The 72089-nt window shown below is 36.4% G+C and overlaps 1 protein-coding gene across 1 annotated transcript; it reads right to left on the bottom strand.

Annotated features, from left to right (window-relative positions):
• Positions 1–48460: 48460 nt before the first annotated feature.
• On the bottom strand, positions 48461–49231 carry LOC114367849. Its single transcript, XM_028325062.1, has one exon. It carries the CDS (start codon positions 49089–49091, stop codon positions 48738–48740), a length of 354 nt encoding a protein of 117 aa, XP_028180863.1. The 5' UTR covers positions 49092–49231; the 3' UTR covers positions 48461–48737.
• Positions 49232–72089: the final 22858 nt, after the last annotated feature.

The following is a 72089-nucleotide window of genomic DNA, read 5'->3' as shown; positions in this document are numbered from 1 at the left end:
TCGCTTTTACTTTCTGTTAAGTTTCTCTTCTACTCCATATTCTCTTAACAACAAAAGTAAAAGCCTTAAAAGAGTAATTTTAAATTGGTAAAGTTTTAGGAATAATTAATTTAACCCCCCCCCCCCCCTTCTTAATTATTCTGAGGCCACTCGATCCTGTTGGACAAGTGGCCTCGGATATCTTAAGAAGGGAGGGGGGGGGGGTTGAATTAAGATATTACAAATTATTTCCCCAATTAAAAAAATTCTATTTATCTTTCTATTCAAGTTATAAATTCCCTTAATAATGAATTCCTTAAAGAATGATTCAAATAGAAAAATTTGAATATGAATATAAAACAATAATAAATAAAGGAGTTTAAGGGAAGAGAAAGTGCAAACTTAGATTTATACTGGTTTGGCCACACCCTTGTGCCTACGTCCAGTCCTTAAGCAACCCGCTTGAGAGTTCCACTATCTTGTAAATTCCTTTTACAAGTTCTAAACACACAAGGACAATCCTTCCTTTGTGTTTAGAATTCTTTCACAACAAGAGACCCTCGGTCTCATAATCCCTTTTTAGAATAAAGAAGAAAAGAAGAAGAAATCTCTCTTGAAAGAGATAGATCGAACAATTTGAGCACTCAAATAATTCCTTATTGAATCACAAGTGTTTTGGCCAAGGAATTTGTAAGAGGATAAAACAATTTTGCTTTTTAAGAGGATAAGACCTTTTTGTTCTGAAAAACTCCTTCGCAAATTCGTGTCTCAAGTCACATATATATAGGCCTTTGATAGCCATTCAAGAACCACATAAAAAGATGTGACTGCTGAGAATATTTTCTGAAAATCTCCTCTGGTAATCGATTACAGTATGTGTGTAATCGATTACACGCTTTAAAATTTGAATTAAAATGTTCAGAAACTGCTGGTAATCGATTACCATATATGTGTAATCGATTACACAGTACAAATTTTGAATTCAAATTTTAATAGCTATTGTAAATCAGTTTTGGCTACTGGTAATCGATTACATCCTCTGGTAATCGATTACCAGAGAGTAAATTTGTTGAAAAAGACTTTTTAACTTAAACTTCTTGACCAAACCTTTTGCTACTTCAATTGGAATCCCCTTCCTATTTAATATACCCTTTCTAAGACTCTAGAGACTGTCTTGATCATCCATCTTGAATATCTTTAATTTCTTTGTCTTGAATAAAGCTTTGAGACGCATGTGAAACTTTGGCATCATCAAAACATTCAGCTTGATCCTTTGTCTACAATCTCCCCCTTTTTGATGATGACAATCCCTGAAATCAAGACAAGCTATATACAAGATGATAGCACGTTCGCACAACCCTTACTCCCCCTATCTTTTGGCATGTATGCCTAACTTTACTTAATGATAAATTTCTAATTGATAATTGATTTCTAACCCAAGTTCTCTCAAGTTCTCTCCCCCTTTGGCAACATCAAAAAGAACTAAGCAACACAATCAAAATCCAAACAGAGCCAAACATTAAACCAAAATAAATCCATACATGGTCATAACCAACCAAATCAAAGTCAAGAAATATAATATAAGTGCAAGATTACGAGAACTAAGCAATAAAAAGCCAAATACACGGCGATAAATCAAAGTACTAATAATACTTAATTACTAATAATACTTAGTCATAATACTTAAGCTAAGATGATGAGGGAGGCGGTGGTGGTGGATCAAAGCATGTACGGATGAAGGAGACATCTTCTTCAACTTGGGTGAGGCGAATATCCATGTCGGCAAAGCGTGTATCCAATGAGTCAAAACGTTCACCAACATAAGAACGAAGAACTCGTAATTCGGTAAGGACTTCATTCAGGAGTGCTGAATCTTCACGCTGAGGAGGAGGTGAAGGAGTACGCTCATCTTGAGGAGGGAGTGCGTCTTTCTTCAACCATTGACCATTCTGATCCTTACGGTAACCAAAGGAAGTCACAGCACCAGCACCAATTGCAATGGAACGCTTGACTTGAACAAATGGCTCATCATCAAGCAGAATTTGAAAATGACGCAGAAACAAAGTTATCAACTGTGGATAAGGTAGAGGTGCATTGGCCCGTAATGCCTTATGCATTCGGTACCGAACCAAATGGGCCCAGTCGATCTGACGACTGGTGAGAAAAGCCCACATCAGAATCAAATCCTCCTCAGAGGCTTGTGCTAAATTTGAAGACCGGGGAAGCAAAATTCTAACAATTATATAGTGCATGATGCGATTATCAAAAGTTAATGATCCGGCCAGCAATCTACCGGTCATTTCAGCCTGGTCATTGCAGACCATTCAGCGAGCATCATGACTAGAATAATCAAATTTCCAGTCATCAACAATGGTGCCCTCAAAAGGTGCACCTTGACTGGGTAAATAAGTTAAAGAAAAGATTAAGGACTGATCAATGATCATAGGAATGCCATGCACCTCAGAGGAAATAATGCCATCCTGAATTTTCAAATTGCAGTAGAAGACCTTTACAAGTTCAAGATAATGTGGCAGTTTTAATGACATGAAATCAACAAGGCCAAAATTTTGAAACACTTGATAGCAATCGAACGTTTCATCATTAAAGAACTCTACATCTAGGTACTTAGGGTCTAAGATGATCCTAGAAAAAAATTGAGAGAGGTACCGTAGATGCTGATCATCGGAAGAAAACAATGTGGATGATCTTGGAGATGATAAAGATGGATGAATAGGTGTTGTGGATGCTTCAGATGGTCCGTGGCGGCGATGGGCAGCAGCAGCGGCGGTGGAGGATGATCCCTTTCTCTTCTTCGATGTCTCTTCCATTTGATGAAGTTTTAGTGGATTTTAATTGGTGAAAGTGAAAGAGGAGTGAAAAAGAGGAAGATTGGGCTTTACGGGACGTGATTTGGTGAAGATTTGAGTGAGATATGAAGATTTGAAGTTCTAGGTATGGAGGAGGCGTGAGGGGAGGCCGTGGCTGCGCAGCAACTCTGATTTCGTGAGTATTTATAGATGAGGACGAGTTGTAATCGATTACAAGGCTTGGTAATCGATTACAGGAGTAATGAGCCTTCTGGTAATCGATTACAGGATGTTGTAATCGATTACAGGGTGCTTGTTCTTGTGTAATCGATTACAATGGATGGTAATCGATTACCAGAGCATAACCTAGGCTAGTTTCTAAAAAAAATGTCTATGCTAAACACATCTAATATGATTAATCATCACTACTAATGCATTTAATTCAATCATTCAACTATAAAACACACAGGAATACATAAATTCTATCATAATAACAATAATTTAAACAAATTTAATCAAAGTAACATATAAACAATCAATCATAAGAGTAAATAAATCAATCAATCATAAAACTTTACCTATCCAAATCACTGAGGTCTAAAAGTCCTAATTTTCTTCTTATTGAAAAGAATATTTCCTTTGGGAGAGGTTTTGTAAAGATATCAGCAAGCTGATTCTTTGTATCAACAAACTCTAGCAAACAATCTCCCTTTAGAACATGGTCTCTTAGAAAATGGTGCCTAATTTCTATATGTTTTGTTTTAGAATGTTGTACAGGGTTTTTGGATAGATTTATGGCACTAGTGTTATCACATCTAATAGGTATTCGATTAAGAAGGATACCATAATCAGATAATTGTTGCTTCATCCATAAAATTTGTGCACAACAACTGTCGGCAGAGATATATTCCGCTTCAGCAGTGGATAAAGCAACACTGTTTTGTTTCTTACTATGCCATGAGACAAGAGCGGATCCAATGAATTGACCAGTTCCACTTGTGCTTTTTCTATCAGTTTTAGATCCGACAAAGTCAGAATCAGAATATCCTATTAAGTTACATGTTGAGTTCTTAGGATACCATAATCCTAAATTTATTGTACCTAATAGATATCTCATGATTCTCTTAACTGCACTCAAATGTGATTGTTTGGGGTTGGATTGAAACCTAGCACACATGCATACACTAAACATAATATTAGGTCTACTAGCAGATAAATAGAGAAGAGATCCGATCATACCTCGATACTATTTCATGTCTATAGATTGACCATATTCATCTTTATCTAAGTAACAGCTAGTGCTCATCGGTGTAGCCATGTGTTTCGCACTTTCCATCCCAAATCTTTTGATCAATTCCTTGCAGTACTTGGATTGATTGATGAATATACCTTCTTGAGTTTGCTTGATTTGTAATCCCAGGAAGTACTTTAGTTCTCCCATCATTGACATTTCAAATTCACTTTGCATATCAAGGGAAAACTCCTTGCACAATGAATCATTAGTGGATCCAAAAATTATATCATCAACATATATTTGAACCAACAAAATATCATTATGCTTTCTCTTTATGAATAATGTGGTATCCACTTTTCCTCTAGAAAATTCCTTTTCTAGGAGAAAATTACTTAAACGTTCATACCACGCCCTAGGGGCTTGTTTCAAACCATAAAGAGCCTTTTGTAATTTATAAACATGATTTGGTTTATCCGGGATTTCAAAACCTGGAGGTTGTTCAACATATACTTCTTCTTGAATTAAACCATTTAGAAAAGAACTTTTAACATCCATTTGATAGAGCTTAAAATTCATTATGGATGCATATGCTAAGAGCATTCTAATGGCTTCTAATCTTGCAACTGGAGCATATGTTTCTTCATAGTCTATTCCCTCTTCTTGATTATACCCTTTTGCTACTAACCTAGCCTTATTTCTAATAATTATGCCATGTTCATCTAATTTATTTCTAAAAACCCATTTTGTTCCTATGACAGGATAATTTTCAGGTTTTTCTACTAGTTTCCACACATTGTTTCTTTCAAATTGATTCAGTTCTTCTTGCATGACAATGATCCAGTTATCATCTACTATGGCTTCTTTTATATTTTTAGGTTCAATCATAGATACAAAAGCCATATTATTGCATAAATCTTTAAGAGAATGTCTAGTTGTTACCCCTTTTGATATATCACCAATAATGTTGTCGAGGGGATGATCTCTTGAGGCTTTCCATTCTCTTGGAAGTTCATTATTTTCTCTAACTCCATTATCTTGAGAATCCTCATTGCTTCCTTCATCTTTTTCTTTAGAGTCATTTCCATGAATATGTGTATCTTCTAAGGAATCTGAAATATCATCTAAAAAATCCTTCCTTGGAAGAATGGCATTAGACTCATCAAAGGAAACATGTATAGACTCTTCAATTGTCATTGTTCTTTTATTATATATTCTATAAGCTTTACTATGCAGAGAATATCCAAGGAACATACCTTCATCTGACTTAGCATCAAATTTTCCTAAGTTATCTTTTCCATTATTCAATACAAAACATTTACAACCAAAGATATGAAGATGTGTGATGTTTGGTTTTCTGCCATTGAACAATTCATATGGAGTTTTCTTTAAGATGGGTCTTATTAAAGCCCTATTTAAAATGTAGCATGCAGTGTTAACGGCTTCAGCCCAAAAATATTTTGGAAGAGGTGTATCATTTAATAAAGTTCTAGCAATCTCTTCCAAAGATCTATTTTTCCTTTCAACAACACCATTTTGTTGAGGGGTTCTTGGTGCAGAAAAGTTATGCTCAATCCCATGCTTATCACAAAATAATTCAAATTCTTTATTTTCAAACTCACCCCCATGATCACTCCTAATAGATATAATCTTGAGATTTTTCTTATTTTGAATGATTTTTGCAAGTTTTCAAAATGCTTGGAATGCATCATTCTTATGAGTGATAAAGAGAGTCCATGTGTATCTAGAATAATCATCAACTATAACAAGAGCATAGTAACTTCCTCCAAAACTCATGATTCTGGAAGGACCAAACAAATCCATATGTAGTAATTGTAAGGGTTGAGTAGTTGAAACAATGTTTTTAGATTTGAAAGAAACTCTAGTTTGTTTTCCCTTTTGACAAGCATCACATAGCCTATCTTTTTCAAATCTTAGTTTTGGCAAACCAACAACTAAATCTTTTGATATTAATCTATTTAAGTGTTCCATGTTTATATGTGCAATCCATTTATGCCATAACCATGGATCATCATCTTTACTAAGAAAACATTGATTATTATCTAGTTTTTTACTTAAGTCTATCATGTAAATATTGTTGACTCTAAACCCTATATGCTTTATATTGGTATCATATTTATGTTCAATGACACACTTTTGAGAATCAAATGATACCAGATAGTCTTTGTTACATAATTGACTCACACTAAGCAGACTATGTTTAAGACCTTCAACAAGTAGAACATTTTCAATGGAGGTTGAAGAATTTGTACCTATTTTTCCAACTCCAAGAATTCTACCTTTGTTATTGTCACCATAAGTTACATGTCCGCTTTTCTTGGGAGAGATATGTGTGAATTTTGATTTGTCTCCCGTCATATGTTTTGAGCATCCGCTATCTATGTACCACTTTTTCCTCAAGGGTTCCTACAAAATCAAGGTTGTAACTTAGGTACCCAAACTTTATTGGGTCCTTGTGTGTTAGTATGAATAACAGATCCTTTTGGGACCCAAATCATTTTAATATTGTTACAATTTCTTCTAAAATAGCATGTAGATGTGCCATGCCCTTTTCTTCCACAGTAAAAACATGTGATAGAACTAGAATTATATTTTTGTGTGGAAGTAGAGAAATTTTTATGAAATTTTTGTTGTTTTTCTGATTTATATCCTAGTCCAGCCTTATTGAAGGCATGTCTTTGTTTTCCTAATATGACATCTAAATTATTTTTACTATAAGAAAATTTTGCAAGTGAATTTTTCAACTCTTTAATTTCTTTTTCATACTTTTCACAACAACTACAAGAATCTGACATTTTCTTGTCAGAAATAGTAGAGATATGAACTTTTTCATTTGGTTTAGAAATTGAGACTTCATTTCTAAGATGATCTAATTCTTTGTTTAATTTTGAAATTTCATTTTCTAAATTTGAAATTGTTTTCTTTGAAGATGAAACTAACTTTGCAAGTTTAATTGACTCTTTATGCAGATCAGCAAATGCATCTTGCAATTCATCAAAAGAAATAGATAAGTTGTTTGAAGATGTTACCTCTTTATCACTTTCATAACTTTTAGCCATAAGGCAGAGGTTTATTTCTTCATTTTCTGAATCTTTAGAAGATTCCATATCGTTTTCATCCCATGTAATGTATGCTTTCTTTAATTTCTTTTCATTAATATTTTTCTTTTCAGACTTCTCCATCTTTTTCTTGAAGATGAGATTGTGTGATGGTTGTTACCTTTGGTTGCCATTCTCTATTAAGACATCTTAAAACTTTATTTACTAGATCTTCATTTTGAAAAGTTTTTCCTAGAGATGCAAGATGATTAACTATGTGTATGAATCTATTTTGCATGTCTTGTATACTTTCATTTACATTCATTTTGAACAGTTCATATTCACGAGTTAAAGTGTTTATCCTAGAGCTTTTAACATCTGTAGTGCCTTCATGTGTTACCTGTAGTGTATCCCACATTTCCTTAGCACTTTTACAATTTGAAACCCTAAAGTATTCATCTATTCCTAGGGCAGATGTAATAATATTTTTGGCCTTTAAATTATATTGTACTAATCTTCTTTCTTCCTCAATCCAATCTGCTCTAGGTTTTTCTATTGTTGCACTTCCGGCCATTATAGTGGGAACATAAGGTCCTTGTTCTATGGCTTCCCAAATATTTAAATCTATTGCCTCTATAAAGATTTGCATGCGGGTTTTCCAGTAGTGGTAACCCACTCCATTAAAGATGGGAGGTCTATTTATAGAATTTCCCTCGGGAAACAAGTAGTTTGATGAGGCCATAATTCTTGAAGCTTCTAAACTTTATACAAGAATGAAGCTCTGATACCACTTGTTGAACAAGTGGCCTCAGATATCTTAAGAAGGGGGGGGGGTTGAATTAAGATATTACAAATTATTTCCCCAATTAAAAAAATTCTATTTATCTTTCTATTCAAGTTATAAATTCCCTTAATAATGAATTCCTTAAATAATGATTCAAATAGAACAATTTGAATATGAATATAAAACAATAATAAATAAAGGAGTTTAAGGGAAGAGAAAGTACAAACTCAGATTTATACTGGTTCGGCCACACCCTTGTGCCTACGTCCAATCCTTAAGCAACCCGCTTGAGAGTTCCACTATCTTGTAAATTCCTTTTACAAGTTCTAAACACACAAGGACAATCCTTCCTTTGTGTTTAGAATTCTTTCACAACAAGAGACCCTCGGTCTCTTAATCCCTTTTCAGAATAAAGAAGAAGAGAAGAAGAAATCTCTCTTGAAAGAGATAGATCGAACAATTTGAGCACTCAAATAATTCTTTATTGAATCACAAGTGTTTTGGCCAAGGAATTTGTAAGAGGATAAAACGATTTTTCTTTTTAAGAGGATAAGACCTTTTTGTTCTAAAAAACTCCTTCGCAAATTCGTGTCTCAAGTCACATATATATAGGCCTTTGATAGCCATTCAAGAACCACATAAAAAGATGTGACTGCTGAGAATATTTTCTGAAAATCTCCTCTGGTAATCGATTACAGTATGTGTGTAATCGATTACAGTATGTGTGTAATCGATTACACGCTTTAAAATTTGAATTAAAACGTTCAGAAACTGCTGGTAATCGATTACCATATATGTGTAATCGATTACACAGTACAAATTTTGAATTCAAATTTTAATAGCTGTTGTAAATCAGTTTTGGCTACTGGTAATCGATTACATCCTCTGGTAATCGATTACCAGAGAGCAAATTTGTTGAAAAAGACTTTTTAACTTAAATTTCTTGGCCAAACCTTTTGCTACTTCAATTGGAATCCCCTTCCTATTTAATATACCCTTTCTAAGACTCTAGAGACTATCTTGATCATCCATCTTGAATATCTTTAATTTCTTTGTCTTGAATAAAGCTTTGAGACGCATGTGAAACTTTGGCATCATCAAAACATTCAGCATGATCGTTTGTCTACAGATCCAACAGATTTCGGGTCCATGGGCTATGTACGAGCCCACTTATCTTTGTAAATATTACATTAAGGTTTCATTATTTTTGGTCCTTGTATTTAGGGCTCCATAATGTAGGTAGGTTACCCTAGAAATATAGGATTTTTCAGCCCTTGTATTTTAGGGCACCTTGACTAGTTTTTGTATTAGGGGTAATTTTGTAATTTCACATGCACTAAGTGAATATTTGATGTGTGTGTTGGGAAATAAATTTAATTGAATTGGTAGAAGTCCAATCTAATTAAATTTTAGAAGGGGAGGTGAGCATTTGCTTACTACACCCCATTGCCACATCATATAGTCACACTTTGTGCATGTCCTTCATGCTTTACATGCCTCATGACACCTAAGCACACTTAGTGGAGAATCTTGGAATTGATCTTGGATTATTGGGCTGAACCATAACTAAAATTCACTAATCATAATTTGTGAAATTTTGGCTCCAAAGTTTGGCTCCAGAAATTCAATTTCAAATTCAAGTGAAATTTGAATTGAAATTCAAATTTCCCTCCAATTTTGTGTGACACTTAGGCTATAAATAGAGGTCATATGTGTGCATTTATTAAACTTTGATTATTTGAAGAATATTAAACTTCAGATTTCAGAGCTCTTTTAGAACACAAAGTTTCATGCTCTTCTCTCCCCCTCCCTTCATTCATCTCCTTCTTCCTCCAAGCTCTTATCCATGGCCTCTTATGGTGGTGAGCTTCTTCTAGACTCATCTTCTCCTTGAAGTGGTGTCTCCTCTCTCTCTTCCTTCTCCATTCTGCTGCCATTCATCTTCCAAGAAGCAAAGGAATCCATTGATGAAGAAGATCCTAGGCCTACAAGCTCCAATGGAGCTTACATCATCAATGCACTAACCATGGATAATTAAAGATTCTAAGTCATTCCCCACCGGAGATGCTTAAAACTCTTTAACAACTCTATTTTCCCCACCAAGGATATCCATGATGGTCGGTGCACCCCCTATGTACATACACAACATAAATAATGACAATGACACCATCAACATCAACAACATCTTATCTCAATGTCATTATCAACATCAATATCATCTCATCTCAATGTCTTTGTCAACATCAACATCATCTCATATCAAGATTATCATAAACATTAACATTATCTCATCTCAATATCATCATCAACATCAACATCATCTCATATCAAGATTATCATAAAATTAACGTTATCTCATCTCAATATCATCATTAGCATCAACGTCATCTTATATCAATATTATCATAAACATTAACATCATCAATAATTGCATTCCATATATATACATATAATTTCATGCCTAGGATTCAAATTCCCCAAGTGTTCAAACAACATAAGTCTAATAAAACAACAATATCATTCATCAATAACAAATATATCTCATCCTATTAGTTAAAAACATTATTTTTCTTGAAAATCAACATGCATAGGGACAAACATACATTCCCGTAATTGGGTTCCCTGACCCCAATTATGGTATCAAAAGTTGTAAATTATAATAAACTCGCCTCACCTATTGATATCAATCCGTTAACTCCTCTCTATGTCGCTCGGAGGTCTTTCACGTTCACATTCGTCGGTCCAAACGTAGAGTTCAATATCGAAGACAATTTAGTTTAGATTTTAAAAACAATATTAATATTAACATTCGAGGTCAAATAACCTGTCAAATTAAAATGGGCTAAGAAGTGTTTCAGGGTCTACATCACAGAGACGTCGTTTTGAAATTCCAATCATGCCAATGTGACTGGGGTTCAGTGAAGGTCACAAAAACAACATCAATTTTATAAAAAGGTAACTTTTACAATGTCTTATTTTTTTCAAAGGAAACATAAAAACATCCTATTACAATACCCAAATCATGAGGGATACAAAGAAAAACTCAAACTAACTAGGAGAAAGACATAGAAGTCAAGGTTACCTCAAAGAAACCACAAAAGAAAGGTTGAGAGCTTGTCTTCTCTACCAAATCTTTGAGGTGGATTCTGAGTATTCCACTTTGATTAAAGTGTTCCTCTCCATGCGGTGGTCTAGTGGCAAGCAACAACGACTCATGATGGCCACCGGTGGTCGTGGGTGGTGGAAGAGGAGGTGTTAGGGTTTTGGGCATGAGTTTTAGAGAGAGAGGGACAAGAATCTGATTTTTGACGCCAAAGAACGTATTTATAATCTGCAGATCTTGCTTAGCGAGCTCATCTCACAAAGTGAAACTTCACTTTTAGTGTTGAGCATGACCTCTCACGCTGAGTGAGCTACCTCCTCGGGATGGAATTGCTCTTAGCATGTTGGTCTCGCTAACTGAATTTCCCTCTCGGGTTCGGAATTGCGCTTAGCGTGCTTGTCTCGGTAAGTGAATTTTCCTCTCGGGTTAGGAATTGTGCTTAGCATGCTTGTCTCACTGTGTGAATTTCCCTCTCAGGTTGGGAATTGCACTTAGCGTGCTTGTCTTGCTCAGTGAATTTCCCTCTCGGGGGTTGGGAATTGCACCTAGCGTGCTTGTCTTGATAAAAGAGATTTCCATAAATGTTATCTGGAAAATCCCAACGGTCAAAACATTTAGACTTGAGTCATACCAAAGAGTTTTACTCTCTGGTAATCGATTACCAGAAGGTAGTAATCGATTACCGGTGTTTTAAAATGTTAAGATTTTCAAAATTCAAAATGAAGAGTCACATCTGTTGATGTGTAATCGATTACATCTTAATGGTAATCGATTACCAGTGACTGATTTCGAAAAATACATTTCCAAAAGTCACAATTCTTCAAGTGACTTGTTTCTGAAGATTTTTTGAAAAGTCATAACTTTTTTAAGTGACTAGTTTTTTAAAGAAATTGCCAAGAGTCACAAGCTTTGACTTGAGTCATCAAAAGATTATAAATATACGACCATGGCATGAATTTGAAGAAGAGATCAATCATCTATCTTTCAATCTTCTCTCAACATCATTCAATATCTTTCAACTCTTTCTACAAAATTTTCTGATTCTTTTTCTCTTCATGTTTCTAAAAGTTTTTGTTCAAAACTTTCTCTTCCAAGAAAAGTTCTTTGTTCAAAAACTTGTGCTATTCATCTTTTTCATTCTCTTCTCCCTTTTCCAAAAGAACGAAGGACTAAACGCCTGAATTCTTTTGTGTCTCTCTTCTCCCTTACAAAAGATTCAAAGGATTAACCGCCTAAGAATTTTTTTGATTCTTCCCTTTCCCTTAAGCAAAAGATTTCAAAGGACTAACTGTCTGAGATATCTTTTGTTTCCCCTTACAATGATTCAAAGGACTAACCTCCTGAGAATTCTTTGTCCCAACACATTGGAGGGTACATCCTTTGTGGTACAAGTAGAGGGTACATCTACTTGGGGATTGTTATACTGAGAACAAGAGAGGGTACATCTCTTGTGGATCAGTTCAAGTAGACGGTACATCCACTTAGGTTTTCAAAGAGAACAAGGGAGGGTACATCCCTTGTGAATCTTTGGCTTGTAAAGGATTTTACAAGGTTGAAAGAAATCTCAAGAACCGCAAGTTGCTTGGGGATTGGATGTAGGCACGGTTTGTGGCCGAACCAATATAAATATTGTGTTTGTCTTCTTCTTCCCTACACTCTTTAATTTCCGTTGTGTACCTTTAATTCCCGCTTTTAGTTTTGGTTAAGTTTATGTTTTTGTTTCTTACTTTCTTAACTCAGTAGTAAAAGCCTAATTAAATCTAGTAACTTTAAGAAGGATAAGTTTTTTAGTTAGTCGAGGAAAATTAATAATTAATTCAACCCCCGTTCTTAATTATTCCGAGTCCACTTGATCCAACATTCTATGCCATGTTCATCACAAAACATTTCAAAACCATTGTTTTCAAATTCACCTCCATGATCACTTCTAATGGAGATAATTTTGAGATTTTTCTTGTTTTGGATGACTTTGGCAAGTCTTCTAAATGCATGAAATGCATCGTTTTTATGATTAAGAAATAAAGTCCAAGTATACCTAGAATAGTCATCAACAATTACTAAGGCATAGTAACTACCACCAAAGCTCATGACCCTAGAGGGTCCAAACAAATCCATATGCAAGAATTGTAATGGTTGAATAGTAGATACAATCTTTTTAGATTTAAAAGATACTTTTGTTTGTTTACCTTTTTGGCATGCATCACATGACTTGTCTTTTTCAAACTTTAATTTTGGTAAACCAACAACTAGGTCTTTCGAAATTAATCTATTTAGATGATCCATGTTAATGTGAGCAATTCTCTTATGCCATAACCATGGATCACTATCTTTACTTAGAAAGCATTTATCATTTTCAAATTTTTGTTTCAAATCAATCATGTAAATATTATTTTCTCTGAAACCTATATGCTCAATATCCTTGTCATGCTCATGCTTGATAATACATTTTTCAGAATCAAAAGATACTTTATATCCTTTATCACATAATTGACTAACACTTAATAGACTATGCTTTAAACCTTCTACAAGTAACACATTTTCAATGGGAGTAAAGGAAATCGTACCTATTTTGCCGACTCCAATGATTTTTCCTTTGTTGTTGTCGTCGTATGTAACATGTCCACTTTTCTTAGGAGAAATGGTTGTAAACTTAGACACATCTCCCGTCATATGTTTGGAACATCCACTATCGATGTACCACTTCTTCCTTACAGATTCTTCCTTGTTGTTCTCATGAGATTTTGTCATGAGACATAAGTTGACTTGATCTTCATCATGATCTTGAAATGATTTCAGATTTGACCTATACCTGAAATTTCTTTTGACAAACAGAGAATTTAAAGAGGCCATTTATCTTGAAGTTGTGAAACTTTTCTACAAGATACCTGCTCTGATACCACTTGTTGGATCAAGTGGCCTCAGAATAATTAAGAAGGGGGGTTGAATTAATTATTAATTTTCCTTGACTAATTAAAAAGCTTATCATTCTTAATGTTACTAGATTTAATTAGGCTTTTACTACTAAGTTATGAAAGTAAGAAACAAAAACAAAAACTTAACCAAAAGTAAAATTGATAATTAAAAGTACACAACAGAAATTAAAGAGTGTAGGGAAGAAGAAGACAAACACAAGATTTATACTGGTTCGACCACAAACTGTGCCTACATCCAGTCCCCAAGCAACCTGCGGTTCTTGAGATTTCTTTCAACCTTGTAAAATCCTTTACAAGCCAAAGATCCACAAGGGATGTACCCTCCCTTGTTCTCTTTGAATAACCAAGTGGATGTACCCTTCACTTGAACTGATCCACAAGAGATGTACTCTCTCTTGTTCTCAGTATAACAATCCCCAAGTAGATGTACCCTCTACTTGTACCACAAAGGATGTACCCTCCAATGTGTTGGGACAAAGAATTCTCAGGCGGTTAGTCCTTTGAATCTTTGTAAGGGGAAACAAAAGACATCTCAGGTGGTTAGTCCTTTGAAATCTTTTGCTTAAGGGAAAGGGAAGAATCAAAAGAATTCTCAGGCGGTTAGTCCTTTGAATCTTTTGTAAGGGAGAAGAGAGACACAAAAGAATTTAGGCGGTTATTCCTTCTGTTCTTTTGGCAAAGGGAGAAGAGAATGAAAAAGATGAATAGCACAAGTTTTTGAACAAAGAACTTTTCTTGGAAGAGAAAGTGTTGAACAAAAACTTGAAGAAAGATGAAGAGAAATGAATTAGAAAATTCTATAGAAAGAGTTGAAAGATATTGAATGATGTTGAGAGAAGATTGAAAGATAAATCATTTTGAAATTCATGCCATGGTCACATATTTATAATCTCTTGATGACTCAAGTCAAAGCTTGTGACTCTTGGAAATTTCTTTATAACTAGTCACTTAAAAAGTTGTGACTTTTGAAAAAATCTTCAGAAACAAGTCACTTGAAGAATTGTGACTTTTGGAAATTTATTCTTCGAAATCAGTCACTGGTAATCGATTACCATTAAGGTGAAATCGATTACACATCAACAGATTTGACTCTTCATTTTAAATTTTGAAAATTAAAACGTTTAGAAGCTCTGGTAATCGATTACACAAGTTTAAAATGATTTGAAAATGATTAAACACAAGTTGTAACTCTTGAAATTTAAAATCTTAACATTTTAAAACACTGGTAATCGATTACTACCTTCTAGTAATCGATTACCAGAGAGTAAAACTCTTTGGTAATGATTTTGTGAAAACTTCTTGTGCTACTCAATGTTTTAGAAAACTTTTTTAGTACTTATCTTGATTGAGTCTTCTCTTGACTCTTGAATCTTGAGTCTTGAATCTTGATCTTGATTCTTGAATTCTTGAATCTTGATTCTTGAAACTTGATTCTTGAATCTTTGCTTGAAATTTTGCTTAACTCTTGATTCTTTGGCATCATCAAAATAACCTTGGACTGCATTGCTTCCACAAGAACTAGCTCATTTCTTCCTCTATTGCCTTTAGTTGCATACACCTTTGTCTGGTTCTTTATTTGGTTCCTAACCCTCTCATGCTACTTCTTTACAAACTTTGACATAGATTCCCCTTCTTTATGTATAAAAGAAGTGTTAAGTGGGAGGGGAATTAGGTCTAAGGGTGTTAGAGGATTGAACCCATAGACAACCTCAAAAGGGGATTGCTTAGTGGTTCTATGAACCCCCCTATTGTAGGCAAATTCTACATAAGGAAGATACTCATCCCAAGACTTATGGTTGCCTTTCAAAAGAGCCCTTAAAAGGGTGGATAGAGACCTATTCACTACCTCTGTTTGTCCATCAGTTTATGGATGACAAGTTTTAGAGAAAAGAAGCTTAGTTCCAAGCTTAACCCATAAGGTTTTCCAGAAGTGGCTAAGGAACTTAGCATCTTTATCCGACACAATGGTCCTAAGCAAACCATGGAGTCTCACAACTTCCTTGATGAAGAGTTTTGAGATGTGAGAAGCATCATCTACCTTGTGGCATGGTATAAAGTGTGCCATCTTGATAAACCTATCCACCACCACAAAGATAGAGTCTACACCTCTTTGGGTTCTAGGAAGCTCAAGGACAAAGTCCATACTAATGTCTACCCAGGGTGCAGATGGGATGGGTAAGGGTGTGTATAGCCCAGGAGGCATCACCCTAGACTTGGCTTGTAAACAAGCCACACACCTAGTGGAATGCTTATGGACATCTTTCTTCATATGGGGCCAATAGAACTTTTCTTTGAGTAAGACAAGTGTCTTGTCTATCCCAAAGTGGCCAATGAGCCCACCCTCATGGCTCTCTTTCACAAGTAATTTCTTGATGGATCCTTGGGGTATGCAAAGCTTTCCCTCTTTGAACAAATACCCCTCAGCCAAATAGAATCCATCTTGGTCCTTTTGCCCACAACTCTCATAAATGGGAGATAAATGTTCATCTAAAGCATACAATTCTCTAATATCATCAAATCCTAAAATTTGAGCTCCTTGGGAGAAAAACAATGTGTGCCTCCTAGAGAGGGCATCAACTACCACCTTTGTTTTTCCCTTTTTGTATTTGATAACATATGGAAATTACTCTAGGTACTCTATGATGCAAGCTCCATTGGAGCTTGTAGGCCTAGGATCTTCTTCATCAATGGATTCCTTTGCTTCTTGGAAGATAAATGGCAGCGGAATGGAGAAGGAAGAGAGAGAGGAGACGCCACTTCAAGGAGAAGATGAGTCTAGAAGAAGCTCACCACCATAGGAGGCCATGGATAAGAGCTTGGAGGAAGAAGGAGATGAATGAAGGGAGAGGGAGAGAAGAGCACGAAATTTTGTGCTCAAAAGGAGCTCTGAAATCTGAAGTTAATATTCAAATGATCAAAGTTGAAAAAAATGCACACACATGACCTCTATTTATAGCCTAAGTGTCACACAAAATTGGAGGGAAATTCAAATTTCACTTGAATTTGAAATTGAATTTGTGGAACCAAACTTTGGAGCCAAAATTTCACTAATTATGATTAGTGAATTTTAGTTATGGTTCAGCCCACTAATCCAAGATTAATTCCAAGATTCTCCACTAAGTGTGCTTAGGTATCATGAGGCATGAAAAGCATGAAGGACATGCACAAAGTGTGACTATATGATGTGGCAATGGGGTGTAGTAAGCAAATGCTCACCTCCCCCTCTAAAATTTAATTGGATTGGGCTTCTACCAATTCAATTAAATTTATTTCCAACCACACACATCAAATATCCACTTAGTGTATGTGAAATTACAAAACTACCCCTAATACAAAAACTAGTCTAGGTGCCCTAAAATACAAGGGCTGAAAAATCCTATATTTCTAGGGTACCCTACCTACATTATGGAGCCCTAAATACAAGGCCCAAAAATAATGAAACCTTAATCTAATATTTACAAAGATAAGTGGGCTCGTACTTAGCCCATGGGCCCGAAATCTACCCTAAGGCTCATAAGAACCCTAGGGCCTTCTCTTGCATCTCTGGCCCAATCTACTTGGAGTTTTCTATCCAATGCCCTTGCGGGGTAGGATTGCATCATTCCCTCCCCCTTGAAAAGGATTTGACCTCAAATCCCGAGGTTCTTGAAACGCTGGGCTTTTTTCCTCAACACCTGTAAAAAGAACAAAAACATATGTATTAGTGGTGTTTAGTTTGTTGAAGTAAGGTAAGGTCTGAAAACTCATTTCTTGGGCATCTTCCCATGAAGGAACATGGTTCCTCACCAACTCAATGAGTGGTGCTACAAGTATAGAAAAATATGGGGCAAACCTTTTGTAAAAGCTTGTTAAGTCTTGGAAGCCCCAATTTTTTCTTACACTTGGTGGAGCGGGCCACTCAGGAATGACCTTTATTCTCTTAGGGTTCATGGGAACCCCTTGATCACAATTTAAAAAATTAAGAAAAGTAAAGCAATAGAACATACCTTTTTCTGTATTTTCATGTTGATTATTCCTACCAAAAAGTATGACAAACCTAAGGTGTCCCATATGAGTGCCTAAGTTTGTATTGAAACTAAAAATAAGAAAAAACCTACCTAATGAGTCCCTATGTACACAAATCATGAAGATGTTGGGTGCACGAGTGATTTTACAAAAGAGTGTTGCACCACCCAAAACATTCATCACACCACCTATTTTAGGGATTTGGTGCCTAATAATACCTATTTTGGGCACCAACAAAGCACAAGGATTTAATCTCTTGCGAACCAAACCCTCATCCAACAACTCCTTTACTTGAGGATTAAACTCAAGCCTAAGAGATGTGGCAATGCTAACAAGTGTCTTTTTACAAAGGAGAAAATGTGGAGGTTGTCTAAGAAGGGAAATTTCTTTAATATTTGTCTTTATTTCAAAATGTCTTTCCTTCTTAGCTAACCTCTTGGAGGAGACACTTACCTCCTTACACTCCTCCTTAACCATTAAAGGTTGTCCTTCTTCTTGGGGGTAGATCTCTTCACTAGATTCTTCCCCTTTTGCTTCTTCACTTTTACTAGAGGAAGGTGAAGTAGTAGCCTCATCTTGGCTACTATAAATGTCTTGGCCCCTCATAATCATGGTTTTCTTGGTGGGGCATTGAGAAGTAATGTGTCCTCTTCCAAGACATTTAAAGCACTTCATGGAGCTAGTCTTCTCTTGCATACTAACCTTAAGGGGTTGCTTTTCTATTGTCTTCCCCTTATCATCTTTGGGCTTAGAAGGTCTCACCCCTAAGATTCCTTGACCTTGGTCTTTCTTTTGATAAGAGTGAGAGCCATAAGATTTTGAAGTAGACTTCCTTTTAAGTTGTTGCTCTACCCTTATTTCCCAATCTATATTAGCCTCTACATTGTCCTTCCCATGGAAGTATGGGAGTTTAATGTTAACCTCTTGAGGCTTTCTTTCATTTTCTCTCCTATGGGAGTGAGGTCTAAGATGTGACCTATGCCTTCCTTCATAATAGTCACGAAGTTCTTCACTTAGGCTCTTGCAAGAGTTATGACTACTATAGGAGACATGTTTTTCTCTTTTCATTTCTTTCATTATTTTTCTTCTTTCTTCCTCTCTTATTTTCTCTCTTTCATCTTGACTTATTTCTTCCACTCTTTTTTTACCTTTATCTTTTCTCTCTTGTTTTTCTTTCCACAACTTAAGGGATCTCAAATCATCTAATATCTTATACAAGGGGTCCTTAGGAGTAGAACCCTCACCATTAACACTAGATGAAGAATGAAGACTCATGTTGGTTCCTAAGTTATGGTTCTTTCTTGTTGGGGGTTTGAAAAAAAGGTAAAAGAAACTATGGTTGAAACTAGCCAAAATAAACACTAAAAAAGGTGTGAAAGATAAGGTAAAAACTAATTGGTAAAAGGAAAGCTATCTAGGCGGTTTGACAATGGAGGGTAAAGGAAATAAGCTATGAAAGTAAGCAAGAAATTAAAGTGCAAGAAATGCAAACTAGGCGGATCCTAAGAGTGTTTGGATGACCTCATTTAAGGTTCCCAACAAAACACTCACTATCCTAAGGGAAAATTGCCTAAAATTATTACACACAAATGGAAGTAGGGTGACCTAGCGGAGGCTCCCAACTTACTTCCAATGAAAGGCCTTTTTTTTACAAAATTTGAAAGCAAAGCAAATTGCCAATTACAAAATTACAAAGAAAAAAGTCCTCAATTGTGGTGGCTATTCTCTCTTTAGTGTTTCACTCAATTTGGAGTGCTTCTTAGTCCAATAGCTCTTAAGGTGGTTGGCCCCTTGCTTCTTGACTCAAATTCTTCAAGATATGGCACCAATCCTCCTTTCCAATTCCCTATATGGCAACTCACAAGCAAGGAAACAAAGAGACAAGCAATAACCAAAGACCAAAAAAAAAAATGAAATGAAAGCTAAACCAATAGAGTTTTAACAAGACAAATTTCCAAGGATTATTCAACAATTAAAGCAATGACAAGCCCAAAAAAGCAAGCTAGGACTCAAAGAGAAACCTAGAATGGCTCTAAAGTAGAGTAGAAAAACTCTAAAAAAAAAGACTCAAGAAACCTCTAGTTTTGGCACTTGTTTTCACAATAATTTTCAATTTAAATTTCAGAACTAGGATTGGTATAAAATAGGCACCAATTATAGAACAAATGTTGAGCCAAAACAACAAGCACACTTTCCTTTCACTTTTTTTTTTCCTGAACACTAATTTGTCTGCCAACTTGTGCGATTTTTCTTATTTTTTCCTTTAATCCAAATCACTTGGTTCTTTTTTTATAATTTTGGTCCAGATGTCTAGAAAATTCAGTAAAACTTTCAGCTCAAAAAACGTAGTGGCCAATTCCCAGTAATTTATACAAGTTTGTATGTTCAAGCTGCCAGCACCAGCGATTTCAACCTAGAAATCAAGAGTAGTGTTTATGTTGCTTAAGGCTTGGATAGTTACAATTTGTGTTTGCTTATGCTCAATTATATTGAATAACAAAATTCAAGAGAGCTTAAGACTTATTTTGATTCACAAATCCAGCCACAACTCAGCACCACAACTCAACTTCATCATAGGCATCATGTAGGAAACTTAGAAAAAAAAAAAAAAAGAGTTCAACAACAAGACTACTTCTAGGAATTGATTTAGAACATGTTATGAACTAAATAACATGCATGAATTAGACTCAAAATTCAAAAGATAGGCTAAGAATGACAAGAATACATGAACAAATGTATCTAGAATTCAATCAACAAAATAAAAATTCAACACAAACTTAGAACATAATGTGACAATTACTATGACTAAACATGACTCTAAGACAACATGGATTAAGTGATTTACACTTAGATTTTTGTGTTTTTTTTTTCTAATCAATATTTTGGAAGAAAATTTAGATCTAAGGTTCAGCACAAGAATATTATGAATGAAAAATGATAGAACCTAAAATCAACACAAAAACATGATTCAAGAGTAGATCTACAAAATTTGAACCATAGAAATGCAAGAACAAGTGTAGATCTAAGATTTAATCGGTTTATTTTTTTTTAATCTACTCTAAACAGCACCAAACCACAAGACAATGGAGGATATACATGGAGAATAAGATGAAGAACAAGGAATTGAAGAGAATTCACCGAACAAAAAGATAGAGGAAGCAAAAAAACATCACCTAGATGAAGATGCTCTTGATACCACATGATGCAAGCTCCATTGGAGCTTGTAGGCCTAGGATCTTCTTCATCAATGGATTCCTTTGCTTCTTGGAAGATAAATGGCAGCGGAATGGAGAAGGAAGAGAGAGAGGAGACGCCACTTCAAGGAGAAGATGAGTCTAGAAGAAGCTCACCACCATAGGAGGCCATGGATAAGAGCTTGGAGGAAGAAGGAGATGAATGAAGGGAGAGGGAGAGAAGAGCACGAAATTTTGTGCTCAAAAGGAGCTCTGAAATCTGAAGTTAATATTCAAATGATCAAAGTTGAAAAAAATGCACACACATGACCTCTATTTATAGCCTAAGTGTCACACAAAATTGGAGGGAAATTCAAATTTCACTTGAATTTGAAATTGAATTTGTGGAGCCAAACTTTGGAGCCAAAATTTCACTAATTATGATTAGTGAATTTTAGTTATGGTTCAGCCCACTAATCCAAGATTAATTCCAAGATTCTCCACTAAGTGTGCTTAGGTATCATGAGGCATGAAAAGCATGAAGGACATGCACAAAGTGTGACTATATGATGTGGCAATGGGGTGTAGTAAGCAAATGCTCACCTCCCCCTCTAAAATTTAATTGGATTGGGCTTCTACCAATTCAATTAAATTTATTTCCAACCACACACATCAAATATCCACTTAGTGTATGTGAAATTACAAAACTACCCCTAATACAAAAACTAGTCTAGGTGCCCTAAAATACAAGGGCTGAAAAATCCTATATTTCTAGGGTACCCTACCTACATTATGGAGCCCTAAATACAAGGCCCAAAAATAATGAAACCTTAATCTAATATTTACAAAGATAAGTGGGCTCGTACTTAGCCCATGGGCCCGAAATCTACCCTAAGGCTCATAAGAACCCTAGGGCCTTCTCTTGCATCTCTGGCCCAATCTACTTGGAGTTTTCTATCCAATGCCCTTGCGGGGTAGGATTGCATCACTCTACCCATTTTGCATGCCTTTTGTTTAACTTGTTTTGCCCTCTAATGTACTTAAGTGATTCATGATCACTATGAAGGACAAATTCCTTGGAAACAAGGTAATGTTCCCAAGTTTGGAGGGCTCTTATTAAGGCATAAAGCTCTTTATCATAGGTGGGGTAATTGAGGGTGGCACCATGAAGTTTTTCACTAAAATAAGCAATTGGGTGCCCACCTTGCAACAATACAACTCCCACACCCACTCCAGAGACATCACATTCTAGCTCAAAAGTTTTAGAAAAGTCAGGAAGAGCTAGAACAGGTGCCTTGGGAGCTTTTCTTTGAGCAAAGCAAAGGCTTACTCTTGTCTTTCACCTCAAGTGAATGCCACATTCTTCTTCACCAGCTCATTGAGAGGTGAGGCAAGTGTAGAGAAATTAGGGACAAACCTTTTGTAAAAGCTTGCTAACCTATGGAAGCTCCTAATATTTCTTACACTTTTTGGGGTGGGCCATTCTTGGATGGCCTTGATTTTCTCAGGGTCCACTTAGACCCCATTTCTACCAACTACATATCCTAAGAAAACTGTATTATCTACACAAAAGGCACACTTCTCTATATTGGCATAGAAAGTGTTTTTCCTAAGAATTGAAAGAACTTGCCTTAGATGTCCTAAGTGATCATCTAGGCTCCTACTGTACACTAAAATATCATCAAAATAAACAACTACAAATCTACCTATGAAATCCCTTAAGACATGATGCATAAGCCTCATAAAGGGGCTTGGTGCATTAGTGAGCCCAAAAGGCATCACTAGCCATTCATACAAACCAAACTTGGTCTTGAAAGCGGTTTTCAACTCATCACCCTCTTTCATCTTGATTTGGTGATAACCACTTTTAAGATCAATTTTTGAAAAGATATTGACACCATGCAACTCATCAATCAAATCATCAAGTCTAGGAATGGGGTGCCTATACTTTACAGTAATGTTGTTGATGGCCTTACAATCTATACACATTCTCCACTTACCATCCTTTTTGGGCACCAACACTAGCACAACACAAGGGCTTAGGCTCTCTTGGACCCAGCCTTTCTCCAACAATTCCTTAACCTGAGACTCTATCTCCTTAGTCTCCTGATACTTTACAATAATGTTGTTGATGGTCTTACAATCTGTACACATTCTCCACTTACCATCCTTTTTGGGCACCAACAACACTGGCACAACATAAGGGCTTAGGCTCTCTTGGACCCAGCCCTTCTCCAACAATTCCTTAACCTGAGACTCTATTTCCTTAGTCTCCTGAGGGTTAGTCCTACAAGCTGGCCTATTAGGAAGACTTGCTCCTGGGACTAAGTCTATTTGGTGTTATATTCCCTTAAGAGGAGGTATCCCAGGGGGTATCTCTTTGGAAAATATATCAATGGTCATAACTTTTCACTCGGATGTTCGATTCGGGTGCATAGTATATCGAGACGCTTGAAATTATATATGTAAGCGCAAGGAAAACTCAAACGGCCATTACTTTTGACTTGGATATCCGATTCAGGCCAATAATATATCGAGACGCTCGAAATTGAACACGAAAGCTCTGGGCAAACTCAAATGGCCATAACTTTTGACTCAGGTGTATGATTGAGGCCCATGATATATTGAGTGCTCAAAATTGAACAACGGAAGCTCTCGAGAAATTCAAAACGGTCATAACGTTTTACTCGAATGTCCGATTAAGGCGCATAATGTACCAAGACGCTCAAAATCAAACATGGAAGCGCAAGGCAAATTCAAACAACCATAACTTTTGACTCGAATGTCCGATTCAGACCAATAATATATCGAGACGCTCGAATTTGAACACGAAAGTTCTTGGAAAATTAAAACGGCCATAACATTTTACTCATGTGTATGATTGAGGCCCATGATATATTGACATGCTCTAAATTGAACATGATAGCTATGGGAAAACTCAAATGGCCATAACTTTTGACTCGGGTGTATGATTGAGGCCGATGATATATCAAGACGATTGAAATTGAACAACGAAAGCTCTTGAGAAATACAAAAAGTCATAACTTTTTACTCGGATGTCCGATTTAGGCGCATAATATACCGAGACACTCTAAATTAAACATGGAAGCACATGGCAGATTCAAATGGCCATAACTTTGGACTCGGATGTCCGATTCAGACCAATAATATATCGAGACGCTCGAAATTGAACACGAAAGCTCTTGGCAAATTCAAATGGCCATAACTTTTGACTCAGGTGTTTGATTGAGACCTATGATATATTGAGACGCTCGAAATTGAACAATGGAAGCTCTTGAAAAATTCAAATGGTCATAACTTTTCACTCGGATGTTCGACTCAGGCGCATAATATATCGAGACGCTCAAAATTAAACATAGAAGCGCCATGTAAATTCAAATGGCGATAACTTTTGACTCAGAAGTCTGATTTAGGCGAATAATATATCGAGACGCTCAAAATTGAACATGTAAGCTTTGGGCATATTCCAACGGTCATAACGTTTTACTCGGGTGTATGATTGAGGCCCAAGATATATTGAGACGCTCGAAATTGAATAACGGAAGCTCTTGAGAAATTCAAATGGTCATAACTTTTCACTCAAATTTCCAACTCACGTGCATAATATATCGAGACACTTGAAATGAAATATAGAACGGCAAGGAAAATTCAAACTGCCAAAAATTTTGACTCAGATGTCTGATTCAAGCAAATAATATATCGAGACACTCGTAATTGAACACGAAAGCTCTCGGCAAATTCAAACGGCCATAACTTTTGACTCGGGTGTATGATTGAGGCCCATGATATATCGAGACGCTCGAAACTGAACAACGGAAGCTCTCGAGAAATTTAAATGGTCATAACTTTTAACTCGGATGTCTGATTTAGGCGCATAATATACCGAGATGTTCGAAATTAAACATGGAAACACATGGTAAATTCAAACGGCCATAACTTTGGACTCAGATGTCTGATTCAGGCCAATAATATATCATGACGCTTGAAATTAAGAAAGCTCTGGGCAAATTCAAATTACCATAACTTTTGACTCGGGTGTATGATTGAGGCCCATGATATTTCAAGACGCTCAAAATTAAACAACGAAAGCTCTCAAGAAATTCAAATGGTCATAACTTTTCACTCGAATATCCGATTCGGGTGCATAGCATATCGAGACGCTCAAAATTATATATGGAAGCAGAAGGAAAATTCAAATGGCCATTACTTTTGACTTGGATATCCGATTCAGGCCAATAATATATCAAGATGCTCAAAATTGAACACAAAAGTTCTAGGCAAACTCAAATGGCCATAACTTTTTACTCGGATGTCCAATTTAGGCGCATAATATACCGAGACACTCGAAATTAAACATGGAAGTGCATGGCAGATGAGAAAGACACAACAACCAGGTCAAGACAAGAAACTTCTAGGCAGATGACTTGTCACTAAGGAAATGTAGAAAAGCCCAAAAGAGGCTAGAGAAGACAAGCTTGCTACAAACTGGGAAGGTGGTTTTAGAGTTACTGAATCACTCAAAAATGGAGCCTATCTACTATAGTCTTATCCGACAAGGTAATTCCAAGAGCCTAGAACAAGACTTACCTCAAATTCTATTACAGTTAAACTTGTAAGTGGTGATGTACTATTTTTCCTACGAGATTTTTTGTTAAATAGGTTTTAACGAGGCACACCCAAATTTTACATTGAATAAAGTACTATTTTTATGATTTTTATTAGCTTTATAGATCTGAGTAGACCAATTGGTTTCTCTGACTAAACACTTAATTCTAGGTATAGATAAGACCGAATAAATATTTGACTTACTAAAGGACTGACACCCACAGTCAGCCAAAGATAGATCGCAAATAACTTAGCTATTTGGCTAAAAGAAGACCAAAAAAGCTAGGTTACTCGACTAAGAATAGAATGAAGATAACTAAGTCAATTGGCTAAAAATAAACCAAAAGAGACTTACTCGGCTAAAATTAGACTAAATTACTTGGCTAAAACACAAGACTGAAACCAACCAAGAGATTCGTCTACGATTCAGTTCACAAATAAAAATTGGCTAACACTTTTAAAGTGATTGTATTATTAAGTAGTTCCTAATTGAGAAGTAGAGATTCGACTAAGATTTACTTTTCCCTTGACCTTCAAGGCTTAGGCTTTCTCAACTTTAGCCCTTTCAGCCTTCTCGATTTGAGCCTTCTCAATGGATTGATAGTAAAACGTAGTCATAATCATTGGAAAAAGAAATTAAAGGTTAGAAATAGGTAGAAGAGAGGAAAACAAAAGCCGAGTAAGAAAAACTCACAATCCAAGTTCTCTTTCGGAGTATTGGAGAAGGGGAGATCCACCAGTGCTTTACAATGAAGAGCCTCAGAAACCTATAAAGCATAACCATATCTTCTAGATTAGAAGGAGACATGTACGAAATAAGTTTTTGGATATCTTTGGGAAGAGGTCCAACAGAAAGGAAATCGAAGCATACCCTGTCGAGTAAAGTAAATTGATTTGACTCGGCCCTAGGGCACACTCGAAAAAAGTGACCCTTGAAATTTTTGTAATAGGTAGTGATGGAACTGATAACTGTTGGACAAGTAGCCTCAATAACTTAAGAGGGGGGGTGAATTAAGCTAAAAAATTTCTTGTTTAATTGACTTCTAAATCCCTTTTTTAAGAATATTGAAGATAAAGATGAAAGTTATATCAATAGAATACTTCAAGTGTGCAAGATAAATAAAATATGTAAGATAAAGTAACTAAGATAGGGAAGAGAGGAATGCAAACTCAGTTTATCCCGGTTCGACCACTTCCTGTGCCTACGTCCAGTCCTCAAGCAACCCACTTGAGATTTCCACTAACTTTGTAAAAATCCTTTTTACAACTTCTGAACACCCGAGGGATCCATTTCCCTTGTGTTCAAGAAACTCACAATTCAAGAGACAAACAACCTCTTCATCTCAATAAGTCTTTAAAGAAACTACAATTTTTTCTCTCTTTTAGAGAAGAAGATTCAAGATGAAGTTCTTAGAAGAATCCTTAATTTATTTGCAAGTGATTGGCCAATGATTTGTTTTTGAGAGGATAAGACAATAAAGTTCTGAAAAAAAACTCTCTAAAAACTTTCTTAGATAAGTCACATATTTATAGGCCCTTGGTGGCTTTTCAAAAACTTATGAAGGGATGTGACTTTTCAGAGTAACTTTTAAAAGTTCCTCACTGGTAATCGATTACACAGTTATGTAAGGAGGAGTCATGAATTTAAAATTCCAAACTTTCTGAAAAAGCTTTTTAAAAATAATTTTGCTTTTGGTAATCAATTACAATACCTAGTAATCGATTACCAGTAAAAAATTCCTTTTTCAGAAAATGTTAAAAATATTTTAAAACCTTTTTATTATCAATTTAAAAACTATGTTGTGAGGCCAAACCTTTGCAATCACTAAGAGACTCTTTTAACAAAGATAGACTAAGACTTAGCTTTCTTCTTGATCTTTGTTTTCTTGGTCTTGAAATAAAACTTGTGTTGCTTTTGTCTTGGCATCATCAAAACCTTCATGCACATACATTCACATTCTCCCCCTTTTTGATAATGACAACCAACTAAAATTATTTACTGAAAAATAATTCTTTTGCGAGACGATCACTCCCTCTTAATTTTGCAATCATTGCTTAGCAGAAAATAGTTTGCAAAAAATATATGTACCCTGTACCTTACATGATTCTCTCCCCCTTTGGCAACATCAAAAGACGAAAGCACCGAAATAGAAACAATCATTCACAGAGGAATCAACCAAGTGCTAAACATACCAAACAGAACAAGTCCAAAACAGTATTTATAAATGACCAAAGCATTCATAGAAAAACAACCAAAGAAGAAATAAACAACAAGTCCAAAACAAAAATATAAAGAACCAAATCCGAAATAAACCCAATGCAGAAAGTTTGAAATATCAAGGAAATTAAAGACAGATAATGCTAGATAAAAATAGGACGAAAAAGCTTCACGAATCCGCCAGAGTATCAATATACAATTATGCAATCAAAAACATTTATGAGTATGAACAATCACGAAAAACAATCATCAAATGCAATTGTTATAAACAATCAAAGTAATTAATCATAAAGAAGCAAAACAACCATTTCACTCAACCAAATTAAACAATAATCATAATCAATCATGATAAACAATCAAAGTTAAACATTCATCATAATCAAGCATGATAATTAAACAGTATAAACATCCAAAGTGGCTAGGATTCTAAGTTATTTAGGTCTATGAGTCCTAATTCTCTTCTAATAGCAAAGAAGTTTTCTTTAGGGAGAGGTTTTGTGAAGATACCAGCTAAGTGATTCTTTGTGTCAAAAAATTCTAATATGCAATCCCCTTTTTGAGCATGATCTCGAAGGAAGTGATGCCTTATTTCAATATGCTTTGTTCTAGAGTGCAGAATAAGATTTTTGGACAGATTAGTTGCACTTGTATTGTCACAACGGATAGGTATATTATCAAGTTTTAAACTATAGTAAGAAAGTTGTTGTTTCATCCAGAGTATTTGTGCACAACAACTTCCATCAGAAATATATTCCGCCTCTACAGTGGATAAGGCAACACTATTTTTCTTTTTACTATGCCATGATACTAGAGTACAACCAATGAAATGACAAGTGCCACTAGTACTTTTTCTATCAGTTTTGCATCCAGCAAAATCAGAGTCAAATATCCTACTGAGTTATAAGAGGAATTCTTAGGATACCATAACCCTCGATTTATAGTGCCTAACAAATATCTCATTATTCTTTTAACGACACTTAGGTGAGATTCTTTGGGATTTGCTTGATATCTTGCACACATACAAACACTAAACATTATACCAGGTCTACTTGCTGATAAATAAAGAAGAGATCTTATCATACCTCTATATTTCTTTATGTCTATTGACTGGCCTGTTTCATCTCTATCCAGATAGCAAGTAGTGCTCATAGGAGTGACCATGTGTTTAGCATTTTCCATCCCAAACCTGTTAATTAGTTATTTGCAATATTTTTGACTAACTAATAAATATTTCATTCTTCGTTTGCTTTATTTGTAATCCAAGGAAGAAATTTAACTCACCTATCATGGACATTTCAAATTCATTTTGCATGTCTTGAGAGAATTCTTTGCATAGAGAATCATTAGCTGACCCAAAGATTATATCATCATCATATATTTGTACTAAGAGAATATCATGCAATTTTCTTTTGATAAAGAGTGTGGTATCAACCTTTCCTCTTGTAAAGCCCTTTTCTAAAATAAATTTGCTCAATCGTTCATACCAAGCCCTAGGGGCTTGTTTCAAACCATATAGAGCCTTTTTCAATTTAAAGACATGATTGGGCTTTTCTGAGTTTTCAAAACTGCAAGGTTGGTCAACATAAACTTCTTCTTGGATGAAACCATTTAAAAAAGAACTTTTAACATCCATTTGATAAAGTTTAAAATCCATTATGGATGCAAAGGCTAATAACATTCTAATGGCTTCTAATCTAGCTACTGGAGCATATGTTTCTTCATAATCTATTCCTTCTTCTTGATTATACCCTTTAGCTACTAATCTAGCCTTGTTTCTAATAACTATTCCATGTTCATCCAATTTGTTTCTAAATACCCATTTAGTTCCTATAACTAGATGATCATTAAGTTTATCAACTAATTCCTAAACTTGATTTCTTTTAAATTGATTAAACTCTTCTTGCATAGCAATGATCCAATGTTCATCAATTATGGCTTCATTTAAGTTTTTAGGTTCAATTAAAGAAACAAAAGCCATATTATTGCATGCATCTTTGAGAGAGTGTCTAGTTGTTACCTTTTTTGAGATGTCACCGATGATATTATCAAGAGGATGATATCTTGAAGTTCTCCACTCTCTTGGAAGATCTATATTTGTTTTATTTTCATCAATTTGAAAGTCTTCTTCATTTCCATTTCCTTTTCCTTTGTGCCCTTTCTCATTAATGTGCATGTCTTCTAATGAATCTATAATATCATCAAGTGTTTCCTTTCTTGGCCTTATAGGGTTAGTCTCATCAAAAGCAACATGGATAGATTCTTCAATAATCATAGTTCTTTTGTTATAAATTCTAAAAGCTTTACTATTCAAGGAATAGCCAAGGAATATACCTTCATCAGATTTTGTATCAAAAATACCTAAGTTGTCTTTCCCATTGTTTAGCACAAAACACTTACATCCAAAAACATGAAGATAAGAATGTTCGATTTTATTCCTTTGTATAATTCATATGGAGTTTTCTTTAAGATTGGTCTAATTAAAGCTCTATTCATTATATAACACGCAGTATTAACAGCTTCAGCCTAGAAATATTTAGGAAGATTTATATCATCAAGCAAAGTTCTGGCTATTTCTTCTAAAGATCTAATTTTCCTCTCAACTACTCCATTTTGTTGAGGGGTTCTAGGTGCAGAAAAATTGTGTTCAATGCCATTTTCATCACAAAATGATTCAAAATCCTTATTTTCAAATTCTCCTCCATGATCACTCCTAATAGATGCAATATAGAGATTTTTCTTGTTTTGAATGATTTTAGCAAGTTTCTTAAAAGCATGAAAACATCTCTTTTGTGAGTGAGAAATAAAGTCCATGTGAATGTTGAATAATCATCAACTATAACAAGAGCATAGTAATTTCCTCCAAAACTCATAGTTCTAGAGGGACTAAAAATATCCATATGCAAAAGTTGTAAAGGTTGAGTTGTAGAAACAATATTCTTTGATTTGAAAGAAACCCTTACTTGTTTTCCTTTTTGACATTCATCACACAATCTATCTTTTTCAAATTTTAGTTTTGGTAAACCAATTACTAAATCCTTATAAATTAGTTTATTTAAATGTTCCATGTTTATATGAGCAATTCTTCTATGCCATAATCAAGAATCATCATCTTTACTAAAAAAACATTGAGCATTATTAGTTCTATAGCCTATATGTTTTATATTTTTTATCATGTTTATTTTCAATAACACAATTATGAGAGTCAAATGATACTAGAAAGCCTTTATCACATAATTGACTAACACTTAGTAGACTATGCTTAAGACCATCAACAAGTAAAACATTTTCAATGGAGGTAGATGGATTTGTACCTATTTTTCATATTCAAAGAATTTTACCTTTGTTGTTGTCTCCATAAGTCACATGTTCACTTTTCTTGGGAGATATATGAGTAAATTTTGATGCATCTCCCGTCATGTGTTTAGAGCATCCGCTCTTCTTTGTTATCATAGTTTTGTCCATGAGACTCCGATTCACAACTTCATTTTCTGAATCTCCTGATGAATCTATATTGTTATCTTCCCAAGTGATGTAAACTTTCTTTGCTTTCTTGTCTTTGAAATTTTTCTTGTCAGACTTCTCCATTCTTTTCTTGAAATTGGGGCAATCAACTCTTAGATGTCCAGGTTGATTACATTCATAGCACTTTGGAACAAAAGGAGAGTGTCGCAACCTACCCTACGGCAGGAGGGCTACGCGAGGACTCACGGGTGCGTCTTCCAAGAAAGGAAAATGCGCGGAGTCGCCACCAATGTTTATTCGAGGAAAACGTCGGAAAAACCGGAAAAGGATGTGGTCTACGAACTTTAAGTGTGAAAGGTTCGGGAGTTGTATTTACGCATGGGGAAGGTATTAGCACCCCACGCGTCCGTCACAAGGGACGGCAGCCTTTAATCAAGTGTGCAAAGATGACTTCAATTTTTTTTATTTTCCTTTTTATGTTTTTATGTCTTTTTATGCCTTTTTGTATTTTTTATCTTTTTATGGTCGACAAGGGTGTTTCCCTTGCTCCTACGTATTCCTCAATTGTGATAAGGAAATTAGACCTACGTAGTTCTTTCAAAAGGGGCGAATCAAGTGATTCTTTTTACTTGGAAGGTGGTCATTTAAGGCGTTGGACCTTAAAATGATCCATTTTACTTGGTGAGAAAGCTAAGGCGTTAGACCTCTAACCATCTCACGAGGTCGACAAAAGCGGGGCTTTTGCTCCTACGTATCCTCCATCGAAGAGGAAATCAGACCTACGTAGTTCTCGCGAATGCGGTAAAGTTACATGTTGATTTTATGCTTTTGAACGGTCCATGTTAACTGATAAAAGCAAAGAGGATTGTTTAAGGCGTTGGACCCCAAAGCGGTTTTCAATGATTTTTGCGGACAAAGCTTGATTTGTGAGTTGATTTTAGTTTTATTTTCACTTTGGTTATTAGTCAATTCATTCAAGGAAACTTTCAAAGAAAAACGTCCGATCGATTTTTTTGATTATTTTATCTAAAGATATTTTTTATTATTTTATTATTATTTGGCCCTTTTTTGGTTTAACCGAGGTTACAGCGTGAACGATCGGTTAGATTTTGTTTTAACAGTGATTAAACGACATTAGAACACAAATAATCGGTTGAAATTCATTTCATCATTTATTAGGCGAGAAAACGGCTTAAACGATCGGTTAAAGCTCGTTAAAAACGGAAGAAAAAGAAACCGAAGTTGAACGAAATAAAGATGAAAGCCAAAAAAACAAGAAATGAATTAAAAGTCTCGGATTTGGAAACTTACCCATTGAAGAACGAAGAACGGATGAAGAACAGAAGAAAACCTTCACGGATTTGCTTACGGAAACATCTCAGAAGCGTTACGGAAGCACCTCGGCTTGGATTTTCTTCACGGAAACAATTTTTTTTCACCCAAAACAACTGAAACGCATAGCCAAGGGGATCAGGGACCCTTAGAACAGCCTCCTTTGGCCTTTTTATAGGAAAAAGGGGGAGGAAGCTTCGAAAAACACTCTGGAAGGTCAATTTCAAAATTTTCAAAATTGCTATTTGCACCCCCCCCATTTTGATAAGTTCACCCCTTCTTTCGTAATTTACGGAAAAGTTACGGAAGCCTATAGGACTTGATTTTCTTATTTTTTTTCTCTTCCTTCTCACCCATATTAAGTGAAATATGTTTATTAAGGATTATGGGAATTTTATGAAAGCATTACGGGAGTCCTGGAAGCTCATTTTTTAACAAAACTGGGGAGGTGGTTGCCACCTAGCTCGCCCAGGTGAGCTCAACTCACCCAGGCGAGCTAGGTTGCTTCCACCTTAAGCAAGAAAATGCCCAGCATCCTCTAGAAGGGCCAAGATTTGAAAATTACTATTTGCACCCCCATTTTACTAAATGCACCCCCTTTGCCCCTTTTTTGCTGATTTTTTTTCCGTAACATTACGGAACCTCACGAATTACGTAACGATACTTGTTTTCTTTCCGTAATGTCACGAAACTTTACGGATTACGCAACCATCCCTTTTTCGGCCTCTAGAATGTTACGAAACTTTACAGATTGCGCAATAATGTTTCCTTTCAACTCCTGGCATGTCGCGGAACTTCGCGGATTGCTTAACGATGGGTGTCAAGTTCCTCAAAGCGATCAAGCGAAGGTTGCATGCCATCAAACAATGGTCCCCGGACAAAATTAGGGTATGACAGAGAGTCTTCTCCTTTTTTCTTTGGATTGAAATTTGTTCTTTTTTATTTCTTTTGTTCCTTAGAAACTTGTTGAATCTCTTTATGAAGAAACTAAAATCATCATCTTCTTCTATTTCATTCAAGTCTTCTCTGTCACTTTCTTTTGGATTAGAAGATGAGGCTTTAAGTGCAATTTCTTTATTTTTCTTGTCATTTTCTTCATGTTGGTTTAGTCTCATAAGTTCTATTTTGTGTTCCTGAAGCTTTAGAAAAAGAGTTGCAAGAGACATGTTAGTGAGATCTCTCGATTCTGCAATTGCAGTTACCTTTGGTTGTCATTCCCTGCTTAAACATCTTAGTACTTTGTTAATGAGATCCTCGTTAGGAAATATTTTTCCTAATGACGCAAGATGATTAACTATGTGAATCTCTTTTGCATATCCTGTATGGTCTCATTTTGATCCTTCATGGGTTACTTGTAATGTATCCCGCATTTCTTTTGCATTCTTAGAATTTGAGACTCTAAAGTATTCATCCATTCCTAATGCAAAGGTAATTATATTTTTGGCCTTTAAGTTATATTGTACCCTTCTTCTTTCCTCTTCATCCCATTATTCCCTAGGTTTTTCTATAGTTTCATTTCCTACTACCATTGTAGGGATGTAAGGACCGATTTCAATGGCTTCCCAAATGTTTAAATCTATAGCCTCTATGAAGATTTGCATACAGGTTTTCCAGTAATGATAACCCATACCATTAAATATAGGATGCCTATTAATGGAGTTTCCTTCGGGAAATAAGAAGTTTGATGAGGCCATAATTATTCTTGAAGTTTCTAAACTTTATACAAGAATCAAGCTCTGGTACCACTTGTTGGACAAGTGGCCTCAATAACTTAAGAGGGGGGTGAATTAAGTTAAAAATTTCTTGTTTAATTGACTTCTAAATCCCCTTTTGAATCTATATGTTAAGAATATTGAAGATGAAGATGAAAGTTATATCAACAGAATACTTCAAGTGTGCAAGATGAATAAAATATGCAAGATAAAGTAACCAAGATAGGGAAGAGAGGAATGCAAACTCAGTTTATCTTGGTTCGGCCACTTCCAGTGCCTACGTCCAGTCCTCAAGCAACCCACTTGAGATCTTCACTAACTTTGTAAAAATCCTTTTTACAACTTTTGAACACCCGAGGGATCCATTTCCCTTGTGTTCAGAAAACTCACAATTCAAGAGACAAACATCCTCTTGATCTCAATAAGTCTTTAAAGAAAGTGTAAATGTTTTTCTCTCTTTTAGGAAGAAGATACAAGATAAAGTTCTTAGAAAAATCCTTAATTGATTTGCAAGTGTTTGGCCAATGATTTGTTTTTGAGAGGATAAGACAATAAGGTTCTGAAAAAACTCTCTAAAAACTTTTGTCGATAAGTCACATATTTATAGGCCCTTTGTGGCTTTCCAAAAACTTATGAAGGGATGTGACTTTTCAGAGTAACTTTTAAAATTTCCTCACTGGTAGGTAATCGATTACACAGTTATGTAAGGAGGAGTCATGACTTTTCAATTTGAATTTTTGTAGTTCCGTTACTGGTAATCGATCACAAACTTTCTGAAAAAGCTTTTTTAAAATGATTTTGCTTCTGGTAATCGATTACCAGTGGCAAATGTCTTTTTTAGAAAATGTTAAAAATATTTTAAAAACTTTTTATTACCAATTTAAAAATTATGTTGTGAGGCCAAACTTTTGCAATCACTAAGAGACTCTTTTAACAAAGATAGACTAAGACTTAGCTTTTTTCTTGATCTTTCTTTTCTTGGTCTTGATTTGGACTTGAAATAAAATTTGTGTTGCTTTTGTTTTGGCATCATCAAAACCTTCATACACATACATTCACAATAACTGCCCTATCGAGAATGCCAGTAAGGGACATCCAACCACCTTTTTGATTTTCTTTCACACTATAATGGTGAAGAAATTTAGGAGTAGTAGGAGTTATGAAAATTTCATAACACAAAACCCTAAAGGCATACATGGTCACCAATGAATTCATATGCAATTGGGTAGGGGTGACATTCAACTCCTTTAAGACATCAAACTCAAAATTGTTGGAAGGGACAATAAGGTGAAGATGAGAGTAGAGTACATATTCATATACATAAAAGGAGTCTTACTTGGAGAAGTGCCCAAGAAACACATTTTTCCTCTGAGCAAGAATCAATGATCACCATGTCGGGATGATCATCGTGAAAAAACTCGACGATCTCAAGGAATTTGGTAATAGACTTATAAGTTAAAAAACTAGTCGAGTAGGAACCAACTTCCCCATGAACCCGGGTGTAACCAGAAAGGACGGCAGGAGGAAACACCTTTTTGGTCTTACTAGGTTTTTCGGGTGGAGGAAGAGGAGGAATGAAAGGATGAGGCATTATGACTTGTACATCAGTGGCTGCCAAATCCATGTTAATGAAATTATAGGGAGGTTGGGGTAAAGACGACTCGGCCTTATCCTCCTGTTAGGGTTTTATTTCACATTAGATACAACTTATAGGTCAAGTGTAACCCAATCGTGATATAGTAATTGAATTATCATCCAGGTTGTCGCCCAAAGGAATAAAAGAGGGATTTCAAGTAATTACTTAACTATGAATTAGGTTTTTATATTTTTTTTGTGATTGTCACGAAATAAATAACATAAAATAAATTGCTATAAAAATTAAATGACAATAAAATAATTAAGTAAAGATAGAAATACTAGACTTGGATGGTGACGTCGATCTTGATGAGTGAATGTCTAGGTTTGGACTTGGAATTCGCTCGATCCATTGTAACTTCACAATTCTCTACTAATTTCTTTTGCTCATCCTCAATTCACTAATGTATTCTACCCCAGTTCACGCATGGTCGCAGATTCTAAACTACTTGCCTGATACTCAATCCCTTGGACATACCGACACAAGCAATCATCATTAGTGGTTGAGAATTAGTGAGGCTTAACCAATATTATTCTATCTTTAGAGATAATCCCAATTAAGTACTTGATTCATCTTTAGGTTTCAACAAGGCTTGCTAAAGCATAAGTCAATTCCTAAATTCATCTATAAGATGGTTGGTCAAATAAAAGCATTAAGTATGAAAACAAATAAAAAAAAAACTTTAGATGAAGTATTGAATTGATAGAATTAAAGTGAAACAATATTCATCCTTTCCTCTCTAAGGTGGAAGGAATTGCACTAAAAAATAATACAATAAAACCTAGAGTGTCTAATGGAATAATGGAGGCATCTAGTAGGTGGATGTCTAAACTATAATTCTAAGAAATGCTTGGGACTTCTACATTGTTACAATGAATGCCTAGCCTTCTATTTATAGAATTGTTGCTAGCTTAATTAAGGAGATAATCATAAGAAATTACAAACAAATAATATCTCTAATTAATTTGAGTAATTATCTTCTTCTTCAGCTAATTTATCCTTGAAAAATATCTTGCTCTTGATTTTCCTAGTTTTTATCTTCAATTTTTGCAATTTCTCCTTCCAGAACTTTCTATTGATTTTGCTGAAAAACTATCAAAAATTTATTAAAAATAACTAAAACATGAAATTCTACCTAAGACAAAGTAAAAACTAAATTTAAAGCTAATTTGATTCAAAACAAGGCCTAAAGTTAACTAAAATGTCAAATAAATGTCCCAAAATGCATATGAAAATCCGGTAAATCTGGCATTTATCACCACCCTAGGATTTTAACATATGTCAGAGTTAGGGAAGAGCCCTCTTTTAGTAGCAATGACACCACCAACAAGGGTGGCGCCACCAACGGGAACACCAGAAACTTGACCATTAGTGGCTTCTGAGCCATTGTGATGGTGAGAGGGACCGTCCTTATAACTTTCCCCTATTGAACGAACCTCTGGTGAAAGAATCCTACCCCCGTCGGAGCGCTCATAACCCTCTCTGTAATGAGACATTATGAAAAAAGGAGGAGGGTCAAAATGGCATACATGGAAAGAAAGAGGAGGATATTGGAGAAAAGAGATGAGTGGAGGAAATAGTGTTTGGATGAAGAAGAAGAAGGCATAGAAGCAATAAGTAGGAGAAAAAAAGTCCCCTCACCTTTGTGTAGTCTTTTGGAAGCTTTTGATGGCCGAAAGGACACATCCATTTGGGCCTTTAGATCTTTCCCTAAAGTCACAAATCAATGATTGGGGAAAGATGTGACCTTTGGCTATCCCAACGAAGATTCAAAAATCAAAGGACATAATCATTGCGCCTTTTTAAAAGATACGCAAAAATATTTAATGTGTTTGAACCAACGTAATAGTTGACAGGATGTCGCTTCGAATACTCCACCATTTAGACTCGACATTGATTGAATAAAATTCCCTTTATGACTAGGTGAAAAACTTGGCTAAAGAAGATATCCCTCTTTGACTCAACTACAATCAAACTGATGAATAATACTCAGACTTGGCTGGTAGATGGCAACGTTAGAGCAGAGGACTTAAGATTATTTTTCCCAAAGCTCCTTCAACCACCTTCATAGCTTGGGGGACATATGTACTACTTGGACTCGGCAAGCCTCTATACTCAGTGGTCGCCCAAGTAGTCTACCAAAAAGATAAAGATAACCCCTGAAACCATAAATGATCTATTATTTAGAGAAAAGATAAGATAAGATCATATCTTTTCCTATTTACATTATCTTATAAGAGAAATTGAGATCTTATTATCCAATTTCACCATTATAAAAAGGGATCATCAAGGTTTAGGTAAACCAACTCTAATCCAACCTATTTTGTGATACCTATATACCTCTATGCCTCTAACTTGAACGTGAGAGTGTTATTGCAGGTACACCCCATCATTGTTCATGGAGGAGCTCATGGAGGAACACCATCGTGAGAAGGTTATGCCAAATCTGGTAAGAACGCATCCCATGTAACATCGTTGTTAGACTAAATACTTGTTTGTCGTGAAAGTGGCATCTTCTTTCAATTTTCAATATGCAATCCATTGAGTTGCTAAATAATGGTTCAAAAACAATGTCATGGCCGAGAAGCAGCAAAAATTTTCGACATTTTCAATGCTTTGTTCCCCATACATACAAAATTAATGTTGGCTCATTTTCATTTTTTCTGAGAATTAGCTACAACATCCTTGAGTATCATACAATGCATTTCTTAAAGTTTACTCATTTAACACTAAATATTTGAATCTCACCAAATCTAACCAATATTTTATAAATAGTAAACTATGTTTTTGGTACCTAAAATTTTTCGAATTTCCACTTTTGATTCCTAAACAAAAATTGACCAATCTTAGTCCTTCATGTTTTGGTCCATTAATGATTTTGGTCTTTATCTTTAAATATTAGAATTAAGTGATGACGTGGAGTTATATTTTATAGTGGTAATTTATTCTGACGGTTACAAACAGCCAGAAAATGCTTGGCAAAAAACATAGGGGAACCCTTATTCTCCTTCACGCGCACCTTGATGGTACCCAAATGAGTGCATGATTTGTTCTCACCTATGTTGCTTACCCCGTCTCAAACGTTAAGACTAAGTTCGACATGCACTCCAAGGCCACCATAGGCGTTGAGTTCCAGACTCAGTGTCTACTACTATGGTGTTGTTGCCTCCGTCTACTACTACAATATCATCAGCGCTTTCATGGTTTACAACATCTCTCGCGGCACTGGCTCAACAAACTTAAAAGTACTTCTCACTTCCTTGTCAGAGCAGCAGACATCAAAAAGATCATTAGACAAGGCACTTAACAAACTATGACGACATACCTTATTGGCCTGAACCCATTGTTGAAGTTGACTGGCTTTATTAGCAACATTAAGTTTGGGAGTGGAAAGAGCGAAGACAACTCCATCCATGTCTAGCATGGTATGAATGCATTCTTTCCATCGATGGAAGTTTTGGCCAACAAAGACCTCAATTTTTGAGACGTCAAGTAGTGACTTGGCAAAGGTTACAGTCAGTGGTGTGGGGTTGAAAGCGTCGACATTGTTACTGGTTTTGTGGCTTTAGCCATGATATAAACCTTTTAGATTATTGTTGATGAAATCAAAAATCATGAATCCGGTTGAATTTCTTAAGGTGTGGCAGTCACTGACCTAAAAGGTTTATCTGTGGTGTCCCACACATACCTCCCAGGATACAATAGGAACGTCTTAGTGGAGCTAACATTACAGAACTCGCAAAGATAAACAACCCTTATAAAGAGGAAGAAAAATTAATAGAAACAAAGAGGAGGAACAAACAATATCACTTGATCATAAAAAATTTCCCACTCACACACTCTTTCTTCTTACGTTGCAGAATATATATATATATATATATATATATATATATATATATATATATATATATATATAGACACACACACACACACACAAGAAACAAATATTCTTAGTTAACAATATTGTTAGTAAAACAAATATATAGTAACATCACAACTAAAAGATATTATCAATTAGTTGTTTTAAATGGTCAAAACAAATATTATTAGTTAACAAAATCTTTAACGTTCGAAAACAACTTATGTTAGTTATCAAAATTTCACTTAACCATCATTTTAATGTTAAATCATTAATTAAGAATTTGAATAAGTCAAATGAACATTAAACCAGTATAAAGAAAACCTAAGATAAAGAAATTGGGAGTTATAAATAGTTTATAATGTTCTTTAATTAAATCTTTAAAAAAATCTTTTGAAATAAACATTAAAATTACAACAATCCCCCATATATTTCATAACAATAAGTTATATTTAATAAATAAAATAAAATTCATGGGTTAACATGAGGTGTAATGCATCGGACCTAGTATAGCAAGCTATATGAACCATATCTAGACTGATAGGACTTAACACACAGTGTAGTTGGTGTAGCAAGCTATATGAACCAAAAATACATGGCGTGTGATAGTGGTCTACCAATCACAAGACACCTCTACAGTCTTTGTTGTTATCGCTGTGTTGCGCTACTAGGTCATGCGCGTGCTCGATATTCATGAGTGCTCTAGAGATCTCACCAAGATCTCATGCAAGCGGCCCCACTTGACACTCATATATCAAGTGCATGCTGCAAATCATACACCACCCATAAGGGATACGAAAATCATTAAAAAATTTATAAGATGTAAAGCTTTCTCAAACACATAAAGTTTACTATAAAGTTTATCCTCTCATTAATGCAGCCCTAACACTTTTTCACACCATAGGAAGGGACTAAAAGCAAATTGATAGAAATCAATTTGAGTGTTAGCAAAACTGACAAGTGACTTGGTTTTACCCATATGAACCTTCTTCATGGGATCTCCAATCACAAAGGTTGGCTTACCATCACTTGTTTGTTTTCAAGTGGATTAAGTACTATTCCCCTCGATGTTTCTAATATCATATTCCTCCCTAGGGGTTTTGTCAAAGGATCTGCTAAGTTTCCTTCTGACTTCACATAATCTATGAGAATTGTTCCATCTTTTAGCAGCTGCTTAACCACATTATGTCTCAATTGTATATGTTTATTTTTCCCATTGAATGTTTTATTCTTAGCCACAATTATCACTAACTGGGAATCACAATGCATAGATACTGATGGGGTCAGTTTCATTCCCAAAGGAATGTTAGCTAAGAAGTTTTTCAACTACTTAGTCTCACTACCAGCCATCTAGAGCAACAAACTCTGATTCCATTGTTGATCTAGCAATAATAATTTGTCTAACTGATCTCCAAGCTACCGCACCACCACAAAGAGTAAACACATAACCACTAGTGGATTTTGTTTCATCTGAATCAGAGATCCAATTTGCATTGTTATACCCTTCAAGTACTATGGGAAATCCACTATATTCAATACCATAATCTATGGTACCTCTTAGATATCTCATGAGTTTAGCAAGTGCATCCCAATGGTCCTAATTAGGAATATGGGTATATCTACTATATCTTCCTACTACATATGCAATATTAGGTCTAGAAAAGTTCATCAGATGCAATAAGCTCCCAATGATTTGTACTTATTGAGTTTGAGCAATTGGTTATCCTTTATTTTTATTTAATTGAGAGTTAGCGTCATAAGGGGTACCCACAGGCTTAAAGTCATGATATTTATACTTCCTAAGAAGTTTCTCAACATAATGCTCTTGGGATAGTAATATATTATCTCCCTTCCTTATAATTTTAACTCCCAAAATAACACTTGCTTCACCCATGTCTTTCATATCAAATTTGGATGCTAATAAAGTTTTAGTTTTAAAAACTATATCCTTGCATGTACCAAAAATAAGCATGTCATCCACATACAAGCATATAATAACATGATCATCATTCACAAACTTTGTATACATGCATCTATCAACATCACTACTAGAAAAACCATCAATAAGTAAAGTCTTATTAAACTTTTCATGCCATTGTTTAGGCTCTTGTTTTAAACCATATAGGGATTTCAAAAGTTTGCACAGTTTATTCTCTTGACCATCCATCACACACCCCTCAGGTTGAGTCGTATGTATCTCTTCCTCTAAATCGTCATTCAAGAAAGTTGTCTTAACATCCATCTGATGAATCACTAACTTATGGATTGCAGCTAAGGCTATCAAAATCATAATGGAGGAAATTCTTGTAACAGGTGCAAAGGTATAAAAAAATCTATGTTAGGTTTCTGAGTAAAACCTTTAGCAACCAACCTTGCCTTGTACTTATCTGTAGATCCATCAGGGTTACACTTCCTCTTAAAGATCCATTTACATCCAATAGGATTAGCACCCTCAAGTAGATCTACTAAAGTCCATGTATTATTCTTTTCAATAGAATCAATTTCAATCCCAATGGCTTGCTCCCAAAGGTTTGCATCTGAAGAACTAATAGCTTCTGAAAAACTTAAGGGATCATCCTTAATAAGATATGTATAAAAGTCATCTCCAAAAGATTTCTCTGTCCTATGTCTTTTACTTCTCTTCAAATCCTCCCTTATAGGTTCAGTATAGGTTTTAACTAGTTGTTCAAGACTAGAAATGGTACTAGAACAGGCACTAGTCCTCAAAGGGAAAACATCCTCAAATAACTCAACATTCTTAATCTCCACAATAGTGTCACACTCAATCGTATCACTCTTAAGAACTAGAAACCTATAGGCAGCACTATGTTCAGTATAACCAATAAACAAGCAATCAGAAGTCTTAGATCCTATTTTCCTTTTCTTTGGATCAGGTAACATCACTTTGGCTAGGCACCCCCACACTCTCAAATATTTTAGGTTTGGTTTATATCCTTTCCATAACTCATAAGGGCTCAAACCTGTTCTCTTATGTGAAATTCTATTTTGTAAAAAACAAGCAGTCAAAAGGGCTTCTCCCAAAAGATTGTTAAGAACAGAGGAACTAAGAAATAAAGCATTCAACATTTCCTTAAGGGTTCTATTTTTCCTTTCAACTACTCCTCCATTTGACTCGGGTGAATATGGTGGGGTTACTTCATGAATTATACATTCCTTTTCACAAAAGTTATTAAACAAAGTGTATTCACTACCCTTATCAAATCTTAGCCTCTTGATTTTTCTATTCAATTGATTTTCAACTTTAGCTTTATAAGATAAAAACATATCAAACGCTTCATCTTTGTGTCTAATTAGATAAACTTAGTATATCTAGAGTAATCATATATAAAGGTTACAAAATAACTCTTACCTCCTCTTGCCATAGTTTGTTTTGAATCAGCAAGATTAGAATGAATTCAGCCTAGCAATTTAGTTTCACGTTGTACAGAAGGACATGATTTCTTAGTTAATTTTGATTCAACACATATTTTGCATTTCTTACTTTGTTTCTCATGCATATTAATTAAACCTAGTTGTCATACCCTAATTTCGTCCGTGGATTATTATTTGATGATATACAACCTTTGATTGGCCGCTTCGAGATACTTGGCACCCTTTGTTGCACAATATGTGAAGTCCCGAGACGTGCCGAAAATCAAAAGGAAGCAGGCTTACGCGATCCGTGAAAATTCCGTAATGTGACGGAAATCGAAAGGAGGTCTTTTTCGCAATCCGTAAGTTTTCGTAACTTCTTCGAAAACTAAAAAAGAGTAAATACATAATTCGTGAAGATTCATAATCTTGCGGAAGGAAAATAAGTATCGTTACGAAATTCGTAAAGTTTCGTAACGTTACGGAAAAAGAATTACCAAAAAAAGGTAAAGGGGGTGTATTTAATAAAATGGGGGGTGCAAATAGTAATTTTCGAATCTGGGCCATTCTAGAGGTTTCTGGGCAATTTCTTGCTTAAGTTTGAAGCAACCTAGCTCGTCTGGGCGAGCTAGGTGGCCACCACACCCCCCATTTTGTTGAAAAATGAGATTCCAGGGCTTCCGGGACACCCGTAATGCTTCTGTAAAATTCCCATAACCTTAAATAAGAATATTTAACTTAATACGGGTGAGAGGGAAGAGAAAAAAAGAAGAAAATCAAGTCCTATATGCTTCCGTAAGGCTTCCGTAACTTTTCCGTAAATTAAGAAAGCAGGGGTGAACTTATCAAAATGGGGGGGTGCAAATAGAAATTTCGAAATTTTAAATTGGGCCTTCCAGAATGTTTTTTTGAACTGGAGGAAGCAACCCAGCTCGCCTGGGCGAGCTGGGCGGCAACCTCCTCCCCCTTTTTCCTATAAATAGGCTGAAGGGGGCTGTTCTATGGATCTCGGATGCCCCTGGTGAGGTATTTCAGCTGTTTTGGGTGAAAAAAATTGTTTCCGTGAAGAAAATCCAAGCCGAGGTGCTTCCGTAACGCTTCCGAGATGTTTCCGTAAGCAAATCCGTGAAGATTTTCCTCCGTTATTCACCGTTCTTCATCCGTTCTTCGTTCTTCAACGGGTAAGTTTCCAAACCGAGCTTTTCAATTCATTCTATGTACCCGTGGTGGTCCACATTTTGTTTCATGTATTTTTATTCTCGTTTTCATTAACTTTCCGTACCCCCTTTTGACGTGCTTCAGTCATTTATTTAAGTCATTTCGCGCCTAATCTAAAAATAAAATAAATTTCCACCGATCATTTGAATTGTATCATCCGTTAATTTCGGTTAAAATGAATTCTGACCGTTCGGTCGTGCCGTAACCACGTTGGAAATAAAAAAGAGGTAAAATAATGATATAATAATCAAAAAAATATCTTTTAGTAAAATGAAGCACAAAAATCAATCGGACGTTTTCTCTTTGGGATTTCTCATTCTTAATTGAATTGACTAATAACTAAAGCGAAACTAAGGCTAAAATCAACTCGCCTAGTCAAGCTCGTCCACAAAAAATAGGGTTTTGAAAGTTTATCATTTCAGTTTCTTACCAAGTAAAATGGATCATTTTTAAGGTCCAACGCCTTAAAATGATCACCTTTCAAGTAAAAAGAATCACTTGATTCACACATAAGAAAGAACTACGTAGGTCTGATTTCCTCTTCGATGGAGGGTACGTAGGAGCAAAAGCCCCGCTTTTGTCGACCTCAAAAAATAAAAAGAAATAAGAGTTAAGATAACACAATTCCACAATTCTAAAAATAGGCTGTTGTCCTTTGGGACAAACGTGAGAGGTACTAATACCTTCCTCAAACGTAAATACAACTCCCGAACTTAGAATTTTCATTTTGACCGGTTTCCTTCGGTTTTCCCGACGTTTTCCACAAATAAACGTTGGTGGCGACTCCGCGCATCTTTCCTCCTTTGGAAAGCGCACCCGTGAGCCTCGCCTTCGCTCGCCCGCGAAGGGCACGTTGCGACACTAGTTGTTGCAATTTCATAACATACGTTGGACTAACATGTCCTAATCTAGCATGCCATATATCATAAGAATCAATCAAGTAAGCATAAGAAGATGCATTTTCATTAATCACTTCAGAAACATTGAGTAAAAAGAGACCCTGATCATAATAACCCTTCCCTATAAATACATTATTCTTAGTCATAAATATCTTATCAGACTCAAAGGATATCTTTACCCCAACCTTTCCCAACAATGCTGCAAAAACAAGGTTAACTTTGATGGAGGAAACATGTAGCACATCATTCAAAGCCGGTGTTTTCTCAATGTGAGCTTGAGAAGAACTTTTCCCTTTTTTGAACCAGAGTAGTTCTCGAATCAACAAGATAAACTTGTTCTTCTCCATCCTCCACAACAGTGTAGGAGGTAAACATACTCTTATTAGCACATATGTGCCTGGTAGCCCCATAGTCTACCACTTATTTGTTCATATGGGTGACAACATTCACTTGAGAAATGACCACAACAATAATGTCATCTCCTTCCACCAGGTTAGCCCTAGGCTTACGAGGATTGTCATTTCTCACAACTCTATACTTGCACTGAGGAACAAAATGTCCTGGCTTCCCACAAACAAAACGTGCTCCCTTTTTCTTGAAAGAAGGATTAGAAGAAGGAGCAACACAAGGGTTATTATATTTGTACTTATTCTTGTTATTGTGATCAGTTTTGTTGACATACCTCTTATGAAACAATTTGTCTTGTACCGTGTTTGCATTGGAAGACATTGCTTTAGTCCTTGCTGCAACACTTTCCTTCCTATTTGTATCTTCTAAGATAATGTAGGAGATAAGGTTTGGCAGTGAAATCTGTTTGTGCCTATGTTTTAACTGTTGTTTGAAGTCTGTATAGGACTCCGGTAGCTTCTCAATCAGGAGTTCAAAAATGAACTCGTCAAGTAGAGAGATGTTTTAAGTCTTTAGGTCTTCCAACAACTTGTGGTATTCGTTGATTTGTACCTTGGTGTCTTTTTCTTCGTTCATGGTCCAGAGGTAGTAGTTAGCAATGATGAATCTCTGTCTGACCACGTCCTCGACAATTTATTTGAGTATGAGAGGGTCCTATATCTCTTTGGATTCCTTGTAGGAGCAGTAGACATCGAAAAGATCAATAGATAAGGCACCTAACAAAGTGTGATGACATGCCTTATTGGCCGGAACCCATTGTTGAAGTTGACTAGCTTCAATAGTGGCATTAGGTTTGGGAGTAGAAAGAGCGAAGACAACTTCATGCATGTCCAGCAAGGTATGAACGCGTTCGTTACGGAAGTTTTGGCCAGCGAAGACCTCAATTTTTAAGATGTCAGGCAGCGGCTTGCCAAAGGTTGTAGTTGATGGCGTGGGGTTGGAAGCGTCAATATTGTTGATAGGTTTTGTGGCTTCAACCATGATATAAACCTTTTAGATTGTTGTTGTTGAAGTCAAAAATCACAAATGCAGCTAAACTTCCTGAGGTGTGACAGTCACTGACGTAAAAGATTTATTCACGGTGTCCCACACAAACCTCTCAGAATACAACAAGAACGTCTTAGTAAAACTAAGATTACAGAACTCATAAAAATAAACAACCTATGAATAAAGAGAAAATATATTATTAACTAATTATTTTAAATGATTAAAACAAATATTATTAGTTAACAAAAATAAGTCAAATAAATACTAAACCAATATAAAGAAAACATGACATAAAGAAATTGAGAGTTATAAATATAACAATTATCATTGCAAAATATAAGAGCATGTCTTCACTTAACGCCAATATGCAAGGATCAAAATTATTGACGAACCAAAAAATGAGGAAATACGATCAATTAATTTTTTTTAGGAATAAAAATAAAAAATCAAAAAAGTGCCGGCACAAATAAACATAACGAACCCTTTTATAAATCTTTGACTACTAGACATAACCGATTGGAGCAATCTCCTTTGTCTTTTTTACTGGAGTACATCTTAGTTCATTAATATCTCACCGGTATTTACGAATATTATAGCATTATTTTGGTGCAATCATGCATCAATCCATTTGGAAGTGGATGCCATGATTCCTGACCATCCCATATGGGTCAGGTACCGTCACAGACGAAAATTTTTAAATTATACAAGGACAGCAATCTAAAGAAAATACTACCTCTATTTTTATATATAAAATTATTTTAATTAATTTATATTTTTTAAAAATAATTAATTAAATTAATTATATTAAAATTATCAATTATTTATATTATTATTTTAAAGTTATTTTTTATTTTTCTCTTTACTTAATACCTTCTCACCGGCGAAAAATTAATATCTATAGTGAAAATAATAGCATTAATTAAAAACATTATAGGATAAAAATAATCTTATAGAGGGACGAAAGTAGTTTGTTAGTCTTTTTTCCAAAAGAGCATCATAAGTTCTGGAAATAGTAATTAATTAGCTGTGACTCCGTGTGTTGCCAGCTCCCACCTTCTCATTTATTCGCAACAAAGTTGAATGTATTTAACAAAGCCGCTTAACACAACACATCACATGGTGGCAACAAGACTCAACCCCATCCAGCAAAGATAATCTAAGCAACACAGATAATAAATAATTGAGATAATTTTTTTCATCCGTAAGAATTAAATACCATATTAAAAAATTTATAATATTCACATTCTTTATTCAATCAATTGAATTATATTTCGTTGATAATTAGGTTAATTAAGTACTTTGTTAAGGATTTCATTCTTATTTATGTGTGTAAAAAGAAAATATTAACAAAGACAATTTAATAATTTTTACACTTTTTGAGTAAGACTATTAGTTGCAAGATACATATACAAGACAAATAATTTCTTTATTCAAATAAGCACAATCTCTTAAAAACAAAAAAAAGAAACCACCGAGCAAGATCCCTCCTTGAATCACGATTTGCATTAATGCAGTTTTTGGTCGGCGATCAAAATTCAAACCAAATTAAAGAAAACAAAAACTACGCATTCACTCGCCCAAATTCTGAACTGCAACATCAAGATTCAATATATACATGAACCCCAAGTAATCCAAAAAGCTGAAATAGAGAGAGATGTACCCTAAAAAGATTAATTAATATATAATTAATAAGAAAAAAAAATCAATTAGCTTCATTACAATAAACGAAGTCGTCCAATTCCGAACAAACTAAATCAGGAGCCCCAAGTCAAATTAAAAAAAAAAAGTTAACAAGACCTCAACTGAACCGGAGTCGAATTATTCAAAACTACAAAAAGAAAAGAAAAAGGAAACAAAACAAAATAGGAGTTTTATCAAAAAGATCATCCTGGTACTGGTAGTATTAAATACTCATTAATTGATTAATTAATTATTTAATTATTCATCTCAAATAAAACTACTAATTTGTTTTTAGTATTTCCCTCTTCGTCGTGTTGAGGCCTGAACCCAGCGGCGGGAGAAGAAGAAGGCGAGGAATGCGTGGAAGTTGTTGATGAAACCATTGACAAATTCCCTTCACTCCAAGCCCTCCTCATAGGGTAGGACACGTTGTTGCATTTTGGCAACTTGTGCCTGCACGCTCTGCTGCTGTTCCTCCTCGACTTGCTGTGCAGAGCGCAGCCGCAGTTCTTGTGGTAGGGGCGGCGCTCCACGTCGTTGTCGTAGGCGGAGATGCAGCCCTCGTAGATCGGCCGGAAGAGTCCGTCTGCGGCTGCGGCGGAGGCCATGTTGTTGTCTAGCCAAGAATTAATTAATAATTTCACACTAATAATAATTCTAAGCTGACGCTGCCCGAAGATGTGTGTGCCCCCCCCCCCCCCCCGAAGGTTTTATAACCCGAGAGGTTAAGGCTGTGGAAGAACAATGGTGGGCGTTTATATAAGGAGGGGGTAGAGGAAGTTAAATAGAAAAGGAGACAGAGAGAGAAAGAGAAAGAGAAGGGACACGTTTGGTTGGTGTCGACAAACGGCACATGCGGGGTGTGAAGAGGATGTGAGAGGCGTGTCTTGTGGGTCACTTCATAGGTCAGGTATACGCGCAACACAATATAAGTAGAGTGGATAAATAGGTTCAGGTCCATGGACCACTACTTGTGATGTGCGGATTTAGATTGCAGAGATGCAACTAGCGGTTAAGTCCAATCCAAATTCAATTAATTTTAAAAGTCCAATCTAAAATTTCTTTATATTTATATTGAAAATTTATTTGATTGTGTTAAAACTTTTGTAATTGAGTATTTATTAAGACTTTTTAAAATGTATATATAAGAGAAAAAATATATTTATTTTAAAATTATAGTTTTTTTTAAAAAAAATAATTAGGCCTGTGGACCAGCCTGTTTGGCCGTGGGGTTTGCGAGGCAGGGGCGGACCAATATATTAAGTTTGTGTAAGAGTGTGGGGCCAGAGAAACTTACGTTGGTAGACCTTATGCAGGACGAACCAATCCGCTTACCCACCCCTAAACACAACACAACACATGTAGGCTTTGCTTTGTTTTGATGTGTGGCTAATTTGGTTGGTTTTTCAGCTTCCATAATTGTTATGGGTTGAATGGCTTTTGAAAATTTTGAAAACCCAAAAAAGGATATTGTTATCTGATTTCATGTTTTTTTGGGATTGTTTAAAGTTTTTTTTTAACTAATATTTTAGTCTGGGTATAAAACACTAATATTTTTGTAACAGAAAAAATACTAATATTTTAGTTAGTATAACATACTACACAATTATTAATTTTTATATAATTAAAATTTATATTGAATAAATATTTTAAATATGAATTATATTATAACTAGTATTTTAGCCCATGGATTGCATTAACTTGTTAAGTTTTTATTGGTCCTATGATGCTTGATTCATCAAGTTTTTTTCGAAACACCCATTTGGTTTCGATTGACTTGTGAGAGGCAAGTTTAGGAACTAAATCTCATACTTCATTCATTTTAAACTTATTTAATTCTTCACGCATAGCCAGCAACCAATGCTCATCATACAAAGCTTCATCTATGTTTCGTGGTTCAATCTAAGAAACAAAAGTCATGTTATTGCATAAAATCTTGAGTCTAGAGCGAGTAGATACTTCCTTTGATATTTCACCAATAGAAGGTGTGGCAATGATTTCTTTGCTTTGTTCAAGCTCTTTAACTTTGGATTCACCTTCAAGTGCAGTGTCCTTATCCTGAAAACCTACATCTTCATCTTCCAAAGAATTTTCTTGAACAATAAATTAGTTTCATCACACAAATGTACAAATTCTTGCACACATAAAGTTCTCCTATTAATCACTCTATATGATTTTCTTTACAATGAATATCCAAGAAAAATGGCCTCAACGGCTTTCGCATCAAATTAGCCTAGGGATTCTTTTCCATTGTTTAGAACAAAACATTTACATCCAAAAACCCTTAAATGAGATATATTTGGTTTTCTTCCTTTGTAAAGCTCATAAGGAGTTTTCTTTAGAATCGGTCTTATGAGAATCCTGTTTAAAGTATAGCAAATAGTACTCGCAACATCAGCCAAAAGTACTTTGGTAGCTTTGTTTCATTTAGAAGAATTCTAGCTCCTTCTTCAAGGATCTATTTTTCCTTTCTACAATACCATTTTGTTGAGGTATTCTTGGGGTGGCGGGGGGGGGGGGGGGGGGGGATTGTAGTGAATTCCATTTTCTTCACAACTTTTCAAAATACTCATTTTGAAATTCACCTCCATGATCACTTCTAATTGAAACAATATTAAAACCTTTCTCATTTTGAATAACTTTGGCAAGTTTGCAAAAAGCATAAAAAAACTTCATTTTTGGGTTTCAAAAACAAAGTCCAAGTGAACTTTGAATAATCATCTACAATTACTAAGCCATAGTAGTTGCCACCGAAACTCATAGTTCTTGAAGGTCTAAATAAATCTATATGAAGTAGTTCAGGGTGGGTTTGAAGTAGAAACAACATTTTTACTTTGAAAAAGAGTTTTAACTTGTTTCCCCTTTTGACATGCTTCACACAATTTATTTTTCTCAAACTTAAGTTTTGGAATACCAGTTACTAGGTCTTTTTTAACTAGATGACTGAGATGATGCATGTTTATATGTGCAACCTTACGATGCCATAACCACAAATCATCAATCTTACTACCAAGCAACTAAGTTCATGAAATGATGCATGTTCAATATTCAACATGTAGATATTACCTATTCTTTTACCTATGTGAACAACCCCACCAAATATAGCTTCACAAATGAGACAACAATTTATGTTGAATTCAATTTTGAAGCCTTTGTCACATAGTTGACTTATGCTCAAGAGATTGTGCTTAAGTCCATTAACCTACAAAACATTTTTTATTCGTGTCTTGTGTTGATTTCCAATGTTTCCTTCTCCCATAATTCTTCCCTTATTATTGTCTACAAAAATGACATATCCTCCTTCCTCTGACACAAAGTCAGTAAGTCTGGACTTGTCACCCGTCATGTGCCTAGAGCAGCCACTATCCAAGTACCATAGTGAGTCTCTTGCTTTTAGGCACACCTATAAGACAAAATCAATTAGAGAGATGTGGTACCTAATTGAGGTTGGGTCCAATGGGGTTAATTTCCACAATTAAATCTTTAGGAATTCAAACACATTTTCCTCTAGGAACGTCAAATCTCCTAACATAGCGTTTATAAGATGTGTGCCCTCTTTTCATGCAATAATGACAAGTTTTTGCTTTAGGCTTATAATACACTATGTTTTTCTTTTTGGAGACTTTGTTTTGGTTCACCTTTTTGGAGGATGCAAACTTGGTTTTTTTAGAAAAGGTAATTTTCTTGTTATACCCCAAACCAATCTTATCGGTAGTATGCTTTTGCACACTAAGCAAGTGACTATGATCACTCTTTCCTTTGTTCCATTTTCTAAAAAGATCTTTAAAATAGGAAAGCTCAGTTTGCAACTTCATATGTTCTTCATAGTGATCTTTTTTTAACTTTTCAAACTCAATTTGCAAAGATTTGTAATAATCCATATTAAGAGAAGTAGAAGCACAAACACAACCAGTGGATTTATAGCTTGAAACAAGTTTTTCATTTTCTTGCCTCAATTTATCTAGCTCACTTTGTGTTGAAGTCAATTTAGTAATATGCAATTTTAGATCGCTTCTCAGCTTATTGTTCGAAACAGCAAGCCTTTGCACTTCTTCATGTATTTCATTAAATGCTTCCGAAACTTCTTCAAATTTAGATTTTACCTCAGTTTCTTCAATGGTTGAGAAGTCATCCATTGAATCTGCCATCAAGCACATGCTATGCAGGCATTTTTTTTGTTTTTTTTTATCCTTTTTTCCTTTCTTTTCAGAATTTTTTTTTCTAAGGTAGATAGGACATTCAAATTTGATGTGACCTTGCTTCCCCCATTCGAAGCATGTGAAGGTGTTGTTGTTGCTTTTTATCTTCTTTGAAGGTTTAGAGAATTTTTTATCCTTGGATCTTTTGAGAAATTTTCCAAACTTCTTCACCATCAAGCTTAAATTCTCTACATCTTCATCATCACAAGAGTTTTCTTTGCAATCTTCCTTTGAAGAACTAACTTTGAGTGCAATTCCTTTTCTTTTATTTTATGTTCCTTCTACATGAGATTGTTGAATCAACTCATGTTCATATGCAAGTAATTTTTTGAAGAGAGCTTCCATCGACATTGATGCCAATTCCTTGGATTCCTTGATCGTTGTGATCTTTGGTTCCCAAGTTCTTGTAAGGAAGTTGGGGATTTTGATGTTTAGCTCATCATCTTCAAACATTTTTCCAAGACCAAGAAGGTGATTCACAATATGGGTGAATCTTGTTTTGAAGTTCTAAAATGGTTTCTCCATTCTTCATTTGGAAAGCTTCATATTAGGATGTGTGCTTTCTTGCTCTTCTTACATCCATAGTGCCTTCATGAGTGAATTCAAGCATTTTCCATATTTCCTTTGCACTTTTGCACCTTGTAGTATGAAAAAGTTCATCAGAAGATAAACCAGAAGTTAAAATGTTTTTAGCTTTTTGATTATCTTGCACTTTTCTTTTCTCATCATCTTTCATCTCATCCTATTCTTTAGGCACCAATTCACCTTTCATTTCTTTAGTTGGTATAAAAGGTCCTTTGACAATAGCATTCCATGCATCGGGATCAATTAACTGAATAAAGATTTCCATTCTTTTTTACCAAAACGAAAAAATGTTCTCCCTCAAACAATGAAGGTCGATTGAGAGAGACACCCTCTTTGAAAGTGATTTGTTTAGAGCCCATTTTAGAAAAACTATGATCTTGAGCAACTTTCAAGATGTAGCTCTGATACCAATTAAAAAAGATGATGGAACTCACAAACCAATAGGGGGAGAGGGTGAATTGGTTTTTAAATCAAACTTAAAAAAAAAGTTTTAAAAATAACTTTCTTTTCAAAGGATCGTATCACAAACTTTTGTTAAAACCAATATCTAATCAATCACCCTTAACACAAAATCCTTTTGTTAAAGTTCTTTTTCAAAAATATATTTTCTTTAAACTCAACAAATTGATCAATAATACAATGAGAAATAAAGATAAGGTCAAGAGAAGATGTAGACCAATTTTCATAGTGGTTCACTCTCTATCTCTAGAGAAGTTACTCCAATTATCTAATTCAATCTGAATTAGATATTCACTATGCACATAGAATTATTAGAAGCAATCACAATCAATCTCAATTCCTCCCTGTCATACCCTAATTTCGTCCGGGTATTATTACTTGATGACATGCAATAAATGAAGTCCCGAGACGTCTCAGAAATCCAAAACGAAGCAGGCTTGCGTGATCCGTGAAATTCCGTAATGTGGCGGAAGTCAGAAAGAGGTGTTTTTGCGCAATCCGTGTGTTTCTGTAACTTCTTCGAAAGGTAAAAAAGAGTAAATACATAATCTGTAAGGATTCGTAACCTTACGGAAGGAAAATAAGTATCGTTACGAAATTCATAAAGTTTCGTAACGTTACGGAAAAAGAATTACAAAAAAATAGAAAAGGGGGTGCATTTAGTAAAAGGGGGGTGCAAATAGCAACCAGGTCCACTTGGGCCCTCCAGAAGATTCCTCCAGAAGGCTGTTGCTTCTGGAGGAAGCAACCTTGCTCGCCTGGGCGAGCTGGGCGACAAGCTTCTCCCCTATTTTGCTATAAATAAGGGAAGAAGTGAAGAAGAAAAGGGTTCAGCCCCTTAGGCACTTCTCTCTCTTTCGAATTTGCTGAGGAAAATTATTTCCGTGAAGAAAATCCAAGCCGAGACACTTCCGTAACGTTTCCGTAACGTTTCCGTGAGTAATTACGCGAAGATTCTCAACCGTTCTTCAAGATCCATCGTTCGTTCTTCGTTTTCTTCAGTCTTCAACGGGTAAGTACCTCAAACCAAGCTTTTCAATTCATTATATGTACCCGTGGTGGTCCACATTGTGTTTCATGTATTTTCATTCTCGTTTTCATTTACTTTTTATACCCCCTTTTGACATGCTTAAGCCATTCATCTAAGTCATTTCTCGCCTAATCTAAAAATAAAATAAATTTTCATCGATCGTTTGAATTGTATCATCCGTTAATTTCGATTAAAATGAATTCCGACCGTTCGATCGTGCCGTAACCACGTTGGAAATAAAAAAAGAGGTAAAATAATAATATAATAATAAAAAATACCTTTTAGTAAAGTAAAAACAAGAAATCAATCGGACGTTTACTCTTTGGGATTTCTCATTCTTAATTGAATTGACTAAATGACTAAAGTGAAACTAAGGCTAAAATCAATTCGCCTAGTCAAGCTCGTCCACAAAAATAGGATTTTGGAAGTTTATCATTTCAGTTTCTTACCAAGTAAATGGATCATTCTTAAGGTCCAACGCCTTAAAATGATCACCTTTCAAGTAAAAAAGAATCACTTGATTCACGCATACGAAAGAACTACGTAGGTCTGATTTCCTCTCCAAAGGAGGGTACGTAGGAGCACAAGCCCCGCTTTTGTTGACCTCAAAAAATAAAAAGAAATAAAAGTTAAGATAACACAATTCCACAATTCTAAAAAATAGGCTGTTGTCCTTTGAGACAAACGTGAGAGGTGCTAATACCTTCCTCAAGCGTAAATACAACTCCCGAACTTAGAATTTTCATTTTGACCGGTTTCCTTCGGTTTTTCCGACGTTTCCCACAAATAAATGTTGGTGGCGACTCCGCGCATCTTTCCTCCTTTGGAAAGCGCACCCGTGAGCCTCGCCCTCGCTCGCCCGCGAAGGGCACGTTGCGACACTCCCCAGAAAAAGAGACTAAGGTACCCAACCCAAGGGTCCTTTGTGAATAAGAGCCTAAGAGACACCTACCTTTAGCCTAAACTTATTCTTAGCACTTTTTCTTCTCTCATAAAAGTGTGAACACAAGCTAGTTATTAATAGAGAAAATAGTTATAATCATTTGTAATCGATTAAATAGCCAATGTTATCGATTATTTTGAAGAAGTAATCGATTATATTATCATTTAAATCATTAAAGTGTTCTTCCCAACACCTAGAAAGTTTTCAAGAACAATGTGATCGATTAGATTCTGGATTTAATCGATTAAGGTGTTCTTGATCACTTTTGGAACACTTTTAAGAATGAAGTAATTGATTATGATCACCTGATAATCGATTAAAGAAGAGACTCATGAAAACCATACATGGTCTCAACTGAACTGTATAATTGATTACGTATAATTGGTAATCGATTAAACCAAAACTATAATTTCTCTGCAAGCTACAAACACTTGTGTAATCAATTACGAATGGCTTTGTAATCGATTAAAATAGAGAGTTTTATGCACTAAAGAAGTTTCTAACTTCAGAAACAAGTTTCCTACCTCTACATGAGGATGCATGATGTACATATGAAAAGATAGAGACTAAGATGCAACAAACAATACAAAAGCCACTGAAGGAGTTGGGCATGTAAAAAGACAAAACTACTTCAAGCTCCAAAGCTTAGTCTTCATGTTGCTCCCCTTATCTCTAACAATTAGTGTTTCTCATGGACTTCTTCAACTTTTAACAAACTTGCATCTTCTTATGCAAATAGTTATTGCTTTCTGATATGCCTTCATTGATTATGGAAACATATAGTGAAGAACTATCAAACTTTAGTCTTCTAATATTGTTCAAGCAATACATTCTTAGTCTTTCTAAACCATTTTGATGTTTAGAAACTCAGAGTCAAGGTCTTCATCATTTTGATGTAGGCTCTATATAGCTTCATTCTAAACCACAATGTTTCATGTTGCCTTTCATACATCTTCTATGTAAGGCCATTGTTGTTCAATATCTTGCTAAGAACCAAGTACTCATAAGAAAATTTCATCATTCAGATGGGCTTCAAAGATTCTTTTGAGTTTCTCAACTTTGACAACAGTTCTTTAAACCTTTTTTAGCATCATTCTGAATACCTCAAAATTAAAAAAAAAAGACTCCTGCTTTTAAGGAATAAAATATGAAACACTTAAGAAGAATGTTAGTCATCACTTTAAACCCATCATCCTTTTAATTTGTATTGATAATGGTTTGTCATAATTAAAATCAAGGATGTGGATTCAAAAATCTCCCCATTTTCGATGATGACAAACCCTTATGAGCAAATTCAGGGGATAACAATACCTGTATGAGTTTTCTAGATTTTAGGTCCCCCTGGAAGTATGCATAAGTTATGTTTCATTTTAGTTTAAAGGGAGGCTCCCCATCAATTCAAGCGTTATAAAAATTATCAAGCAATTCACAACATAATGCAGAAAAGAAACATATAGAAATCTCATAATATCCATCCAAATCAAATAAGTTCATTAATAAAATATGATCATTACAAAATTCTTAAAAAATAAATATAACATGATCCTACAAAAATTGATCCTCCATCCTACTCAAACTCTCCTAACTTCTCCCCTTTTGTCATCAAGAAAAAAATAGAAGGGAGGTACAAAGAGGCAGATCATTCATTCTTGATAAGAGATGAGTTTTCTAATGATAATGATGAGGAAGGCATAATTGTAGCTTTTGGAGGTGGTGGTGACTCATGCTGCATATCTGTAACTTCAGGGATCAGTGCAAGTCTTGTCTTGTCTAAGATCCACTGTTTTAGCCTTAGGAATCTCTCAAAGAAGTCATTTATTGTCCTCTATAGTTGGTTAATGTTCGTAAACAACAACTTTTGGTCATAACGTATTTCTCTGACCTGTTTCTCCAAAGAAGTCAGTCTGGATTCTACTTACCTAGATGAGGGTTCGTTCAACAACAACGACAATGGGAGTTGGGATGCGAACATGTGGAACATCCTCCTGAACTGTAGAAGGTTCATCAACTGACTCTGTAGGAAGAGGAGGAAAAGGGATAAAGAAGGTAGAGGGTTCACCTAAGATAAGGCCAAGCCCATAAGCAATTTTAACAGAGGTATCAAAGAAGGGAGAGTTGAAGAGACTCCCAAGATTTTCAATGTTGATCAATGAATCCTTCATAGAAACAATTAGGGTCCTTTCACTAGCCTATGCTTCTAGTGCTTTCTGAGTAGTAGCAACCTCTTCAACCTTCTAAAAAGGTTCTTCTTCTTTTCCTTCTTCCTGTTTCGTGCTTCCTGTCTCCAAGTTTGAATCAACAATCTTCAGCTTGGCCAACACATCATCAATATCATCAACATTGAGGTCATCCTAGACAGAAACATTGTGACATCCTAGAATTTCTACCCGGAATTTTGTAAGTGTTACATCTAAATAATTATATATATATAATTATATATATATATATATATATATATTCTTGGTAGAAGTATGTACATTGGGAGAAAGATACGCGGGTTAGACTAATTAACAAAGAGTAACCCATAACCGAACAGTTATAGAGTAATTCGCAATTAATTAGTCTAAAAATTATCGTTTTGCGTACAACTTAAAATTTAACAAAACCAACTTCTGAACCACGCTCAGGGTCTCATTCTGAGCGTTTTGATATATATATTGCCTACTTTCGAAAACGGGCCTCGACGGGTGTAGAGAAACGTGAGGAATTGGAACCAGAGAGGCGGCATGCAAACCGAGGCAGGATTTCAGCATCCAAAAAGGTTCAATTTTTCTTCCTTATGGCTGAGTATGATGTCAAATCAAAGGAAAGAGGTGGGCCCTTTTGCTCCATTTAAAATAGGACATCTGACATAGCTTTTTGAAAAAAAAAATCATTTTTTTTAAACAGCCAAATTCTCTCTCTTCCTTCAGAAAATTTCAGAAGCTTCTTCCTCCCTTCCACATTGCTTTTTCTCTTCTTCTTCTCCACCATTGTTGCCTCCATTGAAGCTCCAAATTCCTCTTCATTTCTACCCCAAATTGCAAGGAAAAGCTATTTTCGGAACCTAGGAGCTTACCTCTACTTCGTGGGGCTTTAAATTTTAGGTAAAGGTGGACTTCTTCTCACTTGAAATTTGTGGGTGTGGGGTTTTTGGGAGCTATGATGGGTAGTTCTACTAGGTTATTGCCTTAGGGTAGTTATTTGTGAAGGAATTTGTTGAAATCATGCTAAACTTGACATGTTTGATGTAAATAAAACGACCCATGCTGATCTAGGGTTTAATAATGATGCTTTGTGATATATGTATGCTTAAAATATTGATAGAAAACTGGTAGAGAGGATGGGGAGAGTTAACTTAGAGTCAAATGTGAGAATGGTAGTGTTGTGGGTGGAAAAATGTGAGATTTTGAGGGTTAGAAAAGCCAAATTTGGGGTTAGTGGAAATTGGAGTCTAAATTGAGTTGATTCTAGTTTAGAATGCCAATTAGGACTTGTAGGAAAGCTTGGGCAGAGCAAATGAGAAAAATGAGTGACAAATGTGAATGAAAAGAGCCATTTCTAGGGTAAATTGGGTGTTGAGAGGTCAAATTTTGAATAGGTGGAGTTTTCACCTTAAAACCAGTTTGAACAAGTCTAAATCAATGTTATAGACTTGATGAAGATGAGAGTTTACCCCAAAATTACCCAATTCTCATTTTCACCTTTCAAACCTTGAGAATTCACTAAATTGGTGGGTTTTGGATACCTATATTTTGATTTGCCTTGGTCTGAAGTTTGTTTTTGGTTTAAACATGATTTAGACATGGTTTAGGACTTGTAGGATCCAATTTGAGTGAAATTGGATACAAGCAAGCTAGAATTCGAAATCTGCCAAATTGTGCAGCAAAAGCTGTCAAATTGTGCAGCAAATTTGACCAAATGTGCAGAAAAATGGTTGTGCAGTGCTAGTCACGGGAAAGGTAGTACATCTCGTGTTCTAGGCATTCTATAGCAGATCCCAACGGTCAAAATTTAGATTTCTGTATTAGGAACCTCCAGTAAAATTTTCAAGGCAATCCAATGGTTAACGAATCGGAACGAAGAGAATGTTACTGGGGCATGTGAGTAGGAAAAACTGTGGAATTTGGATGAGCTTTGTGCAGAATTTTCTGCCTCCACTATGTTTTTCTTGGTTTAGGGTAGTTTCATGATAATTGGAATCGAATTGTTTGGATATTGTGAAAGCTTGGAGGGGTTGATGGGGACTCGGTGCTGAGAGAAACAAGTATAAGGGCTACGTAGAAGTGTGTGAGCTCAATTTAAAGGTGGGCAACTGGGGATGGTGTGCTTATGCCTGACTTGTGGAAATGGGAGAGTTGATTTGTGCCATCGCCCGATAGCCACCTAGTACCACATATGATGGGTGCCCCATAATCCAATAAGCTTGATATGAGGAAGCGTGGAAGAGTCAGTCTTCCAACTTTTGTTCGTTGACCACAGAGTGGTACCTGGAGATATGTCGCGGGGGTCAGGAGACCTTGGGGATGTCAGGTGGGGTGCTATTTCCCAAAACCAAGCTTGGCCAATCCCGACCCAACCCGGGCATAGTCAGTTAGTGAGAACCTATGACGTACCTAAACAGGCGAGCTCCTGGCAGTCAACCAATAAAAAGAACAATGTCCACGAAGCAAGGAGGCTTGTGTTGTGACTGACCAGCTATGTATCTTGGGTGGTATCTGGAAATTAGCCTCTGGTAATCGATTACCATTCATGGGTAATCGATTACAGGGTTTAAAAATGGAGACAGGATATTAGAGGGCTTCTGGTAATCGATTACCAATTGTGTGTAATCGATTACACAGGGTGATAGGGCACTGGTAATCGATTACTAGTTGGGTGTAATCGATTACATAGTGTTACCTGCTACTGGTAATCGATTACCATTTATGTGTAATCGATTACACAGTGTAATTTTTTAGTTCCCAATGTGCAAAGGCTGTGTAATTCGTTTTTGGGCACTGGTAATCGATTACATACTTTGGTAATCGATTACCAGAGAGGAAATCCTTTGAAAAAGACATTATGACTATGCGTAGCCGTTATGGGACGCATTGTATTGTTACCTGTGTAGTTAGATTTCTTGTGAAAAAGTCTACCCTCATTCTTTTATCTCTTGTAGATTGCGATGGAAGCGCAGTTGATCCATGATTGCGTGGTGATGGAGTGCCTAGAGGGTGTTTGGGAGACCCTCGAAGGCAATGAGAGGTGCCGATTCCGTGGCACAATTCGACTCACTGCTACTTCATTAGTACATCCGGAGGAACCCGCACGCACACTTCAGCAGCCTGTGGAGTGGATACTACCTACACCTACTCTATATCGACTAGTTGAGCCGGTTCAAGTGATAGAGGTGTCATCCTCTAAAAAAGATCTTGAAGAGGATCCAGAGGAGTTACCTCCTGAACCTGCTATGGACGCCCTTGACTTACCTGAGGATGATGAAGACCCACTCCCTGACGTTGATTCTCCAGAGGATATTATGTCAGCATTTGAGGCAGACTCTATAGAGGAGAGTGGCCCTGGTGGGACATCGAATAGTGACGACTCTTCATCATAGCAGACAGCTCCTTAGACTAGGCGTACATACTTTTTGTGGGTGGGTGTATTTAGTTCAGACTACTAGGTTTACTCTTTTGATTTTTGGGTGGGTAGACCTATTGTATAGAAATTTTGATGATTGTATATATTGTGGCTGAAGCCACCATAGTTGTTACCTTTGCTCTGGATGTCACTATGTTATTTTGCAAACTCCCATATTTTGGATAGTTTTAGATGATAAATATAATTATGTTTAATCTTGTTATTTGAAAAGGAAATGTTAACAAACTTTATTTGAAAAGAGTTTACCGACCGCATCTTATTATCTTTCACGAGACGACCTAAAATGATGACTGGTATATTTTTGAAAGAGCAAAATAGTTTAGAGGTTATGAGTGATGAGAAAGAAATGAATCCGAATAGAGTTGTGAACTGGCCATTCAGGACTTTATAGTGATAATTCTCCTTCTGAAATTAATTATCGTGAAATGAATAACAGTGCGGAAAAAAAAGAGAGAAAAAGAAAATAAAATTTCCCATGATTTCTGCTATTTAATTTATTACTATTAAACCAATCATTATTTAGGGACGCCACAAACATGACCCAAGGGATTTTGAACTCCAGCAATTACCACACCCTTAGAAGAGTGGATGTTTTTAGCTTTTTGAGTTCTTGATGCGTAAAATATGTATGCACAAGGGCAATTTTACCATACACAATGGTAACAATGGACCTAAGTTTGGATATCGTACCCAAAAGACCAGTTGTGTTCCCCAATAGCTAAAATTATTAAGCTAAACAATTAGAAGAAATATTAAAAAGAAATAGAATTATTTTGTGGTTTTTGTTTATAAAAGAACACAAGTAAAACAAGATCAACGATCGAGGATTATGACGCACTAGTACCAATTTTCCCTCAACCATATTCCTATGAAATTCCTACCCCGAGTTAATTACCAATTCCTAAAGTCACCTAAAAGCCTTTGATCTAGGTTAATAGATGTTTTTCCTTAAACCAATATTCTAATGATCATGAATATATCAATTTGAGGTATAGGATAAAATAAAGTATATTGATGACTAATTCAAAGATAAACTGATCTACTAGAGATTATCCAAACAGTTTGATCATCTAGTTTGGTACAAAACATTCACTATGTAGATTTGCCAAATACACGCGGATGATCACCACTGTATATTCGAATAAGTTAAGATTGATCAAGTCTTAATTGAAAAGAAGATAAGATAAAGAATTAATTAACATAAAACATCAAGGAATTTCATTAAGAACAAGGGAAGGAGTATAATTGGATAGTTACCTCATAACCCTCGGAATAGGGGAAACTAGCCGCTCATGGTCAAAGCAAAACTAGAAAGCCTAGAAGAAATTAGCATAGACATACCAGTAAGGAAGGAATGATGATCATGATCTAACCTCATGGTGTCGTCCACGCCTAAAAAACACTAAAAAAACTCTCAAAGCTCTCAAAAACGTAAAATAGGTAATGAATTTTGAATATTTAAAGTACAAACTCTAACTTCTTATTTATAGACTCTTAAAGATAATTACTTTAATTAGGCGCACTATAGATAGATATTTTGATTAGATCCCTAAAGATAATTACTTTAACTAGGCTCACTATAGATAGATATTCTGATTAGATCCCTTAAGATTTTTACTTTAATTAGGCACACTATAGATAGATATTATAATTAAACCCTTAAAGATAATTACTCTAATTAAACTCCAAAAAATAGTTTTCTTAATTAAGCTCACTACTGCCGTGGTGATATTCACTACGACTATTATTGGAATCTTGGGGCGGAAGCTTGAGATGTCCTGACTTTGCCACGATCCATATGAGTTGACCATGATCGTTGTAAAGTTTACCACGACCGTTATCAGAATTTGAAGGGGCTGAAGGCTTGGGACATTGTCAAATGGTCACGACCCTTCTTATGAAATTGATCATGGCCCTATTGAAACTGACCACGGCCGTGGTCAATGTACCATGGCCGCTATCAAGTGAGAAAAACATCAAATCTTCATCAAATTGTGTACTTCCTACTTTTTCACTTAATTGAACAGTTGTACTTCTAGAAGGAAAAATTAGTGTCCAAATGTGAGTCCTGGCAACAAAATGCATGAAAATAGAACAATAACTGACACCAAATATCACTCAAAATATAGTTTATCACTTCCTCTTTTTGAGCTCTTTCTTCCTTTTTTTGAGGCTCATAATGGTCTTCCTCATCCTTCTGCTCTTCCTTATAATGGTGTTTTGAGTCAACATGATAGGAACCATAGTTTAATGGTTCTTCTAAAGGGTCTTCCTTTGATACATCCTTCTTGTGAAGAGGAGATTCTTCTTTCTCAACCTCATTCTGAACATCCTCAAAATCATCTTCAGTATGTTTTTCTAAGTTCCGAGTCTTCTCAGGACTTTCTTTTTCAGTAGTCTTCTTAATCTACTAAGAAATCTCACTTTCTAAGGAAGATGCTTCAACAGTTGGGGAAGAAACAATTTTCTTATCCAAAGCTTCCTCTAAGGTCTCCTTCACTTTATCTAACTTGGACAAAGGGCTCCTACAAACCCTAGACTCCAACCTCTTCACACTCCTGATCAGTTTAGTAAGGAGGGGGTGAGGATCTATTCTTCTTCTCTTTTTTTCCTTATTTTTCTTCTTCTTCTTCTTCTCCTTATTTTGAGCACTCTCCTCATCAAAACAAGTGCAGGCAGTTTCCATCCTAGGTTGAGGGTTCAACCTCAAGGCAACAACTTTCTTGGCAACCCAAGAAAGGATTTCATCATCTTTGGGTTCTCCGTTATTAGACACTCCAAAGTGTTTGAAAATTAAGTTCATTTGCATCCCATAGTGAACACTGGAAGTGGACTTGATAGGCTTCATGTGTATCTTTTTTTCTTGTCATCAGAGTACCTTTTTCTTTAACTGGGGACACTCAACCTTCATGTGTCCAGGCTTTCTACATTCAAAGAAGATGATTTCATTACTCTCCTCCTTATATTTCTTCTTGAATCGTGTGTCCTTTCTTTTGGAGGAATGATGGAACTTTTCTTTCTTCTTCATCATCTATTTGAACTTTCTGGACATAAAAGTCACTTCATCATTTGTGGATCATTCAGAGTTGTCTGATCCATCGGACTCAGTCATCTGTAATTTGAGAGCTTTGGATAAGCTCTTTTTCTCTTTTCTTCTAGAGATAGTTTCTTCATACTTAAGGGTAAGGAAATCCTTCTTTTGCAGATGATCTATGTTCTGAAGGTGGACTTCATGGACTTTGAGAATACCTAACAACTCATCCCATGCAAGGTTATTTAAATCTCTAGCGTCTTTGATGCCTATGGTCTTGGGTTCTTATACCTTGGGAAAATGTCCATCACTTCCAGGTTTATTTGGGTTTTAGAATATGTCTGACCAAAAGCTTCTAGATTGTTTAGAAGAATTTGAAGTCTTCCAAACATATCGTATATAGACTCTTTTTCCTTCATGGAGAAGCTTTCATAATGACAAGTCAGAGTTGTAGTCTTTCTGAGTCAGAAAAATTTTGTGCCTTCATAGTGTCGCAACCTACCCTTCGGCGGGAGGGCGACGCGAGACTCGCGGGATGCGTGTTCCACGAAAGGAATACGCGCGGAGTCGCCACCAACGTTTATTTGAGGAAAACGTCGGAAAAACCGGAAAAGACGCGATCTACGAACTTTTAAGTGAAAGGTTCGGGAGTTGTATTTACGCGCGGGGAAGGTATTAGCACCCCACACGTCCGTCACAAGGGACGACAGCCTTTAATCGAATGTGCAAACATGACTTTGATTTTTACGTTCCCTTTTATGTCCTTATATCCTTTATATCCTTTTTATATTTTTTCTCTTTTTGTGGTCGACAAGGGTGTTTCCCTTTGCTCCTACGTATTCCTCAATTTGGGATGAGAAAATCAGACCTACGTAGTTCTTTCTTATCAAGCGATTCCTTTTTTACTTTAGGAGGTGATCATTTTAAGGCGTTGGACCTTAAAAATGATCCATTTTACTTAGTGAGAAAATGAAATGACAAACTTCAAAAGCCTATTTTTATGGACGAGCTTGACTAGGCGAGTTGATTTTAACCTTAGTTTCGCTTTAGTTATTAATCAATTCGATTAAGAATGAGAAATCCCAAAGAGAAAACGTCCGATTGATTTTCCGCTTTATTTTACTGAAAGATGTTTTTTTGATTATTATATTATTTTTTACCTCTTTTTTGATTTCCAACGTGGTTACGGCACGACCGAACGGTCGGAATTCATTTTAACCGAAGTTAACGGATAATACAATTCAAACGTTCGGTGGAAATTTATTTTATTTTTAAGTTAAGCGAGGAATGACTTAAGTAAAATGGCTTAAGCACGTCAAGAGGGGGTATAAAAAGTAAACAAAACGAGAATAAAAATGCATGAAACACAATGTGGACCACTACGGATACATAGAATGAATCGAAAAGCTTGGTTCGAGGTTCTTACCCGTTGAAGATCGAAGAACGATGAAGAACGAATGAAGAACGTCGAAGAACGGTTGAAACCTTTGCGAAATTCCTCACGGAAAACGTTACGGAAACGATTCGGAAGCGCCTCGGCTTAGATTTTCTTCACGGAAACAATTTTTCCAAGCAAATTCGAAAGAGAGAGAAGTGCCTAAGGGGCTGAACTCTTTTCTTCTTCACTTCCTCCCCTATTTATAGCAAAATAGGGGAGGTGGTTGCCGCCCAGCTCGCCCAGGCGAGCCAGGTTGCTTCCTCCAGAAGCAACAGCCTTCTGGAGGAATATTCTGGAGGGCCCAAGTGGGCCTGGGTGCTATTTGCACCCCCATTTTTACTAAGTACACCCCCCTCTGCTTTTTTTTTGGTGATTCTTTTATCGTAAAGTTACGGAAACTTCCGAATTTCGTAACGATACTTGTTTTCTTTCCGTAATGTTACGGAACCTTGCGGATTACATAATCATCCCCTTTTTGACTTACGGAATGTTACGGAACCTCACTTAATTATGCAACGATGCTTCCATTTGATTTCCGGTGTGTCACGGAAACTTACGGATTGTGCATCAATATTTTTTTGGTTTTCCAGCATGTCCTGGAATTTCACAAACTGCCTAACGATGGGTGCCAAGCACCTCACAAGGACCAAAGAAAGGTCGCATGTCACCAAGCAAAGGTCCCCGGACGAAATTAGGGTATGACAGTTGCCCCTCTTTACTTGTCTTTTATTGGAGATAAAAGGAAAGTAAAGATAAGACACTAATTTCGTTCCTCTTGATTTGACGAGAGTCGCGGGTGACCATAAAATCTCCACATGCAAATGACTTGTTGTTCCCAGAATTTCACAAATTGCCTAATGATGGGTGCCAAGCACCTCACAAGGACCAAAGAAAGGTCGCATGTCATCAAGCAAAGGTCCCCGGACGAAAATTAGGGTATGACACTAATTTCGCTCCTCTCGGTTGGCGAGAGTCGCGGGTGACCATGACTTGTCGTTCCCGGAATTTCACAAATTGCCTAATGATGGGTGCCAAGCACCTCACAAGGACCAAAGAAAGGTCGCATGTCATCAAGCAAAGGTCCCCGGACGAAAATTAGGGTATGACACTAATTTCGCTCCTCTCGGTTGGCGAGAGTCGCGGGTGACCATGACTTGTCGTTCCCGGAATTTCACAAATTGCCTAATGATGGGTGCCAAGCACCTCACAAGGACCAAAGAAAGGTCGCATGTCATCAAGCAAAGGTCCCCGGACGAAAATTAGGGTATGACACTAATTTCGCTCCTCTCGGTTGACGAGAGTCGCGGGTGACCATGACTTGTCGTTCCCGGATTTTCACAAATTGCCTAATGATGGGTGCCAAGCACCTCGCAAGGACCAAAGAAAGGTCGCATGTCATCAAGCAAAGGTCCCCGGACGAAAATTAGTGTATGACACTAATTTCGCTCCTCTCGGTTGACGAGAGTCGCGGGCGACCATGAAATTTCCGCATGTAAATGACTTGTTGTTCCCGGAGGAACAAAAGGTGCAGAAGACTATGTCAGCCTCTGCATGCTATCAAGCGTTCTGTCTTACAGATAGCAAAAGAAAGTTTATACGGATAACCACTCGGGCATTTCCGCGTATCATCGGGCCTGCCGCCTCTGGATGACACAAGGGTGCGGATAACCGTAAGGTATCTCCGCGTATCATCGGGCCTGCCGCCTCTGGATGACACAAGGGTGCAAAATGACCAAATTTTGTCTCTGCTTGTCATCGGGCCCGCCGCCTCTGGATGACAAAAGGGTGCGGATAACCGTAAGGTATCTCCGCGTATCATCGGGCCCGTCGCCTCTGGATGATACAAGGGTGCAGAATGACCAAATTTTGTCTCTGCTTGTCATCGGGCCCGCCGCCTCTGGATGACAAAAGGGTGCGGATAACCGTAAGGTATCTCCGCGTATCATCGGGCTCGCCGCCTCTGGATGATACAAGGGTGCAGAATGACCAAATTTTGTCTCTGCTTGTCATCGGGCCCACCGCCTCTGGATGACAAAAGGGTGCGGATAACCGTAAGGTATCTCCGCGTATCATCGGGCCCGCCGCCTCTGGATGATACAAGGGTGCGGATAACCATAAGGTATCTCCACGTATCATCGGGCCCGCCGCCTCTGGATGACACAAGGGTGCATGTCACATGACCTCAGGGTCAGTATGACAAAGATTATGGGGCGGCTGACAAAAGCAAGGCTCTTGCTCCTACGTATCCTCCAATGAGGAACTCAGACCTACGTAGTTCTAGATAATTTGTGAGACTTGGAAAGTCTCCATCGGAAAATGCTGACATCTCCGGAAAGGGCGCAGATGACCATATTGGCCTCTGCTCGTCAATCACACCTGGGGTGACTGAATGACGAGGTGCGGATAACCGTAAGGTGTCTCCGCGGGCTACCAGCTCTTGAGTCATGGCAACAAAAGGCGGTATGGTCGACAAAAGCGAGACTCTTGCTCCTACGTATCCTCCAATGAGGAACTCAGACCTACGTAGTTCTGGATAACTTGTGAGACTTGAAAAAGTCTCGGTGTTTTCTTCGCTAAAATGCAAACATGCTTTAGTAAAGAGACAAATATTCCAACTGATTTAGAGCAGCATATGCTTTTTTGAGTGAAAAACAATGCGTCTACCGGGGAAAGAGAGTCTGCTGATGAAATCTCCCATAACCATAAATGAAATTTTGGATGTTAGCATTTCGTTTCTAAATGAACATTTAGAGGAAACATTGGGTTCGACAAAAATAGAAGAAATCCACTCAAAGTGTATCAATCTCACACAGGTAAGTGTTTCATCCTAATTCCGAACCATAGATATGTCATGACTTGACTTTGCAAATTATTTCCTATCAAATCAAAAATTACATGCGTGATCATGGATCAATAGGACTTCCCTTGGGAATGGGTTCTTTTGGTGGTTTTTTCGGCTTTTGTGTGTTTTTGGCTTTTGATTTTTTTGTTGGCTTTTTCTTTTTCTGTTTTTTTGTTTAGTGCGGGGCGAAAAAGTCGCTAGCGCACGGGATTTTGGTTGGTAATCAAAGGGAGAAGACCATTTTAGGTCGTGGTTTCCTTTCCTTCTTTTTTGTTCATTTGGTGACAATTCTGTATTGTTCAGATATTGTCCGGTCCAAAGACCTTTCTGCACATTTCTTCTGTTTTTCCTTCGATCCCTGATCAGGAGCTTTCTTTCCTTCTTCTTCTTCCTTTTTTACTTTCTCCCATTCTTTGATTGGGAATTTCCTTTCTTTTCTTTTTGCTTTCTCCCACTCTTTGATTGGGGAATTTTCCTTCTTTTCTTTTTTTTGCTTTCATTGGAAATTTTCCTTCTCTTTTTCTTTGATTGGAAATTTCCCTTCTATTCTTTTTTGCTTCCGAGGGTAAGGATTGACATTCTCACCCTGGGTCAAGGTTTATGGTGAGTCAGGATTTTGGCTCAAAGCTTGTAGAATGGCTAGACATGATACATGTCAGGGCTTGGTTTGGTTCAAGGATAAAAGGGATGCCCCACATTATTTCCATGACACAAATGCAAAAAATGATGATTTGGAAACTTTATGCAAAACTGGTCATGCATGCGCCTATGCGGACGCTCAAGTGTCAAATTTTTATGGTCATGTGATGCTAGGGCTCAGGATTCATTTCCTCTATTTTAAATCAACCCAATGTTTCCAAAATGTGTTCTTTTATCAATTTGTGCATTCCTCCAAGTCCACTTCGGGCGTCCGGGGAAATTTTCACAGCATTCACCCTTCAGGTGTAGACACGTTTTTTTTTTCTTCAAAAATCGGTTATGATCAATGAATTTTTTTTTGAAAGAAAAGTTGGAAATAATCTCTTTTCAAAAGCATGTTGGTTTTTAGCTAGACAACTTATTTTCTCTTTTTCCACCTTGCTTTTCCCCTTTTTTTTTTCTTATTTGCTCTCTTTTTCTTTACTTGCTCTCTTCTTTTCCCTTTTGTTCTCTTTTCCATTTCATTTTTTTTTCTTTTCTATTTTTATTTTTATCATGATTTTTGTTTATTTTACATATATATTTTGGACGATGTTCCTAAACGAAGAACTCTACACGGTTCCAGAATTTCAAACATCATCGATAGTAATGATATATAAACACTAACGCAATAATCTAAAAAAAAATGTATGCGCTGTACAAATGACAATCGAAACAACAAAAACAAACATTAGTCTCTCAAGTCAAAACAATAACATAGAATAAAAATGATAAAAGAAATATGAAAGAAAACATGAATTTGGGGATCTCCCAGTCACGTATCTCCACTCCCTCCCAAGAAGTCAAGCAAATCGGCCATCTCCTCGTCTTCGTGGGCCTCTTCTCCATCGCCGGGAGCTTCTGGGGGTGCCTCTCCTGCTTGGGCCTCGGGCCAATCTCCGGGCCATGCAACCTCTGCCCTGAACTGGTCTGGAGTAGGGCATGAAAAAGAAGCGAAGCCCTGGCTCTGCATGCTAAGGCTCATCTGGTACAGACAATCATGGGTCTGTACATGTGCTCGGTGGTTGGCCGCCTGCTGGCGAACCAAATGCCGTAAATACTGCTCCATGTCAAATGCCCCAGCCTGGCCAGCCTGATGAGGTGGTGGTGGCGCGCCTGCGGCCTGTGGAGCATCACCCTGAGCCTGTCTCTGGGTACAGTACTTCTCAATAAAAGCCCGGGTGATGGGCGGCCGAATCACCTTAGTAGGTGCAACGGGGACTCCGAACGACTGGCAGAGTCCTGTGATCAGTGCGGGAAATCCCAGGGCCCTGTTGGACTTATCTGGGTCCAAAGGGTGCCTAGTGGGCGCCATACCTGCAAAAATATAGATGGCATCAGCGATCAACTGAGCCACATGGATGCTCATCCGTGTCAGGATGGCGTACACCAGCTGACACTTCGGCATGGGAAGGTCGGAATTATGATCGGTGGGCAGGATGTTGCTGAGGAGCAACGTCATCCATATCTGGGTCAGGGTGGTCATGTTGGTGCGCATGATTCGCACTCGCCTCCCTGCAGCAGTCCGGGCAAAATCCTGCCCCGGTATACATAGCAGTTGGGCGATGGCCTCCTCATCGAACCCATCAGACCGGTTCCTCCTCTGGCCATACTCGCATTCCTGGCCTTCTTCCAACACCATCGGATATCCCAGGAGCTGGCTGATAGCGTCGGCATCAAACGGGATCCACTGACCCCTAACCCAGGATCTCATGTCACGCACGCCCTCCTCTGTTGGCCAAACATTGGCATAAAACTCAAGGACTATTTCTGGATCGAACTTGGCCATGGGAGTAACCAGTGATGCCCACCGCCGGCGCCCTATTTCCTCCTGGAAATCAGTATACTCGTCGTCCCTGAGCTGGACGCCTCGCTCCCGGAGAAACGACCATCCCTTGATGGCCTCGAAGCGCTGCTGGTGTACAGCGCTCCTAAAGCGGTGACTGTCATACTCCGGTGCGGAACTAGTTCCTTCGGCTGCCTTGTCCTTCCTGGACCTCTTTGAGGCAAGCTTTCTCGGGGCCATTTCCTGCGAAGGCAAACATTTGGAAAGTTAGTTTTACCAGTGGGACACTACTCTTAAAACAAAAATGGCATACAACCTCCTCCCATAAATACATACATCAATGTAAATTTAGAGCAAGCTTATGCGCATACTTCCTTACGAACGTTCACTTGCACAAGACATTCTATTAACTAAGAAAAATGCACCCATATACAATCAAGGCAGCTTCGTTACCTAGATTATTTACATGTACTTCCAAGGTGTATTTGTTACTTACATCACACACATCTCCTTGGCTAAATTTACATACATGCATACTCAAAGCATTTTGGGGTACCAAAAATTGCACATGTGCACATCTTGGTATTTCTAATACCTATACATACACAAACTTCATGATGAATCTTGACTATCTACACAATAAGGTGCTACATTTCATGCTCTTTTCAAGTTTTTGCTACCTAAAGTCGCATGCAAATTCAAGTATATTTTCCTTTGCTGACTAAAATTGTATTCAAATTAAAAGGTATATATTTTTTTGTAATGTATTTCATGCAACATATTTATATATATTTTTTTGTGAGACATTTTGACTACCAAAAATTATATGTACATACATCCAAGTATTTCGCTATCATACCCAAAGTGTAAATTGCCAAAGGTATTTTGCTACCTATTCTAAACCTACACATTCATGACGAGCAAAATTCCTAAACATCTAGGCGTAGGGAAATTATTGTAGCGTGGCCCATAGCTGATTGCTGGCCAAAAAGG

The sequence above is a fragment of the Glycine soja genome, chromosome 9 (genome assembly GCF_004193775.1).
Source record: "Glycine soja cultivar W05 chromosome 9, ASM419377v2, whole genome shotgun sequence".
NCBI lineage: Eukaryota > Viridiplantae > Streptophyta > Magnoliopsida > Fabales > Fabaceae > Glycine > Glycine soja.
Note: the sequence above shows the minus strand (reverse complement) of the source record. Positions and strands in the feature narration are given on the sequence as shown.

Excerpts from the sequence above, each read along its gene's own strand:
- LOC114367849 (XM_028325062.1), bottom strand. The coding sequence starts at position 49,091 with ATGGCCTCCGCCGCAGCCGCAGACGGACTCTTCCGGCCGATCTACGAG.